The sequence below is a fragment of the Spinacia oleracea genome, chromosome 4 (assembly GCF_020520425.1).
Source record: "Spinacia oleracea cultivar Varoflay chromosome 4, BTI_SOV_V1, whole genome shotgun sequence".
Lineage (NCBI taxonomy): Eukaryota > Viridiplantae > Streptophyta > Magnoliopsida > Caryophyllales > Amaranthaceae > Spinacia > Spinacia oleracea.
In genome coordinates this window covers 10,938,478-10,995,524 of record NC_079490.1, presented here as the reverse complement: position 1 = coordinate 10,995,524, position 57,047 = coordinate 10,938,478, and the positions used below count along the sequence as shown (strand labels likewise).

Sequence of the window (57,047 nt, the reverse complement as noted above, 5' to 3'; positions counted from 1 at the left end):
AAGGCCATAGTTTTCACTGACAAAGACTTGCCCAAAGAGGGGGGTGCTCACAACAAAGCCCTTTATCTAGTGGTTGGATGCAAAGGACAAAACATCCCCCTAACGCTCGTAGATAACGGTTCAGCGGTCAATGTTTTCCCATTGCGAACCGCCCATTGCTTGGGGCTAGGAAATGATGACTTCCAAACCTCCACGCAAGGGGTACGAGCTTATGATAACTCCCGAAGGCCTGTGTTGGGAAAAATCAACCTCACCATACAAACCGGGCCTGTGGCACGCACCACGGAGTTTCAAATAATTGACATCAAGCCCACTTTCAACCTCCTCTTGGGGCGACCTTGGCTTCATGACTTAGGAGGTGTGGCTTCTACCTTGCACCAAATGGTAAAACTTAACCATAACGGGGTAATACTAGAAATCCGCGCCCCTCCTCTTGACGTCAGTTGTACTATGGTTGGAACGGCCGAAACTGCAGATGACCTTTACGGGTTTCAAATGGAAGAAACAATCCAGTTCATCGAAGATTATGATCCAGCATTCCTAGACCCGCATGCATCCCGAGTCATCCCTAGAATGCTGTTAGCTCAAAGTTATTTCCCTGGAACCCCATTAGGCATAAGGAAGAAGGAATGCACATTCCATCCTTTACCCAACAAATCTCCTCCCTTTGACTTAGGCTATGAACCAACGGAGGAAGATATTGCTGACCGCCTGTCTAGGCTACGCCTTAGCAAGGCCAAACAAGCCACCCTCCTTCCCCCATATCAAAGAACCCTTAACGGGATGTTCGTTCGGGAAGGAGAAGGACACCCGTGCTGTGATTTCCCTTAACCCTTCGTTCAGGATGGCTTGGTAAAACCAGGATTTGAAATCTTCCATGTCTGCCACACCTTGGATGAGGCACCCCACCTCACCAAGACTAAAACAACTGAAATATTGGACGACCAGGCTCTATGGACATTGTTTAACGAATTGAGGCCTATGGAGGACGAGACTGTGACGACTACCCTAGCTTTACAAGATGAAGGTTTCGATCCAACCCGGTTAATCGCTCCTGCATCAACACTAGGTGAGATCGAGAACGGATGGGTGAAGACATATCAGTGGGTCAATGCAAAAGGAATAGAATTCAAGATGAGTACCGGTGAAGGACCAAAGTTTTACGAGACTAAACCCAAGGCTTGAGCCACATAGAGCACCGTAGTAAAAAGCGCCTAGTAGTTCTTTAGATTGGTAGAAAAATAATAAAGACTTTAGATGGTCCTAAAACCCCTTAGAATATAGGTCAAGTTTGTTTCAGTGTGTTTTCCTTACTTTCCAAATTAATAAAGGCGTAATATTTCTCCAAAAATTTTATTCTAACACTAAGTAAACACCAAATGTACTTGCAAAATACAAAAAAAAAAAAAAAAAAGAGGCGGCCCACTCTAGGCCCAACAAACGAGGCCCATTCGGTCTTGAAATAGTGCCACGGGAACCAGTTCCCGAAAACCCACAAAATAAACCGCACCATCCCATTCATATCCCCAAAACCTAAAAATTCAACCAGTGTCATCATAAAAGTCAATGCATGCAACCCAAAGAAATCAAAAGGAAATCAAATTCAAACAATACAAAGGTTGCTCAAGAAAAAACTCATAAAAAATAGACACCGCGCCCCGCATCAACACACACCTCAACCCATCCAAAAGCCTATACAAAGATCTTCATATCTTCCACACCCTAACTCCATTTTCAAAGCCGTTCCGTGTTACGGATAGAAAAAATTAATCCGGACAAAAATGCATCTCAAGCTAACAGTCAAAAAAGCCTCCGATTTAGCCTCAAAATTGATTTTAAATACGAGCAAAATCAAAGCACTAAAAAAAGAGAAAAAAGAAATAAATGCAAGAACACGTGAAGCAAAGCGTCAAAAACGACCGCCCAAGTCATTTTCAGCGCCCAGGGTTGGGCGCCGAAATCTTTGACGCCCCAGCCTGGGCGTTGAAACTCTCTGCCTGCCTAATTTTTTTTAGAAGTGCTCGTCATTTTATCCGCACATAACGGAAAAATAACGAACACTTGGGGGTACAACACGTATCCAAATGGGCTCACCAAAAAATATAGCCATACAAAAAGTAGTCGAATTTCATTTTTTTTACGCGACTTACGGCAAACAAAAAACGGCAGACGAAAATAATGATAATACTTCACTCCTTTGACCGATTAAGTAATATGCTACCACCTCAGGGCATAACTATTAAAATTTGGCATCCTAGAACTTATTCTAGCCAGAACTACGCGCGACCTGATTCTGACAAGATACGTAGGCAATCCTTACCAAGGATTCGGTCCAATCAAAAAACAAACATACATAAATTATGCAAAAAGTGTTAGACATATAAAAATATAAAAAAAAGGAGGAGAAACAAAAAATGAAAATGAAAAAAAACAAAATACGCCTTTATTAAAAATAATAAGAAGGAAAACAAAGTGCCAAGAAATGAAAAAAACAAACACAACTGAAATAAATAAAGGGCACCTACAACCTAGCAAGAACTACACTACTCTAGTTCTTCCGGATCATCAAATAAAGTCTTGTAGAGGGCAATGTTCGCAGGATCCACCCCCACAGTCTTCTGCGCTTCCCCAATATCAATCTCCATAAGAACCGGCTCCTGGACACTAACTTCCAAAGACGCCAAGGCTTCAGAAACATTCTCAGTTATAGCCCGCTCAGCCTCAAGGGCACAGACAATGGTGGGAGAAGGATTATTATCATCAACTAGACTAGTCGATGTTTCTACAGGCGGCTGAGCCTTCCTAACCCATACATTGTTCCGGCGATGATCTCCGCGAGAGCTTGCATTTCTTTTAATAACAGAAGGCCCCTTCATGTTAGGCATCTTTTTAGGCCTGAAACTGGAACGGGGAGGAACTTCCTTTCGCTTTCGATCAGGACGAGCTTTCACAGTTTTAATACCATGGGTACGAGGTTTGGCATAATCAGGACCCTCTTACTTAACACGAATACGAGGTATCAAAAGCTCAGCCGGCTCCCCATTTCGAGCCTCGGTCCTCACAGCTTTATCATCAGAGCTCATCCACAACTTGTAGTTTTCAGAAAGACCCACAAAGCCATTTGTAGCTACGGCCCAACGCGGGAGACCATCATAATACTTAGCCCACGCTAGAACCCGTGCTTGTGAAAAGGCCGTTACCTTAGGTGGTACCGTATCAGAAAAGGGGATAGTCTGCCTCAAACCATATTGACGCATGACTCGGTCAGGGAAAATATAAATGGGTCGAGATAGCCCCAACAAGGAAACATAAACCGATACATCAGAACCCCCCGTCAAAGTAGTCAAACCCCACCACGGTACCACCCACTTAATAGAACAGATGCCATAAGTAAAAAAGGAGGCCCATTCGGCCTCGTCCTGGCCTTGGTGCAAGTATTTTCGGTTACCCAAGGCTATAGGGCGATAATGTTTAGGATCGGTAGGAGCTTCCAAGAGCCTAAGCCGTTCCACGAGCCAAATCTGCAAAAAACGGGTACGATCAAAAAATAATAATAAAAAGAAAATGGTTCCTGGGGCGCAGTTTCAACGCCCAGGAACAGGCGCCGAAAATTCCAGCGCCCAGCCCTGGGCACTGAAACTCAGCCCCAAGGCAGGACGAATGAAAAATATATATGAAAAAAAAACGTATACGTGAGCAAAAAAATCGATTACCTGCAGTAATAGGGGGCTTCCCTTAAAATATTCAGATTTTGCGTCCTTCTTCAGCTCATCTGCACTCAGCAAAGTCTCGGCAACCACCAAAGGCATAATAGAATAGCAACTTTCCATCTGGCTAATCAAGGGGATCAACCTTATGTCACCGAACTCACCATTGTTATTCGACAGCAAATAATGATTCAACAAGAAAAATACAAGGGCTCGAATATTCAATTTCTGTTCGGTCATATTCTCACTAGGCCTAAAGTGGTGTTTTACAAGTTTTGCCAAATTAACCTCATCACCTACAACAACTTCAGCAAGCATGTTAGCATCTAGTCCTCGGAAAGCCCCTATGGTTATTTTACTCTCTTCAATAGTGCCAGGAGTGGCAGGGGTAGCATTAGTAGGATAACCAAGGATCGCAGCAAATTCATCTGGCAAAGGACATATTTCGTTGCCCCGAAAGACAAAAATATGATGATCGGAATCCCAAAAGCTTAGGGCTGCGTGTAGAAAATTATAGTCAATGTTAATTTGTTGTAAGCCTAAAAGTTCCTCTAAGTGGTATTCTTTCAACAAAGCCTTTTCTGTAGGATTAAGGGCCCGTAGCCAACGCCTAACAGTCCGTTGGAGTGAGAAAGTGGGAATCGACATGACGAAAGCAAGGAGTAATTAAAACACAACAAAGAAAGAAGGAAATTGAGAGTGATGGAAAATAGGGACGTATCTAGCCTCTATATATAGCTGAACGCATCAAGTGACATCCTGATCCCATTCGGAAACGCGTTAAGAAATCCGAAAGTCAAAATTCGCCAGGAAAGGACTTTCAGCGCCCGAAGCTGGGCGCCGAAATAATTAACGCCCAGCCTTGGGCGCCGAAAATGCAGCCCAAGGCCCAGATTTCACAAAACGCGGAGCAGGAAAAGACTTAAAACCGTGTTGCTAGACACGAGGCCCTATGTACAATTAAGATCAAGCCCAAAAGCACCTTTAAGCTCCCAAATAGCAAAATTGAATGGTAAAACTTGGTCGAAACTTAGACTTGTCTCAAGAAACATATATGTACACTTTTCAAAATAAAAAATATCAAGGTCATTCTTCGAAACACAAAAAAAATGTTGTTAAGTCGTTGGTTTCTCAAATAAAAAATGTTTGTCTGTCAAAGGATTAAATCGGGCCAAGCTAAACCGAATGATATTAAACTTTGTCGCCCGAAGACTGAAGTCGCACCCCATGACTTCGCCAAAGTAGCACACCACTATAAAAGGTCGCTCGCACATACGAGCTCGACCCCAAACATGATTAAAAGACGTTATGAAGTATGCGAAAAATGACCGCCAAAGCCCGAGTGCTTGGGGGCTCGCGAAAAGTATACTCCAACAGAGAGCGCTCAATCAAAATCACATTCCCGGGCTGCGCTATATGCCGTCCCATATTTGGATGATCTCAAAAGAACAGGTTCGACCTCAGAAAAGGGTCGTCATTGACATTTGTACATGGTCCTCTGATCAAAGACCAAGTAGTGGCAAAAACCGAGCCATAAAGACTAGCTCAAAACCACGAAAGAAGATGACCACAAAACAATGGTCCGTCTAAGCACGTTGTCACCCACATTCAGGCTACAACTAAATCCGAGCATCCCTCGAAAGAATTCGCTCCTGCAAGAATGAATAAGAAAAGAAATTCTCAAAGAAATCACAAAGACAAATGAAATAGGGACTTGCCCACCTCAATCGGGCAAGATCGCGCCACGAACCGCGCGAGTTCCAAATAGAAAAACAAGTTCAGGGACGTCCACCCTTAGTGGACAGGGTTCGCCCACCCTCAGCGGGCGGGGTCTGCGTCACTAGCCGCGCAGATCCTCAGTTTTCCAAAAATAGAATCTTCAAAAAACAAAATAAAACAGGCTCGCCATCTTTAGCCGGCAGGGTCTACGTCACAAACCGCGTAGGTCCTTATCTTCAAATTTCAAAAACAGATTCGTCCACTTCTATCGGACGGGGTGTCCACCCTTAGCGGACAGGCTCGCCATCTTTAGCCGGCGGGGTCTGCGTCACTAACCGCGCAGGTCCTTAGTCGCAAGTAATTAAATTTCAATAAGGGATTCTATTTTTTATTCTTGTTATTCTATAGGCTTTAACATTTTTGCAAATTTATTGGACCGAATCATGGATTGCCTACGTATCCACCTTAAATAGATTTAATTTGGAATCAGGTCTTGCGTAGTTCTTAGCCAGAAAATGGTTTCTTAGAATGCCGACTTTAAACAAGTACGTTCGAGTGGAATCGTAATGTTTGAAATAGGGTGAAATAAGTGAAGTTTATTATTATTTTAATCTGCTGCTTTGTCGTAAGCCAAAAATTTGTTTTATTTTTTAAGTACATGTATTTGCACAAGAATCTTTTCATGTGTTTTTTGGTACGTATATCTGAATACGTGTTGTACCCCTCCAAGTGTTCGTTATTTTTTCGTGTATGTGCGGATAAATTGACGAGCACTTCTGGACAAAATTTGGCAAGCAGAGAGAATCAGCGCCCAGGCTGGGGCGTTAAAGATTTCGGCACCCAGCTCTGGGCGCTGAAAATGATTTCTGGGCGGATCTTTTTTGGTGCGCTAAATGCTTCTTTTTTAGACGAACTTTAAAGGTTTTTTGCAAAGTTTCATTTTTTTTTACGTTAAGCGTAGAATGTACCTTTCATTTGTCTTTTTTTATTTGAGACTCAAGATGTCTTGAAAGATGGGTTGACTGAGATAGGATAATTTGTATAGGTATTAGTCAAGCATGAGGATTGAAAAGGGTAGAAGATCGTAGAACTTTATGTAGTTTTTGTGATATGATTTGGATTGGTTGACTCAATTCTTTTCCTTCGTTTACTTGGGTAAATTTTGCACTTTGGGAGGTACGGGCTAAATATTTCATGGCTCGCTCTTTTCGCTCTCCCTTTTCTCTTTCTCTTTAAGTATTTCATGGCTCGCTCTTTTCGCTCTCCCTTTTCTCTTTCTCTTTTTTCTTTTTTGCTTGGGATTTCTCCCCCTTTTTACTTGGGCTAAAAGGTAGATGGTTTTGGTCTTTGAGTCATGAGGCGAGACTGGGTGAGCCTCGTTTGGTAGGCCTATAGTGGACCTTTAATTATAATAGGCCTAGGGTGGACCTTTAAATTGTCTTACTTTGCAAGGGTATCTAGTCGTTTCTTAAAATGTGCAAATACCGTAGATTCAAAATGTTGTTTTACTTTATTGAAATTTAACGAAAGAATTACATCGAAAATATTTTTTTTGCTTCTTTTCAGATTCCAGTTTTCGGGATTTAATTGGAAGTTGTGATTTAGACTCGAACTTTCATTAATTTTTTTATTATAACTCGTGTATGAGTACAAGGAGGTGGCCTAGACTCAAAATAATGACGTGGGATAAGCCTATAATACTTGACCAAGCGACTCTTAGACTTAGGCTAATTGGACCATAACTTCCGTTGGTTGACACTTTAGATTTTAACCCTTGGGTGTTCATTGGTCATGCGCCATTTTGCTTAATGTTGGCAAGGTAGTTAGTTGGGGAGATCGAATTTCATTTTCGCAAGACTAGAATCATTAGTGCGGCTTCCCTCTTAGTGTGTATTGCTTTACCACGATGGTAGCCTTATGGCATGCCGATTTGGGTATTTTCATGGTTCGTCATGTTGCGTTCATGGAAAATCTTTTAGTCCGTACTTAGGAGTATTTCAAGGAGCGAGTGGCTCGAGAGGACTATGATAATCGTGGAGCAAAAGGAACAATAGCTGGTTTAGCAGCAGGAGCTACAGATAAGGAATGCTCCTCCCTCTGGCCCATCCGGTCTAAATGTGATCATAAGCCTTGAGGCCATTAATTTTTTGCCAATGGTATTGACACCTTAGGTTCACTTTGGGGGTTGTGCGACTATGGAGGGATGATTTTCAGAATGTGGCTGTTTCCATTTTGCAAATACTATAATATATTCTTTTTATTGGTGAGAGAGAGTATTGAGGCCGTAGATTTTTAGCAGGGGATGACAATTACATATGGGTGCTTATTGATTTAAATGTTAGGAAGGGAGACTCAATATGGTTTAACCTTTTAACTTGCAGAACGACACCAAGCATTAGGATCGATTCTATGTATAAGGCAACTAAGACTTAGGATTTAGATTGTACTTTGGCATAGCTTAGTCTAGACTCGGATTTATTTATTTTTTATTCGAACATTATTTTTCCTTGAAAACTTTATTTGAACATCATTTTTTGAATACTTTGCCCATGTGACATTCAAGGTTATTTTAATTAGCATGTTCGGTTTTGGTGCCGAACATTGTCGTCATAGGAGGCCTAATGACGACACAAAGAGTTGTTTATTTTATAAGTCGTTCTTAGAATCGAGTGCCTTTTTTCATACGTCCTTGTAGCAAATTTGTTACGAATTTTTTTATTGCTACGTGAATTTTATGCGCGGGCACCGAGGCTGCTGTGCTTGACCAAAACGCCAGGCAGCAACTTCAGTGCCCAGCGGAGGGCGTTGGAAATTATTGGCGCCCAGCCAGGGGCGCTGAAAATGCGTCCCTGACTGGTACTCGTATTCTGTTCGCGTATATTTTTTTGTACATGCGACTTAATTTTGCGTGCTTGCCTAATAACGTCCTTTACAAGTTGTGTAGCGTTGTGGGATTCGTTACGGGCCATCCTGAGCGTCGCTCATTTTTGTGGCGATCGTTCGGGGTTGCGGAACACGTATTTTAGTATAACTCTTTGGCCAATTGGTGTTTATGAATGTTTGGACAATTTTTAAGGTCGTTGGTTTTCTAACATTATTTGTCACACGCAATCACATAATTCGCTACACATAACTAACATTACAACATGAGGCAAAATAATAATATGTCATGTAGTTTATGATAGGCTTCTATGGGTAATATTTGCGCCGGCTTGGTACCGATTCTATCGTAGATCCAACACATGCCCCGGTCGAGGTAGTGCCTTCAACAGACAAATTTCGTCCCAAGAGTCCAATCACGATGTAAGCCAAGGGGGCATGCACCAATGAGAGGGACCTAGTGGGCGAGCGATTGGGTGTGGGACGGGTGTACTACTAGCGACAAGTGCCGAGTGGACAACATTCGAAGCGTATGTGTAGACACCTACTTTTGTCCCCATTCCCGAAATGGAAGGTTCGATGATGAAAATGTAAATCTCCACTTGACAACGCATCTCCTATAAAATAACGAATCTCATTACCCCTTTTCATTTCACCCGAAACCTGCTATTTATAGAAACCTGCTATTTATGGAAACCTGCTAAAAATAGTAACTGCCGTAATGGGTAGTTGTTAAAAGTGGCAAGTCATAAAAGATAGAAACCTGTCAGAATTAGGTGTTGCACTCCAACATAAATCCTAAATGAGATAGAAATTGCGAGAGAATCCTATTCCTAATATGATTCGAAAGTAAGAGTCACGTATTAATTAAAATCCTAACGAGCCTAGAGTTCGTAACGGGCCCAGACGCATCCCGTCACAAGGTTAATACGCACTAAAAGACTCAATTAAATCTCAAATACTCCGGATTCTAGGAATCCGAATCTGACTAAGAAAAACAGCCCATATCCTATTTTCAACGCCTGGCTTTGGGCGCCGAAATCTTTGGCGCCCAGGCCTGGGCGCTGAAAATACATGGTACGTGTTTTTTCCTAATTCCTCGTGGATTAGAGTTCTGCAATTCTATCTTTCCACGAAATCTTTTCTATAAATAGGGCCTTAAGTTCGACGTGAAAAGGACACAACACACAATTATTATTCTGAGTATTGACTCTACACCCCTAAGCCTAAGCCTCACGCTGCAAAACTGATCACGCGTTCTGTCGCAATCGATCCATAAATCGAACAGAACGTATCCCGTCCCATAATTTAAGATTCGTAAAATAAAAGGAGAAATAGCAAAGTCAAAGTGGTTAGTTTTCTGAGAACCGTGACGCACCTCTCAAGGGTGCGTCGTAATGTGTCCCTTTTCCATGGTTTAATTGCTTTCCTCTCCCTTTTATGAATTGTTAAACTAACTAAAATCTGATTGTTCGATCACGCTTAATAAATATGATATTTTTTGGAAATTGGATTATCATGCTAGGTCCCTTAAAACAATCTAAATCAGATAATCGCGTTCGATCTAGTACTATATGTTGCATATTAATAAAATCAACTCAGATTAGCTTAATAGTTAACGCATGTCCATTCAATTATTTATGCTGAGCTAGTAAGGATATCCTGTCTCTGGAGTTATCGAAGAGCGAGTACTCCTCTCGGTAGTTACAGTCCCCCGAACCCTCAATCTCTACCCTGCGGGTGTACGTTGAGCGATCCCCACCACCAGGGATCACAAGGGAACCTACGGCCGTCGTGGTCAAACATAATTGCACTCCCTTTATGTCACGATAACCGGGTTTTGTCAGTTTTTCTCATTGTCGTTAAAAATTGAATGGCGACTCCTATATTACTAGTCAATTGGGTGTAAACTCACAGGAAATCCAATTACACTTGATTTGACAAAAAGAAGCGTCACACCCACGAGGGACGAGGTCACGCATTAGCCTCGTGCTTTTTCGACCCCCTCACAGTATGCACCCCCCGGTTGGCGATGGGTATCCTTAGTCCCAACTCCCGAGATGAAACATGCCAAGGGAGCCAAGATTCGTTATGCGGTTCTGCCCGTTCACATTAATATGTTGATTTTCAGGTCGTCCCAACTTGATGGGGAAACAAACGCGGGGTAGGATCGTTTCACCCTTCGGCTATTTTAATTACCTACGAGCACGAGTATTTCCTTCACTTCCCCAGCGGAGTCACCACTGTAAGGGGGTCGAAAAAGCATGAGGCTGCGTGACCTCGTCCCTCGTTGGCGTGACGTTGTCAGATCAAGTGTAATTGGATTTCCTGTGAGTTTACACCCAATCGACTAGTAATATAGGAGTCGCCATTCAGTTTTTAACGACAATGAGTAAAACTGACAAAACCCGGTTATCGTGACATAAAGGGAGTGCAATTATGTTTGACCACGATGGCCATAGGTTCCCTTGTGATCCCTGGTGTGGGGATCGCTCAACGTACACTCGTAGGGCAGAGATTGAGAGTTCGGGGGACTGTAACTATCGAGAGGAGTGCTCTTCGATAACTCCAGAGGCAGGTTATCCTTACTAGCTCAGCATAAATAATTGAAGGGACATGCGTTAACTATTAAACTACTCTGAATTGATTTTAGCAATATGCAACACATAATACTAAATCGATCGTGATTATCTTATTTAGATTGATTTAAGGTACCTAGCATGATAATTCAATTGTCCAAGGTATTATCTTATTAGGCCTGATAGAACAATCAAATTAATAGTTTAACAATTTTATAAAAGGGTGATGAAAGCGATTAAATCATACGAAGGGACGCATTACAACGCACCCTTGAGAGGTGCGTTGTAGTTCTCGGAAAACTAACCACTTTGGCTTTGCTATTTCTCCTTTTATTTAACGAATCTCGAGTTTCCAAGCAAGGTTCCAGTATCCGGGCTTAATTCTTCGGCTACAAGGGACAGGATACGTTCTGTTCGACTTTTGGGTCGATTGCGACAGAACGCGGGATCAATTTCGCAGCGTGAGGCTTAGGCTTAGGGTTGGAGTCAATACTCAGATTATGAATTGTGTGTCCACGTAGGTTTTGAGGCTGTATTTATAGGGAAAGAGTTTGTGGAAAGATAGATCTTTAGAATCCGACTCCAAAAAGAATTCGGAGACGACACGTCCCCAGGTATTTTCAGCGCCCAGGGCTGGGCGCCGAAGATTTCGGCGCCCAGACCCAGGCGTTGAAAATAGGGTCTGAGCCGAGCCTTTTGTCAGATTTGGACTCTTAATCACGGAGCTTTTGAGACTTATCCGAGTTTCTTAGTGCGTATCAACTTATGACGGAATGCGTCTGGGCCCGTTACGAACTCTAGGTTCGTTAGGAATTTAATTAATACGTAACTCTTATTTCCGAATTATAGCAGGAACAGAATTCCTTTGCCAATTCTATCTCTTTTAGGACTTATGTTGGAGTGCAACACCTAATTCTGACAGATTTCTATCTTTTATGTCTTGCCACTTTTAACAACTACCCGTTATGGCAGTTACTATTTTTAGCAGGTTTCTATAAATAGCAGGTTTGGCTGAAATGAAAAGGGTGATCGAGATTCGTTATTTTATAGGAGATGCGTTGCCAAATGGAGATTTGTGTTCTCATCATCGAACCTTCCCTTTCGGAAATGGGGACAAAAGTAGGTGTCTACATTAATTAGTCGGAGGGTTGGTTACAACTTCCTCACTTGTCTTCATCTTCTTTTTGTTTACGCTTTTAAATTTAAAATTTTAAAATATTCAGTTCATATAGAATGAAGAATTGTATAGAATGATCACTACTATGCATATGTTGTTCTATCTATTTTTCCCTATGGTATTTTGCATTTGAGAAAACTCACTATTTGTAATTCTATCTTATTTCTTAAGAGGGGATAATAAGAGTTAAGTTTTGAAATTGTTTAAAAGATAAATAAAATTCAGTAAAAGATAATAAGAGATAAGTTTTGAAATGTTTTAAAGATAAATAAAACTGAGTAAAAGATAATAAGAGATAAATAAAGATAGATAAATAAAGATCCGATAAAAAGATGATAAGAGATAAATTATAAAATAAATAAATTAATAGATAAACAAAGACCCGTTAAAACTGTAAGTCATCCTCATTGGTTATAAAAACAAGTACTGTTCTAACTATTGTTTGGAGTTGGAAAAAAATCTCATAAAAATATAATTTAACCCGTGCATTGCACGGGCTTTAAATCTAGTGATAATAATAATATAGTTCGAAAGATGTTTTGTATTGAAACTGATAATCAAAAGTGGATCCAGAAATTTTAATCATAGTGTCGATTATATTTATTTTAATATTTTGACTTAGGAGTGTGTATTTTAAGGAATTTTTTTTCTTTGAGACGTAGGTGACATCCTATAAACTTCATTGATGCCGCTGCTATGATCAACAATAATGTGGAATGAAGACGATCATTCATATGGTTGACAAATGATTTGATTAGGTTTTACCCTAATTAAAAAGAAAAGGTGAGCATATATTCTAGGGCCAAATCCGGCCATAATTAAGATGAGCTCTAATCGAATTTTACACATGGTGAAGGAAAGTATGTAGGTGCACGTTAAATCGTTAACAAACAATGTTATTAATTATATCCGATAAATCAAGATTGGAGGGAACCAATAGATAAATTTTTATAATTATTTGAATTGATTCTTATTTTATTGCTAGCAAATAAAAAAAAATGTTTTTAGGGCTTTGACCAATTGGTTTAGATCATCCTTCAGCCAACCCGTTTTATCATGCAATTCAATAGGTTTGTCAACTTCTTATTAATTGAATCATGAATAGTCTTACCCAAAACCCTAAAAATTAAGTTCAATGTAAAATAAGAGCTCATTTTAAAAAAATAAAGCGGGACACAAAATCTCTATCAACTTAAGACTTCCGTTCTTCCTCTGCAGCTGCTTCGAAGGTCTCACCAGCAACAAGCTCACCACTTGAGCTATACTATACATGTGCTTTTATAATGCATATTTAATAGTTAAATATATCATGGGGCCAGTGGCGGACCTTGAACGGTTTTATGAGAGGGGCCGGTAGAAAAAAAATTAAGCAATTTATTATGTAATTATACAATTATACACAAATTTTAGGGGGCCATAGCTAAAAATACAATACAAAATTTTTCGGCCGGGGGGCCAGGCCCACCCCAGCCATAACCAAGATCCGCCCATGCATGGGGGGTCATGACCCCCGCCTACCTCCCCTAATTTCGCCCCTGGCTACAAGGGCATACGCGTGATGAGAAAGAGAAATTTGAACATGGATTTAATCGTGTACACAGACTCTCAGTTTTAACAGTTAGACTAATACAATCAATATTATCATTAATAATAGAACAAATACCTTTTACTATTTTAGATGTTAACTTAGGATATTATCTGGTCATATGTTGCAGATTGGACGAAAAGGTGCAGAGTACATGGGCGATATGATACAGTATAATACCACCATATCAACACTTGACTTGAGAGCAAACGGATTGATGGATGAAGTATTTTCTTACTTAAATTTATGCTCTGAGCTTCCTGGATATACTACAGTAGCCATGCTTGATATCTCCTTTTTCTTGAAAGTGGTGAATGAGGCCCTAACTTCATTAGATTTGGGATTAAAAAATATTATTTTAGATTATTTTAGATTTATTAAAAATTAAAAATAGATAAATAAACACCGGATAAAAGATAATAAGAGATAGAGATAAATAAAACTCTAGAGAAAAATAAAATAGATATAAAAACCAGTAAAAAAAATAATAAAAGATAAGATAAATAAAACTCAGAAAAAGATAATAAGAAAAAAATAAAAATAGATAAATAAAGAACCGATAAAAGATAATAAGAGATAAGTTTTGAATTTTTTTTAAAAGATAATAAGAGAAAAACAAAAATAGATAAATAAGGCCCGGTAAAAGATAATAAGAGATAAATTTTGAAATTCTTTAAGAGAAATAAGCCCGTTAAAACTGTCATATTCATTGATTATAAAAGAGTTGACAAAACAAATCTCATAAAAAAAAAAAAAATAACCCGTGCGATGCACGGGCTTTAAATCTAGTTATCTACTATTGAGCGCAAAAACTACTTGAAATCATCAACTGTTACTCCTTCCTTTCCTCAGAGCATCTTTACTCAAAAACAAAACTAAATTGTTCATGACTCACTCTCTAACTTTATCATTATTCACATCATCTCCGTGAACAACTTCTAGATTTTTCTTTAATCATGAACTTAAGGAGAATTTTCCAATTACCACCTACGTTTTTAAGGACTTTGTGAATTATATACTAGCTAACTTGTTAGAGCTGTCAATTAATGTCTAGGTGTTTAGTGATTGTTGCCAATTGCAACCTTTTTCCAATTAGTCCAATAATTACTTTATAATAACACTTAATCATATTTTAATTATTTTAATTAATTAATAAAAATTAAAATCAACAAAAATAACCAAAATTAAATCCCAAAATTACACAAAATTAAAAATATCCAAAAATTCGATATGTTTTTTGAACTTTTTTTCTCCGGGATTGATATTTTGGATGTTTAAAATAAAAATTACGATACATTTATTAGTCTTTTAAAAACTCTTTTACCAAGGTCAAAATCTTCTCTCTCTCTCTCTTGCTGAGTGTGGTGCACGTTAAGGGTGTTTACTAACGTGCGCACCCCTCCATTGATGGGGAGGAAGAAGAAGGCTACTGCTCCGGTAATTTCTCCGGTGGCTTCGGAAGATGATTCTCGGACGATTCCTGCTTCTTGTGATAACATTCAAGGCAATACTGATGCTCGAAATGGAAACCCAGATGATTCCAGTTCTGCGCTGATTGAAGATGATGATGAACTCATTCACTCAGATCTAGTGCATCCTTCGGCTGGTATGATCCCTAAGAAACTCCATAGAGTCATAATTGCACTAAATCGTGAGCTGGGCTTAACCTGGAATGGTCGATTGAATGAACAAAATTGCACGGACTCTGTTTTCTCACAATCCCCTGCTGTTGTCCCTGTTGTGACTGAACCAAGTAATGGAAATTCTAATAACTGCGATGCTAGTGCTCATGTGATTGTAGACCCTGTTGTTACTCTTCCTGCTGACCCTTGGAAAAACTTATTTGTTGGTTCGAAAATGGCTTCGAAGGGGGCTGAGCTTGGATTTATTAATCCTCTTGTTAAAGATGGTAGGAAAGTGGCTCAACTCCAGCAGAAGGAGTTGGATTCTATGGCTGATAAGTGGCAGGCTGCAATAGTCATGTATGTGGTGGGTGAATCCCCCACTATTGCTTCTGTTAAGAGGTTTATGGCTGCTGTGTGGAGCAATGTGACACAACCACAGGTCTTCTACCATGATGAGGGTTACTTCATCCTTAAGTTTGCTAATGTAGAGGACAAAAACACTATAGTTGTTGGTGGACCCTATACCTTCTATGGTAAACCTGTCATTATTAAGCCTTGGGTAGCAAATTTCAATTTCTATGAAGAAGTTCTTAAGGTTATTCCATTGTGGGTGAAATTTCCTAACCTTCCTCTCAACTGTTGGGGTAGTGATTCTCTTAGCAGGATCAGTAGCTTGCTTGGAGTTCCTTTGTTTGCAGATGGGTGCACAACAAGGCAAGAAAGGGTTTCCTTTGCTAGAGTACTGATTGAAATGGATGTCACTAATCCATTACCTGATCATGTTTGGATAGAGGATACTACTGGGAAAGCTTTTAAGCAACCAGTGTCATATGATTGGAAGCCACAATTCTGTAAACCTTGCAATGTAGTGGGTCATGACTGTGATAAACTACAAAAGGCTAAACCTGTCAAACCAGCTGTGAAGAAAGTTTGGGTGCCAAAGCAGATGCAACAGGCTGAACAACCACAGGTTGTTAGTACCAATGCCCATACACCACCCCACACTCAAGTTGTTCCACAAGCTAGTGGAAATGTTGACTGGCAGATTGTAACCAGAAGGACCAAAGGGCCTTCTAGAATGAGAAACATGAGTCCTAGTAATCCATTCACTGTTCTTTCAAGTGATCTGGGGTTCAAAGAAATAACTGATGGGGATATGAGTGAAGTTGGAGATGACCACACTGTTACTCAAGCACCTAATCATGAAGAAGGTTAGTCTTTGTTCTTGGAATGATAGAGGCCTTAATGATCATGGTAAGATTGTTGAGGTTAAGCAGATTTTAAACAAGAATAGTATTCATGTTATAGCCTTAATTGAAACTAGAGTTAAAGAAACAAAGTTCAAGCAAATTTCTAGTAAGTTTGGTAGATACTGGAGCTGGGGAGAAAACTATAAAGATAACCCTAGGGGCAGGATTTGGTTAGGTTGGCAGCACCTTGAGGTGGATTTGTCTATTCTAACATGCCATGAGCAGTTTATTCACTGTGTGGTTAGGGATAGAACTGGGTGTGTTTATTTGTACTTCACTGCAGTGTATGGACTGCATACTATTGAGGATAGGAAAAGTTTATGGTCAGCTCTGTTACAGATTCAAGCCAGTGTTGGGGCATATCCATGGATATTGTCAGGTGACTTTAACACTATATTGGCTGATGGGGATAGAATAAATGGATGTCCTGTTACAGCTGCTGAAACTTGTGATTTTAACAACTTTGTTGTTTCTGCTGGATTGTGTGTTCTGCAGAGTGTTGGGGTTATTTTTCCTGGCATAAAGGGGCTGGTGAGGGGAAAGTAGCAAGTAGAATAGATTGGTGTTTGGGTAATCCTGCCTGGGTGATGAAATTCAGTGGGGTGCCTGTGCAGTATTTAAACTTTTCTATCTCTGATCATGTGCCTTTAATGATCTCTTGCTTACCTGAAGTTCCAGAAGGGGGTAAACCTTTTAGATTCTTGAATTTTCTTGCTGATCATACACAGTTTGCACCACTGGTGAAAGAAGTTTTGGATTCTCCTGGTGCTGGTACATGTATGTTCCAACTTTGGTGTAAACTGAAACAGGTGAAGTGTAAGTTGAAGAGTCTCCATAGGGAGGAATTTGCTGGTATTGCTGAGAAGATTGACAAAGCTAGAACCTTGTTGGCATCTGTACAACAAGATTTGGTCACTGCTCCTACCACTGAGTTGCACCTGCAAGAAATTGAGTGTATTGCTGACTTGAGGAAACGGCTCAAAGTAGATGAGATTGCTCTAAGGCAAAAATCTAGAATTCAGTGGTTGCAGGTGGGGGACTCTAATCACCACTATTTCTTCTCATCACTGAAAGAAAGAAACAGAGTAAATAGGATTTCTATCCTATATGATGCTAATGGCAACAAATTAGTTGATGATGAGGCTATTCATAAGGAAGTTATCTCTTTCTATAAAGCTTTGCTTGGCTCTTCTGCTCCTTCTCTCCCTTCTGTGCACTTACCTACTTTGAGAAAAGGGCCAACACTTAGTGTTTCTGCTAAGAGGTGGCTGATTAGACAGGTTACTAATGATGAAATTGATCTAGCCCTGAAAGCTATTGGAGATGATAAAGCTTCTGGTCTGGATGGTCTCAATGCTGTTTTCTTTAAGAAGTCTTGGCATATAATCAAGGAGGATGTTTATAGAGCAGTAAAGGAGTTGTTCTTGTCTAACACTATGTTACCTCAGTTCAACACTACATCCATCACTCTTGTTCCCAAAGTTCTTAACCCTACTTTGGTTAAAGACTTTAGACCTATTGCTTGCTGCAATGTGGTCTACAAGTTGGTTTCTAAAGTGTTAACCACTAGAATGCAAGCTGTGATTAGTGAAGTTGTGAATGAATCTCAATCAGGGTATATTCCTGGAAGACAGATTGCAGATAATATCTTGTTGGCTACTGAGCTAATAAAAGGTTACACTAGGGCTCATGTCTCCCCCAGATGCATGCTGAAAGTTGATTTAAAAAAAGCTTATGATTCTATTGAGTTGCCCTTCTTGAAAGATGTAATGTTGGGACTTGGCTTTCCTGAGTGTTTTGTTGGATGGGTAATGGCTTGCATTACTACTGTTTCCTACAGTATTCTGATTAATGGCTCCCCTACTCTCCCCTTTAGAGCTAGGAAAGGTTTGAGACAAGGTGACCCAATGTCACCTTTTCTGTTTGCTTTGGGAATGGAGTATCTTACCAGACACCTCCAGCACTTGCAATCTCTCCCTGATTTCAATTTCCACCCAAGATGTGAGAAGCTTGCTATCACACATCTGATGTTTGCTGATGACTTGCTAATGTTTGCAAGAGCTGACCCCCATTCTGTCTTGATGTTGTTTGATGCTTTTTCTAAGTTTTCTAAAGCTTCTGGTTTGGAAGCTAACTTGGACAAAAGTAATATTTATATAGGTGGGGTTAATGCTTCAGAAAGGAGAGAAATATTTGACTTGGTTCATATCCCTGAAGGCCAGTTCCCTTTCAGATACTTGGGTGTACCTCTGTCTACAAAGAAGCTGGTCTATAATCAGTGCAGGCCTCTGATTGATAAAGTCATTAGTAGGGCTAAAACTTGGACAGCTAGGAATCTTTCCTATGCTGGTAGTGAAGGAAATAATGCCCTTGGTCCAAGTATGCATTCTATGTTAAGTCTAATAAATGCGGTTCAGTATTAATTAACAAGTTAATAATTCAGTGAGATCAAGTGAGCTGAATGCCTAGCTAGAGGCCGCTTCAGTTCAAGTGGAATTAATGATATTAATCCACAGCTTACTCTTGACTGAACCCGTAGGGTCACACAAATAGTACGTAAACGGATCAAGTATTTAATGGCATTAGATACTCCATCTATGGATATTCGGAATCGACGGATCTTGGTTTCAGTGGGAGCTGAGATCGTCACAGGCAAGAAATGAATACTCCGGAAACGATGATATTGCCGGAAACGGAAATATGGATCGTATCGGAAATATAAATATTATCCAAGTCGTAGATGTTGCCGGAAACGGAAACATGGTACGTATCGGAAAATATTATCGGAAATGGAAATATTGCCAGAATCGGAAATATTGCCGGAAACGGAAATATTGTCAGAATCGGAAATATTATCGGAATCGGAAAATAATTCCGGAAACGGAAATATTAAATATTTGTTCGAAACGGAAATTGATTCCGGAATCGGAAATATTAAATATTGTTCGTATCGGAAATGAATTCCGGAATCGGGAATTTAATCGGAAGCGTATCGTACGAATTAGCATCGGACGAGGCCCGCTAGACGAAGGCCCAGCACGAAGCCAGGCCGTCGCCCAGCGAGCCAACGCACACCAGCGCACGCCAAGCCTCGACCAGGCCCAGCGCAAGGCCAGGCCCAGCCAAGGCCTTGGGCGCGCGCGCGGAGCGCAGCAATGGGCCGAGCGTTGTGCGCCTAGCGTGGGCCGCAAGGCTTGCGCGGGTGTACGGTGCTCGTGCATTGCGTGTGCAGGAATCCTGAAGTAATCAGAATTCGAAGTGTGATTAAATCCTAAAACTATTAGATAATGATTATTTAATTAGAGTCCTAGTAGGGTTATAATTAAATAAATTAGTATCCTAATAGGATTCCAAAACCCTTTCCATAACTCTATAAATACGTGCCTAGGGTCACATATTTTAAAAGATTATTCAAGTATTCAAAGTGAGTTTTTGAGAGAAAATTCAGACACATTTCTTACTTAAGAGTGCCGAAAATCTTTAGTACCTTAAGGGCGATTCTAGTTGGTCAATCTTAAGGCGGATCCGGACGTGCTGTGGACTATCTACGGAGGGACGACACTTGGAGTCCTAAAGACTTGTTCTTGTTCGGTTCGGGCGCAGCTAGGGAAGGCACGCAACAATGAGTATGCATCTAAACTATGCTATATGATTATGTGTAAATAATATGTATTCCTGGCTAAATGGTTTTTCCGCATGATTTATGAATTGTCATATGTATCATAACCTAACAGTGGTATCACGAGCCTCTTATTATTTTCATAATCTAAATTGCATGAAGATGGTTAAATATTACAAATTTGCAAGAATTAAAAGGGGTGATTAATTTTCGTAATTGTTAATTAATTGCAAATTGCGTTTATTTAATTATACGTACGCAGTTTTTCGGAAGTTTCTTCGTTACTCATCCAAATCGAGTGATTTTTGTGTCAATTCCGCATGTAAAAGGCATTCTAAAATTTTAACAAAAATAGTTATTTTTGTGCCGAACCCAGAATTCTCAAATTCGAAGCCTAACTATGACTTTTCGAAGGTTTTAGTTTTTCGAATGCAAAATTTCGTAAATTTAAGATGTTAAATTAAATATTTGCGATTCTTGTTGATAAATCTTGAATTTTTGATTGACCTACTGTATATTTTTAACAAGTTTGAATGCCTAGCCTTGTTAATTATGCAATCTAATTTGTAGTTATGATTAATTTGTTGAAAATTAGAATAATTTAGAATTAATTTGATTTTCATAATTAATTGTAATTTAATTAGATACCTATGATTAAAAACCACCATAAAAATTGTAAATTTATGATAAATTTTAAATTTTTATGACCTAGGCTTGAATCCATGATAATCGGAAATCAATTGAATAATAAATTTTCGATTTTTCGCCCTAAAATTATGAAATTAATATTAATTTATTAATTTGTCATTAATTTTTAAATATAAATTTTTTAAATTTTATGCGATTCGTTCATATAACTTGCACGCACAAAGCAATGGACGCTACGTGTTACCCTTAAGGGGTGTTGTATAGTGCGGGCATGCGACGACGAGCAAGGGAGCTCGTCGCCCATGCCGCACGAATGCAATGAGCAAGGGCATGGTGCACGAGCACAAGGCAGCAGCCCTGCCTTGTGTCGTGGGCTATGAGCAATGGACGAATGGGCATGGGCGAAGGCAAGGCACGGCAGTCGCGTGTGGGCAGCAAGCGAGCTGCGCCATAACGCGCACTGCCTCGCGCAAGCGCGCGCAGCCTCGCGCGCAGCGAGCGCAAGCTCGCGTGCCACGAGCGCTGCGCCCAGCGTTGATCGCGCGCAATTGCTCGCGCACATGATTATGTGTAAATAATATGTATTCCTGGCTCGCGTGCATCAAGCGCTGGAGCGCGCGCAGCAAACGCTGGCGAGCGCGCACAGCGAGCGATGGCTCGCGTGCATCGAGCGCTGGCGCGCGCGCAGCGAGCACCACTTGTGCGATGGCTTGCGATGGGAAGATGCAGCAGCTATGCGACGCAGCGCATGGGCTGCGCGCACATGGCCAGCGATGGCTGTGTGCGTGTGGCCCATGGGCGTGTGATGCGTGAGGTGTTTGCGTTGCGATTAGATCGTTTTGAAATTTTAATTTAAAATTTTCAGTTTACGTAATTTTAATTAATTTTAAAATTAATAATTTAAATTATTTTCTTGGATAATTTTGAATATTATAATTATAATAAATTTTATTTATTCTAATTATTTTACTAAAATTTAAATCATGAATTAATTTAAATACGACTGAAATTAAATTAAATTTTGGATTCAATTATAAATTTATATGAGCTTTAAATTTTAATTAAATTTGTATGTTTCCGGTTTGACTAGAAATACATTTTTATGTTTAAAATTAGTAAAGCATATGAATTTATTGGTTTGAGTGGGAGCCCTTTTTAGTCATAAACTCTTGATTAGGTCTACAAATCCTTAAGGTTAAAACAACTTGATTAGAATTAATAAGGACTGAATAATTGGTAGATTATTGGTGCCCTTGATTAATTGCTGCAAATGTTTACGTGATGCATAATGTGTTTTACTAACCAGATATGTGGGCCATTCATGATAATGAATGGGTGAATGGTATATATTGTATATGTACTGTTTTGCAGGTTATGAAGTGACTAGTATGGCCCAAATAGGATAGAAAATATGGTCTGCGTACCATTAATTTGAATGTAATTGGTCTAAAGTACCAAAGTTGTTTTTTTTTCAATTCAAATATGGTCTGCGTACCATCAAATAGTTGTAATTAGTTTTAATTATAGCTTATCCTATTTGAAGAAAATGGTGCCTCCCACGGAGATTTTCAAATATGTCTTAATTATGCATGAGATTGTGGCTTGATTATGTTGCATGATTAAGGATTTTAGTTCACTTAAAATCTAACCAACATAGTAAGAGCCTTAAGTTCCAAACTTAAAAATTGAGTTAAAAGGTGCCATGCCAAAATATACACTTGCTTGGATATCCTTTACATCAATCTAGTAATAGTTTTCGCTCAGCGAGGTGTTACTTATTGGTCCTAAAGGGGCAAGGTACACAAATAATTGTGAGTACACGTTAGTTTTGGTGAAACTCAACGATATAAGTAAGGAGTCCTTTTATGTCGTGGCAAAATCGATAGGTTTACCTAATAAGTTCTTAGACGTACCTATCAACCAAGAATAGTTTCTAGACTATTAGCAAAAGGCTTTTGCTTACCTAAGATGTTTTAGGATTAAGTCGACAAACTGTGCTTAGTTCTTCAATGATTTTAGGATCTTGGAATCATTTTATTCACACCTGCCGGAACACATAATTCGAATAAAATGCTAATAACTTGTTGAAATTGCATGATTGCTTTAATTTTCAAGTTATTACTCATGATAAATGTTTAGACTTTGCATGCTTCAATGTATGTTTTAATTATTGTTTATAATTAAATATCTTGCACTGCGGTAAATCCTTTTAGAAAGGTAACAGTAAATTTCCTCGATTGGTAGTGAATCCAAGAACGATTCACGGAAATGAGAGAAAATGAGCAATTTAAAATGTACGTTTCTATTAGCGACTTTTATGGTTGTTTTCGAGTATCAAAATCGAATGGCAAACCAATTGGTGCTTGTGAATTCAAAATACACTGTAGTTTTGAGATCATAAAGCATTGAGCTTAAACGCTCAGCTTTACCAATGGTTAACAACCTAAACATCTTTGTCCATTTAATTCTCGAATGAGTCTAGTCCCTAGACATTCGAATAGATCGATGCTTAGAGAACTTTAGAAGCTTCTGGTAAGATCATCTAGTTGAAACAGAATATTCAACATAAATTAAAATGGTAAAAACCTTGTTAGTGACATTGGACATGTCTAACAAAGTATAAAAGTCAACACTAAAGAAATCAATTCTTAAAACTATAAGAAAAGGTACAAGAAATAGGAAAACGAGGAACAAATGAAAGGAATTTACGATTCCGTTTCTACCTATAAGTTTATGTTTAAAGAGAAGTGACCTAGCAATCAAACTTCCTTGGTATCATATACCGCTTGAGGTTCTTACTTCGGTAATAACTCAAACAATGGAAGCTAGGATACACTAATGACCTACAAGTGGGAAATGAAGCATGGCAATGCTACATTAGCTGTAGGGTCATCTAGTTTGTTTTAAGTCCTTTCAAAGGCTGGAACTTAATGGCTATTTTGTTCCATAATCAACATACCTAAATTTCTGTTTTCAAACACAGAAAGACTCACATTCAAGAAAAACAAAAACAATGTTTGTTTGTTTATTTGAATGAAATGGTCAATTACAGGTTGAGTCAATATGCTTGATTAAAACAAACAACTCTTTAAAGAACTTTACTAGGTACAAATCAACCCCTTGATTTGAGTTCCACTAATCTTTGGCATTGTTGCTTAGACCATATCAACAAATTAACATTCAAAAGCTCTATTTTGATGGACTTTTGAAAGTTCATTGATTTCTAGATCAATTTAAGACGACTAGTCTTACTTGTTGAAAGTAACAAAAGATATGAACTATTGTTAGAACGCCTAGACAATAGAGTTCAAAGCTAAAGAAAGATTTTATGACTTTATTATTTCACATGGATTTGAGTGAATATAGGTTTATTTACTCAAATGTGATATAAGTTGAAACTGTTTGGCTAGTTCAAAGATTCAGAAGTATAAAATCCACTTGGCAAGAAATCATAAAGATCTAGGTTAGATCATGTTGATGATTACTTAAGACCAAATATGATCATCAATGATTGTGTGTTGTAATTTCACAATCTAGGTCCATAAGATATGGCATATCTTAGTTGGAATAATCGAAGTCAATTAGTACTTGATTCGATTAAAGATGAATCATAAAGACTTTTCCTATAATTTCTAAAACAAAATGCTCAACTACCACCAAACTAAACTAAATTCGTCAAAGCTATAGAAAAGAAATTTCAGAATATCTTTTCGATAATATATATCTAGAGAGTTGCTAAACTCAGTGGGAGCTTAGTGTTTGTTATTCAACAAACTAAGGCCCAAGTATAGATATATGTTTCATTGTGATTTATTCAAATGAGACACAAGGGTATTATTTCTACCACGAATTTTTGAGAACATAATGTTTGTTTGCTCGAAATAATGTCCTTTTGGAGATTCGTTTCCAAAATGACAAGTGGGAGAAAATAGACCTCGAAAGTTTTCGAGGCGAACAACAAACATAAAACGGACATTCCGGAGGCTTTTCAAAGTGCTTCAGAAAATCCGAACTTATTCTTTAAAGACTTTAGAAGTGGCTTTAAAGAATAGACATCTCTTAGAAGACTTTACAAGTGCTTCAAGGAGAATAGAATATTCAAAGGACTCTCAAAGTGCCTGTTGATATTCTATTGTTTGATGTTCTATACCCAAGTAGGCATAGAGTTCAAGTCACTGGAACTATGAGATTCTTCTATTAGATAGTAAAGAAACATAGAGTTCTGGTCAATGAAACTATGATATTCTTCTATTAGATAGTGAAGAAACCTACAACTTGCAGTCAAACTATTATCATGTAAATTAATGAGTTTTGTGACCTATAAGAAAGCTATGACGAAACCCAAATTCCCTAAAATGGTTAGAGGCCATATATAGACTCAAATGTTTAATGGTTAGAGGCCATAAAACATACTCAATGTTTTGATGACAAAATTAAAATTTTGTTGATTTGCAAGAATAGTTTCACACCTATTGGTTGCAAGTTTGTTTCAAGGATAAAAACCATCAAACATGAAATTGTGTTCACACACAAAGCTAGATTAGTTGCTAAAGGTTACAAGCAAATTCATGACATGGATTGTGTTGAAACCTCATGCATAATCGTAATGCTCAAGTCTATATTCAAGCAATGATTGCATATTGGTACATATAGCAATTGGATGACAAAACGTATTCCTCTATCAAATGTTGGAATAAACTGTGTACATGCATGGTATGTCATAGGATTTGTGGATCCAAATAAATGCTTGAAAGAGAAAGCTAGTTTATAAAATCTAAGTACAGATTTAAAGCAAGCAATTGGGAATTAGAAATGTATTTTAGTGAAGCTAATAAGTATTTTAGTCTCATAAAATGTACATGATTCTTATAGATATATAAGAAGTTTAGTGGGAGTACATAAAAAAAACTTAAATTGGTCCTATGTGTATCACACACATATCTCTCTATTCTAAAATAACATTCAAATGCTAATGACTTAGATTTGAGATTATTCATCAATGATGGACCATGGCGAAACTTAGTACATACTGGGTATTAAGATCTATTTACAAAGATCTTATGATATTGTTTTGGATTAAGTAATGGCATTTACTAAATCAAACACGAAAGTCTGTAAGGTTATGATACATATGACAATTCATAAATCATGCGGAAAAACCATTTAGCCAGGAATACATATTATTTACACATAATCATATAGCATAGTTTAGATGCATACTCTTTGTTGCGTGCCTTCCCTAGCTGCGCCCGAACCGAACAAGAACAAGTCTTTAGGACTCCAAGTGTCGTCCCTCCGTAGATAGTCCACAGCACGTCCGGATCCGCCTTAAGATTGACCAACTAGAATCGCCCTTAAGGTACTAAAGATTTTCGGCACTCTTAGATAAGAAATGTGTCTGAATTTTCTCTCAAAAACTCACTTTGAATACTTGAATAATCTCTTTAAAATATGTGACCCTAGGCACGTATTTATAGAGTTATGGAAAGGGTTTTGGAATCCTATTAGGATACTAATTTATTTAATTATAACCCTACTAGGACTCTAATTAAATAATCATTATCTAATAGTTTTAGGATTTAATCACACTTCGAATCCTGATTGCTTCAGGATTCCCGCACAAGCAATGCACGAGCACCGTACACCCGCGCAAGCCTTGCGGCCCACGCTAGGCGCACAGCGCTCGGCCCATTGCTGCGCTCCGCGCGCGCGCGCCCAAGGCCTTGGCTGGGCCTGGCCTTGCGCTGGGCCTGGTCGAGGCTTGGCGTGCGCTGGTGTGCGTTGGCTCGCTGGGCGACGGCCTGGCTTCGTGCTGGGCCTTCGTCTAGCGGGCCTCGTCCGATGCTAATTCGTGCGATACGCTTCCGATTAAATTCCCGATTCCGGAATTCATTTCCGATACGAACAATATTTAATGTTTCCGATTCCGGAATCAATTTCCGTTTCGAACAAATATTTAATATTTCCGTTTGCGGAATTATTTTCCGATTCCGATAATATTTCCGATTCTGACAATATTTCCGTTTCCGGCAATATTTCCGATTCTTGCAATATTTCTATTTCCGATAATATTTTCCTATACGTACCATGTTTCCGTTTCCGGCAACATCTACGACTTGGATAATATTTATATTTCCGATACGATCCATATTTCCGTTTCCGGCAATATCATCGTTTCCGGAGTATTCATTTCTTGCCTGTGACGATCTCAGCTCCCACTGAAACCAAGATCCGTCGATTCCGAATATCCATAGATGGAGTATCTAATGCCATTAAATACTTGATCCGTTTACGTACTATTTGTGTGACCCTACGGGTTCAATCAAGAGTAAGCTGTGGATTAATATCATTAATTCCACTTGAACTGAAGCGGCCTCTAGCTAGGCATTCAGCTCACTTGATCTCACTGAATTATTAACTTGTTAATTAATACTGAACCGCATTTATTAGACTTAACATAGAATGCATACTTGGACCAAGGGCATTATTTCCTTCAGTCTCCCACTTGTCCTTAGGGACAAGTGTGCATTTCCTAATTCCTTTGTCGCTCGATGCTTGCTCTTGAACATAAGGTAAGAGTTGTCATCCTTATTATGTCCAGAGGTGTTTCTCGGTTTCAAAGTTCAACTGATCAAATAAACAGATAATCATAGCCTATGATTCATCCGAGCACGGCCATGCATTTCACAGTTTCTAGCTCTCCGAGTGGCCTTGTACAACTTTTAAGCATCTCATCCCGATTTATGGGAGGACAATCCCAATCTTGCGATCTTGAGATTAGACTTCGTTTGATAGGTGATTACCTGAGCGTTGCCTTTATAGCCTCCTTTTACGGTGCGACGGTTGGTCAACGTCAAAGCAACCAGTTCTCAAACAAGTAATCTCAAATCATTCAGGTATTGAGGATTTAGTGTCTAATAATTTTAATGAAATTTACTTATGACAGATTTTCATCTCTTACAGTAAAGTTTCATAGGTCTTGTCCGATACTAGTCTTCCCAAAGTAAGTATCTATGCAAATGATTATGACATTGCCATGTCCACATAGTTCAAGAAACAGAACTACTGGTCATCTTGCATTCTAATCGTCTAACGTTTTCTAAGCGTCCAATTTTATAGAAAACTCCGACTAGGAACCATTTTCAACCTTTGACATTCAAGTTCACTTGATAGACATTTCTTAGTCACATGACTAGTCCTGACAGTCTATCTTGAATATATCGTCAAATTGAAGGGACTCATCATTTAATAAACCACAAATTAAATGGGAAAAATGAATTCTTTTCATTTATTGTGAATGATTAACCAATAATGTTTTACAAAGATTTAAACTCTAAAACTTTAAAACATTAAACAGAGACATCAAAGCCATTCTCCAATATGCTTGATTCCCATAGCTGCAGTGTGCGAGTTGTGCTTCGCCTGCGGCAGAGGTTTAGTCAATGGATCTGATATGTTGTCATCAGTTCCAATTTTTCTTATCTCGACTTCGTTTCTTTCAACGAACTCTCGTAGAAGGTGAAATCTACGAAGTACATGCTTGACTCTCTGGTGGTGTCTAGGCTCCTTTGCCTGTGCAATAGCTCCGTTATTGTCACAATACAGGGCTATTGGTCCTTTAATGGAGGGGACTACACCAAGTTCACCTATGGAACTTCCTTAGCCATTTAGCTTCCTTTGCTGCTTCATGTGCAGCAATGTACTCCGCTTCAGTTGTAGAATCCGCAATGGTGCTTTGCTTAGCACTTTTCCAGCTTACTGCTCCTCCGTTGAGGCAGAAGACAAACCCAGACTGTGATCTGAAATCATCTTTGTCGGTTTGGAAACTTGCGTCCGTATAGCCTTTAACAATTAATTCATCATCTCCACCATAGACCAGGAAGTCATCTTTGTGCCTTTTCAGGTACTTCAGAATATTCTTGGCAGCAGTCCAATGCGCCTCTCCTGGGTCTGACTGGTATCTGCTCGTAGCACTGAGTGCGTACGCAACATCCGGGCGTGTACATATCATAGCATACATTATTGAACCAATCAATGATGCATATGGAATCCCATTCATTCGTCTACGCTCATCAAGTGTTTTTGGGCACTGAGTCTTGCTTAGAGTCATTCCATGAGACATGGGTAGGTAGCCTCGCTTGGAGTCCGCCATCTTGAACCTATCAAGCACCTTATTGATATAAGTGCTTTGACTAAGTCCAATCATCCTTTTAGATCTATCTCTGTAAATCTTGATGCCCAATATGTACTGTGCTTCTCCTAGATCTTTCATCGAAAAACATTTCCCAAGCCAAATCTTGACAGAGTTCAACATAGGAATGTCATTTCCGATAAGTAATATGTCGTCGACATATAATACTAGGAAAGCAATTTTGCTCCCATTGACTTTCTTGTATACACAAGATTCGTCTGCGTTCTTGATGAAACCAATGTCACTGACTGCTTCATCAAAACGTATATTCCAGCTCCTGGATGCCTGCTTCAATCCGTAGATTGACTTCTTTAGCTTGCATACCCTTTTAGCATTCTTTGGATCCTCAAAACCTTCAGGCTGTGTCATAAACACAGTTTCTGTTAAAATGCCGTTTAAGAAAGCAGTTTTGACATCCATCTGCCATATTTCGTAATCGTAATATGCAGCGATTGCTAACATTATCCGAATAGACTTTAGCATTGCAACTGGTGAAAAGGTTTCATCATAATCCACACCGTGGACTTGCCTGTAACCTTTTGCAACCAATCTAGCTTTGAAAACTTCAAGTTTCCCATCCTTGTCCTTTTTCAGTTTGAAAACCCATTTTCTTCCAATGGCTTGGTAGCCATCTGGAAAATCGACCAAATCCCATACTTGGTTTTCAGACATGGAGTCTAATTCAGATTGCATGGCTTCTTGCCATTGCTTGGAGCTAGGGCTCGTCATAGCTTGTTTGTAAGTCGCAGGTTCATCACTTTCAAGTAATAGAACGTCATAGCTCTTGTTCGTCAAAATACCTAAGTACCTTTCCGGTTGAGATCTATATCTTTGCGATCTACGCGGGGTAACATTTCTAGTTTGACCATGATTCTCACCAGATTCTTCTAAAGATCTCTGAGTTTCATCCTGAATGTCATCTTGAGCATTCTCTAGAGTTTGTTGTTCGACTCGAATTTCTTCGAGGTCTACTTTTCTCCCACTTGTCATTTTGGAAATGTGATCTTTCTCCAAAAAGACACCATCTCGAGCAACAAACACCTTGTTCTCAGATGTATTGTAGAAGTAATACCCCTTTGTTTCCTTTGGATAGCCCACAAGGATACATTTGTCAGATTTTGGATGAAGTTTGTCTGAAATTAATCGTTTGACGTATACTTCACATCCCCAAATCTTAAGAAAAGACACATTTGGAGGCTTTCCAAACCATAATTCGTATGGAGTCTTTTCGACAGCTTTAGACGGAGCTCTATTTATAGTGAGTGCAGCTGTATTTAGTGCATGTCCCCAAAATTCTAATGGAAGTTCGGCCTGACCCATCATTGACCTGACCATGTCTAGCAAGGTTCTGTTCCTCCGTTCTGACACACCGTTCCATTGTGGTGTTCCAGGAGGAGTCAATTCTGATAGAATTCCACATTCTTTCAGATGGTCATCAAATTCATAGCTCAGATATTCACCGCCTCTATCAGACCGCAGTGCCTTAATCTTCTTGCCTAATTGATTCTCTACTTCACTCTGAAATTCCTTGAATTTGTCAAAGGATTCAGACTTATGCTTCATTAGGTAGACATAACCATACCTACTGAAGTCATCAGTAAAAGTGATAAAGTAGCTGAAACCACCTCTAGCATTTGTACTCATTGGTCCACATACATCTGTATGGATTAAACCCAATAGTTCATTTGCTCTTTCTCCAACTTTAGAGAAAGGTTGCTTTGTCATTTTGCCAAGTAAACATGATTCGCATTTACCATAATCCTCTAAGTCGAATGGTTCTAGAATTCCTTCCTTTTGAAGTCTTTCTAAGCGTTTCAAGTTTATATGGCCTAATCGACAATGCCACAGATAGGTGAGATCTGAATCATCCTTTTTGGCCTTTTTGGTATTTATGTTATATACTTGTTTGTCGTGATCTAATAAATAAAGTCCATTGACTAATCTAGCAGATCCATAAAACATCTCTTTAAAATAAAACGAACAACTATTGTCTTTTATTAAAAAGGAAAATCCCTTAGCATCTAAGCAAGAAACTGAAATGATGTTTTTAGTAAGACTTGGAACATGGAAACATTCTTCCAGTTCCAAAACTAGCCCGGAGGACAACGACAAATAGTAAGTTCCTACAGCTAATGCAGCAATCCGTGCTCCATTTCCCACTCGTAGGTCGACTTCACCCTTGCTTAACTTTCTACTTCTTCTTAGTCCCTGTGGATTGGAACATAAGTGTGAGCCACAACCTGTATCTAATACCCAAGAAGTTGAATTAGCAAGTATACAGTCTATAACGAAAATACCTGAAGATGGAACGACTGTTCCGTTCTTCTGATCTTCCTTTATCTTCAAGCAATCTCTCTTCCAATGCCCCTTCTTCTTGCAGTAGAAGCATTCGGATTCAGAAGTGGGTTGACTGACCTTCCTCTTTACAGATTTGGCGCCAGTTTGCTTAGTTGGGCTGGCCTTGTTGCCACCTTTCTTAGCATTCCTCTTCTTTTCAGATTTCTTGAACTTGCCCCCACGCACCATAAGCACATCCTGCTTATCACTTTTGAGCGTCTTTTCAGCGGTTTTCAGCATACCGTGAAGCTCAGTGAGCGTTTTGTCTAGACTATTCATGCTGTAGTTCAGTTTGAACTGATCATACCCGCTATGAAGAGAATGGAGGATGGTGTCTATAGCCATTTCCTGAGAAAATTTCTGATCCAGACGACTCATATTCTCAATGAGTCCAATCATTTTGAGAACATGTGGACTTACGGGCTCGCCTTTCTTAAGCTTGGTCTCAAGAATTTGCCTATGAGTCTCGAATCTTTCGACTCGAGCCAGATCTTGGAACATATTCTTCAACTCACTGATGATTGTGAAAGCATCTGAGTTGATGAACGTTTTCTGCAGATCCGCACTCATGGTGGCGAGCATTAGACATTTCACATCCTTGTTGGCATCAATCCAACGATTGAGGGCTGCCTGAGTGACCCCGTCGCCTGCGGCTTCGGGCATCGCCTCATCTAAGACATACTCCTTTTCTTCCTGCATAAGAACTATTTGCAAGTTCCTTTGCCAGTCAAGGAAGTTTTTCCCGTTCAACTTCTCCTTTTCGAGAATTGATCGAATGTTGAATGAATTGTTGTTTGCCATATTAAAAACTACAATTGAAAAGAATAAACAGATAAATAACCATTCACAGTTTCTCTTAATAAACTTAAATCCTAGCATACATGCATAATTCAATGTTTATTAAGCATTTTATTCAAGTTATTTGTTTCGGCAGGTGTGAATAAAATGATTCCAAGATCCTAAAATCATTGAAGAACTAAGCACAGTTTGTCGACTTAATCCTAAAACATCTTAGGTAAGCAAAAGCCTTTTGCTAATAGTCTAGAAACTATTCTTGGTTGATAGGTACGTCTAAGAACTTATTAGGTAAACCTATCGATTTTGCCACGACATAAAAGGACTCCTTACTTATATCGTTGAGTTTCACCAAAACTAACATGTACTCGCAATTATTTGTGTACCTTGCCCCTTTAGGACCAATAAGTAACACCTCGCTGAGCGAAAACTATTACTAGATTGATGTAAAGGATATCCAAGCAAGTGTATATTTTGGCATGGCACCTTTTAACTCAATTTTTTTAAGTTTGGAACTTAAGGCTCTTACTATGTTGATTAGATTTTAAGTGAACTAAAATCCTTAATCATGCAACATAATCAAGCCATAATCTTATGCATAATTAAGACATATTTAAAGCAATAAATAACTTAAAGCATGCATAAGATAAAGGTGATCTAGTATGGCCCGACTTCATCTTGAAGCTTTGACTTCAAAGTCCGTCTTGAAAATCTCCGTGGGAGGCACCATTTTCTTCAAATAGGATAAGCTATAATTAAAACTAATTACAACTATTTGATGGTACGCAGACCATATTTGAATTGAAAAACAACTTTGGTACTTTAGACCAATTACATTCAAATTAATGGTACGCAGACCATATTTTCTATCCTATTTGGGCCATACTAGTCACTTCATAACCTGCAAAACAGTACATATACAATATATACCATTCACCCATTCATTATCATGAATGGCCCACATAGCTGGTTAGTAAAACACATTATGCATCACGTAAACATTTGCAGCAATTAATCAAGGGCACCAATAATCTACCAATTATTCAGTCCTTATTAATTCTAATCAAGTTGTTTTAACCTTAAGGATTCGTAGACCTAATCAAGAGTTTATGACTAAAAAGCGCTCCCACTTAAACCAATAAATTTATATGCTTTACTAATTTTAAACATAAAAATGTATTTCTAGTCTAACCGGAAACATACAAATTTAATTAAAATTTAAAGCTCATATGAATTTATAATTGAATCCAAAAAGTTTAATTTAATTTCAGTCGTATTTAAATTAATTCATGATTTTAATTTTAGTAAAATAATTAGAATAAATAAAATTTATTATAATTACAATATTCAAAATTAAAATCCAAGAAAATAATTTAAATTATTAATTTTAAAATTAATAAAAATTACGTAAACTGAAAAATTTCAAATTAAACATTCAAAACGATCTAATCGCAACGCAAACACCCTACGCATCGCACGCCAATGGGCCACACGCACACAGCCATCGCTGGCCATGTGCGCGCAGCCCATGCGCTCGTCGCATAGCTGCTGCATCTTCCATCGCAAGCCATCGCACAAGTGGTGCTCGCTGCGCGCGCGCCAGCGCTCGATGCACGCGAGCCATCGCTCGCTGTGCGCGCTCGCCAGCGCTCGCTGCGCGCGCTCCAGCGCTCGATGCACGCAAGACATCGCTCGCTGTGCGCGCTCGCCAGCGCTCGCTGCGCGCGCTCCAGCGCTCGATGCACGCGAGCCATCGCTCGCTGTGCGCGAGCCATCGCTCGCTGTGCGCGAGCCATCGCTCGCTGTGCGCGAGCCATCGCTCGCTGTGCGCGAGCCATCGCTCGCTGTGCGCGAGCAATTTCTCGCTGCGCGCGATCGACGCTGGGCGCAGCGCTCGTGGCACGCGAGCTTGCGCTCGCTGCGCGCGAGGCTGCGCGCGCTTGCGCGAGGCAGTGCGCGTTGTGGCGCAGCTCGCTTGCTGCCCACATGCGACTGCCGTGCCTTGCCTTCGCCCATGCCCATTCGTCCATAGCTCGTGGCCCAAGACACAAGGCAGGGCTACTGCCTTGTGCTCGTGCACCATGCCCCTGCTCATTGCATTCGTGCCGCACGGGCGACGAGCTCCCTTGCTCGTCGTCGCATGCCCGCACTATACAACACCCCTTAAGGGTAACACGAAGCGTCCATTGCTTTGTGCGTGCAAGTTATATGAACGAATCGCATAAAAAATTTAAAATTTATATTTAAAATTAATGACAAATTAATAAATAATATTAATTTCATAATTTTAGGGCGAAAAATCGAAAATTTATTATTCAATTGATTTCCGATTATTATGGATTCAAGCCTAGGTCATAAAAATTTAAAATTTATCATAAATTTACAATTTTTATGGTGGTTTTTAATCATAGGTTTCTAATTAAATTATAATTAATTATGAAAATCAAATTAATTCTAAATTATTCTAATTTTCAACAAATTAATCATAATTACAAATTAGATTGCATAATTAACAAGGCTAGGCATTCAAACTTGTTAAACATATACAGTAGGTCAATCAAAAATTCAAGATTTATCAACAAGAATCGCAAATATTTAATTTAACATCTTAAATTTACGAAATTTTGCATTCGAAAAACTAAAACCTTCGAAAAGTCATAGTTAGGCTTCGAATTTCAGAATTCTGGGTTCGGCAGAAAAACACTATTTTTGTCAAAATTTTAGAATGCCTTTTACATGCGGAATTGACACAAAAATCACTCGATTTGGATGAGTAACGAAGAAACTGCCGAAAAACTGCGTACGTATAATTAAATAAACGCAATTTGCAATTAATTAACAATTACGAAAATTAATCACCCCTTTTAATTCATGCAAATTTGTAATATTTAACCATGTTCATGCAATTTAGATTATGAAAATAATAAGGGGCTCGTGATACCACTGTAAGGTTATGATACATATGACAATTCATAAATCATGCGGAAAAACCATTTAGCCAGGAATACATATTATTTACACATAATCATATAGCATAGTTTAGATGCATACTCTTTGTTGCGTGCCTTCCCTAGCTGCGCCGGAACCGAACAAGAACAAGTCTTTAGGACTCCAAGTGTCGTCCCTCCGTAGATAGTCCACAGCACGTCCGGATCCGCCTTAAGATTGACCAACTAGAATCGCCCTTAAGGTACTAAAGATTTTCGGCACTCTTAGATAAGAAATGTGTCTGAATTTTCTCTCAAAAACTCACTTTGAATACTTGAATAATCTCTTTAAAATATGTGACCCTAGGCACGTATTTATAGAGTTATGGAAAGCGTTTTGGAATCCTATTAGGATACTAATTTATTTAATTATAACCCTACTAGGACTCTAATTAAATAATCATTATCTAATAGTTTTAGGATTTAATCACACTTCGAATCCTGATTGCTTCAGGATTCCCGCACAAGCAATGCACGAGCACCGTACACCCGCGCAAGCCTTGCGGCCCACGCTAGGCGCACAGCGCTCGGCCCATTGATGCGCTCCGCGCGCGCGCGCCCAAGGCCTTGGCTGGGCCTGCCCTTGCGCTGGGCCTGGTCGAGGCTTGGCGTGCGCTGGTGTGCGTTGGCTCGCTGGGCGACGGCCTGGCTTCGTGCTGGGCCTTTGTCTAGCGGGCCTCGTCCGATGCTAATTGGTACGATACGCTTCCGATTAAATTCCCGATTCCGGAATTCATTTCCGATACGAACAATATTTAATGTTTCCGATTCCGGAATCAATTTCCGTTTCGAACAAATATTTAATATTTCCGTTTGCGGAATTATTTTCCGATTCCGATAATATTTCCGATTCTTACAATATTTCCGTTTCCGGCAATATTTCCGATTCTGGCAATATTTCCATTTCCGATAATATTTTCCTATACGTACCATGTTTCCGTTTCCGGCAACATCTACGACTTGGATAATATTTATATTTCCGATACGATCCATATTTCCGTTTCCGGCAATATCATCGTTTCCGGAGTATTCATTTCTTGCCTGTGACGATCTCAGCTCCCACTGAAACCAAGATCCGTCGATTCCGAATATCCATAGATGGAGTATCTAATGCCATTAAATACTTGATCCGTTTACGTACTATTTGTGTGACCCTACGGGTTCAGTCAAGAGTAAGCTGTGGATTAATATCATTAATTCCACTTGAACTGAAGCGGCCTCTAGCTAGGCATTCAGCTCACTTGATCTCACTGAATTATTAACTTGTTAATTAATACTGAACCGCATTTATTAGACTTAACATAGAATGCATACTTGGACCAAGGGCATTATTTCCTTCAAAGTCTCCATTGGAGATATTCGACCCATGTGAATAAATCTAAGTAAAGGATGTTTGAACTATGTATAAGCATTTACTAAGTTAAACATCAAAGAGTCTAAATGAGATTCTTAACCTATATTATATGTCAAAGAATTTAGCTGAATTTAGTATCTACTGAAACTAGATAAGCTAAAGTTACATGAATAGAATTCAATTGGGAATTATTCTGCAAAAGAATTTATCATGTATGATATAATATGAGGATCGCCTAAAACGTATCGTATGACTTTAGGCATGACGAACATATACCAATCTCTATTGATCTAAGTGAAGATCAACTAGATTGAGATCAAGAACACTTATGGTACTTGAAAAGGTACATAGGAATAGTTCTTAATTCAAGGAAGTAAAGATATGCTAAATATTGATGCTACACGCATAAACACTGGCAAAGGATCAAGCAAGACCCTTTGGAGTTAACCATTGATAAGGACGAGCTATAGAGCATCGTGTTTTGAAATGGCAACATGGATTGGAGACCATGAGTTGTTGCGTGGGATATTAAAATATTAATGTCTATGTTCTAAGATACAGCTGGAAAGTATTCCACATATCTGTGAACTGCTTGGATAAGTAATTCCAAACAAAGCATCACTAGCAACCTATAAAGTTGAAGTAAAAGTACTTATTGCCTAAGAAGCAATAAAACAGGGTTGTTTATGTTAAAGAGTTCTTCACTGAACTTGGGTAGATCACAAGTCTGCTAGCTTGATGGTTCTTCATTGAAAAATGCGTAGAACCACTCTTGAAGCAAGAAAAGACTAGATCACAAAATAAACATACTCAAAAGATCTTATCATCTATCTCGAAGAACATTCGATGAAAAGGATATTAAGATTGGCAAAGCATGATAACTAAACCTATGCAACAAGTGAGAAACAACACTCACATTGTAGCACTGGAAATCAAGCATAGCTTTGAATTCCATGAACTGTTTTACAGATGGGTTTGAGGCCCATGGTTGTAAAACACTGGGGTTGAAACATTTATCATATATGAAAAGTATTTTCATATTCCATTTAATCTTGGTTTAGTATTAAATGATGAGTCCCTTCAATTTGACGATATATTCAAGATAGACTGTCAGGACCAGTCCTGTGACTAAGAAATGTCTATCAAGTGAACTTGAATGTCAAAGGTTGAAAATGGTCCCTAGTCGGAGTTTTCTATAAAATTGGACGCATAGAAAACGTTAGACGATTAGAATGCAAGATGACCAGTAGTTCTGTTTCTTGAACTATGTGGACATGGCAATGTCATAATCATTTGTATAGATACTTACTTTGGGAAGAATAGTATCGGACAAGACCTATGAAACTTTACTGTAAGAGATGAAAATCTGTCATAAGTAAATTTCATTAAAATTATTAGACACTAAATCCTCAATACCTGAGTGATTTGAGATTACTTGTTTGAGAACTGGTTGCTTTGACGTTGACCAACCGTCGCACCGTAAAAGGAGGCTATAAAGGCAACGCTCAGGTAATCACCTATCAAACGAAGTCTAATCTCAAGATCGCAAGATTGGGATTGTCCTCCCATAAATCGGGATGAGATGCTTAAAAGTTGTACAAGGCCACTCGGAGAGCTAGAAACTGTGAAATGCATGGCCGTGCTCGGATGAATCATAGGCTATGATTATCTGTTTATTTGATCAGTTGAACTCTGAAACCGAGAAACACCTCTGGACATAATAAGGATGACAACTCTTACCTTATGTTCAAGAGCAAGCATCGAGCGACAAAGGAATTAGGAAATGCACACTTGTCCCTAAGGACAAGTGGGAGACTAAAGGAAATAATGCCCTTGGTCCAAGTATGCATTCTATGTTAAGTCTAATAAATGCGGTTCAGTATTAATTAACAAGTTAATAATTCAGTGAGATCAAGTGAGCTGAATGCCTAGCTAGAGGCCGCTTCAGTTCAAGTGAAATTAATGATATTAATCCACAGCTTACTCTTGACTGAACCCGTAGGGTCACACAAATAGTACGTAAACGGATCAAGTATTTAATGGCATTAGATACTCCATCTATGGATATTCGGAATCGACGGATCTTGGTTTCAGTGGGAGCTGAGATCGTCACAGGCAAGAAATGAATACTCCGGAAACGATGATATTGCCGGAAACGGAAATATGGATCGTATCGGAAATATAAATATTATCCAAGTCGTAGATGTTGCCGGAAACGGAAACATGGTACGTATCGGAAAATATTATCGGAAATGGAAATATTGCCAGAATCGGAAATATTGCCGGAAACGGAAATATTGTCAGAATCGGAAATATTATCGGAATCGGAAAATAATTCCGGAAACGGAAATATTAAATATTTGTTCGAAACGGAAATTGATTCCGGAATCGGAAATATTAAATATTGTTCGTATCGGAAATGAATTCCGGAATCGGGAATTTAATCGGAAGCGTATCGTACGAATTAGCATCGGACGAGGCCCGCTAGACGAAGGCCCAGCACGAAGCCAGGCCTTCGCCCAGCGAGCCAACGCACACCAGCGCACGCCAAGCCTCGATCAGGCCCAGCGCAAGGCCAGGCCCAGCCAAGGCCTTGGGCGCGCGCGCGCGGAGCGCAGCAATGGGCCGAGCGCTGTGCGCCTAGCGTGGGCCGCAAGGCTTGCGCGGGTGTACGGTGCTCGTGCATTGCGTGTGCAGGAATCCTGAAGTAATCAGAATTCGAAGTGTGATTAAATCCTAAAACTATTAGATAATGATTATTTAATTAGAGTCCTAGTAGGGTTATAATTAAATAAATTAGTATCCTAATAGGATTCCAAAACCCTTTCCATAACTCTATAAATACGTGTCTAGGGTCACATATTTTAAAAGATTATTCAAGTATTCAAAGTGAGTTTTTGAGAGAAAATTCAGACACATTTCTTACCTAAGAGTGCCGAAAATCTTTAGTACCTTAAGGGCGATTCTAGTTGGTCAATCTTAAGGCGGATCCGGACGTGTTGTGGACTATCTACGGAGGGACGACACTTGGAGTCCTAAAGACTTGTTCTTGTTCGGTTCGGGCGCAGCTAGGGAAGGCACGCAACAATGAGTATGCATCTAAACTATGCTATATGATTATGTGTAAATAATATGTATTCCTGGCTAAATGGTTTTTCCGCATGATTTATGAATTGTCATATGTATCATAACCTAACAGGTAGACTGCAACTTGTTCAGTCTATCTTGCTAAGATTGCAGGCCTACTGGTGCCAAATATTCATCCTTCCAAAGAAAGTAATCAAGGAGATCCAAAACTACTGCAGAATCTTTCTTTGGACAGGTCATACTGACCCATCTAGGAAGTCATTAGTTGCCTGGCATAGCTTATGTCTTCCTAGAAGTGCAGGTGGGTGGAACCTTAAGGAAATGAGCTTGTGGAACAAAGCTGTTGTCTCTAAGCTGTTATGGGCTCTTACTCATAAAAAGGACAAGCTGTGGTGTAGATGGGTGCATGCTTACTATATTAAAGGAGAGATCCTTTTCAGTGGCCTGCTTTAGTTTCTTGGTCATTAAAGAAGATTCTCACCTCTCACCAACATGTTGTTGCTGTTGGAGGGTGGGATGCAGTGTGTAAGAAGGGCAGATTCTCTATCAAAGCTATGTACCAGGCCTTAATGGGGGATCAAGTGAAAGTTCCTTGGAGGAGAGTTGTTTGTAATAATTCAGCCACTCCTAAAAGCTTATTCATTACTTGGCTAGTGTTATGGAACAGGTTGCCAACAAAAGATAGACTACTTCAGTGGAAAGTAGTGACTGATGATCTTTGCCCCTTATGCTCAAAATGCCCTGAATCTGTTTCTCATCTCTTTTTCCACTGTGAGTTTGCTGCTGGTATTTGGCAATCAGTGTTAGACAGTTTACATTTTGCCAGAAGACCTTCTAACTTTGATCATGAGCTGATTTGGATTCTGAAGGCTACAAAGAGGAATGGAGATAGACATAAGCTGCTGCTTATGTACTTTGCTGAATGTGTGTATGGCATCTGGATTCAGAGAAATGAGATGGTGTTTAATCACAAATGCAGAGATCCTAAGGCTGTGCTTCAGGATGTAAAATTTCGTGTTGCTTGTAGAGCTAGTGATAGCCAAAAGCAGTTGTTATTGAGCTAGGTTTGTAGCTAGTTGTTTGTTGTTGCTACTGTTGCCTATGTGTTCTTGCTATCATTGTAAAGTTTGTTAAGCTCCCCTTTTGGTAATAATATAACTTTATTTGCCAAAAAAAAAAAAAAAATTACGATTTTGGAAAAAAAAATCAAAACGATAAATCCCGAAAAAATTATTCCCAAAAACAAATCCCAAATCCTTTCGAGAATTTCTTTTTTGTGGAGCTGAGTTTAATCCTTTTGGGGTTTTTTTGGATATTTACCGGATTTTCTGATTTAATTAGTTTTGGAACTTTAAAATTTTTGTTAATTCATTAAAATAATTAAAGTATGATTAACGGTTGATTATGATATAATTAGTGACTAATTGGCCAAAATAAGGGTTAAGGTAGCAATTGACAACAATAACTAAAACTTAGGTAGTATGCTACGTAATTAACAATTTTTAACAAGTTATGCAGTAATTTAGTTCGCAAAGTCACAAAAAACCTAGGTAATAATTGACAAATTTTTCCTAAACTTAAACATTAAAGTTTATTCAAATTATTCTTGTCTTTTTTCTATTTCATATAAAATAATACTCCGTATATATAGTTGTCATGCATAATGGGTTTATTTGTAGAGTTTGAAATAATAAATCTTTTAGTATTTTCAGACAATAATCCCCTTAGGCACAAATACCATGCTAAATTATCTAATTTGATGCACAATAAATTTATTATACAACGAATGCGTGCAAGATCTTTTGAGAGCACAAATTCTTATTTAAAGATTACAATAAATTAATATTGTAGACAGTGGCGGATCCAAGATTCAAAACTTAGTAGGTCACCTTTTAATACGCTCTTTAGAAAAAGCCAATTTTTTTCCTCACTTTTAGATACTACTCCTATAAATCAAAATAACGTGGAACTTGTTATATGCTCCGTATGACCTAAAATAGCATCAATATAGATATAATATAATAATGTGCATTTCACATTTAAATGTAAGACAATGAACGAATTACCTATAATATAATTCAACTTTATAATTCACCACAATTACAACTAGCAAATACATTAAATAATACTTCGTACATAGTATATGTTTACTAAAAGAATGAGTTAACTAACAAAACTAAACACCTTTTACTTTTTGCAACATTGATAAATTCGTCTTCATAAGCATAATTTTGATTTTTGAATAACCATTAATATAGTAAATAAATAAATAATGAGAAACGCGTAAAAGAATGGAGATACTTTAACAGTTTAACAACAACGTATATGAAATAAAGAAGGAAAACAAAACAAGGGCGGAAGGAAAAAAAACGTGAAAAAAGGTTAAATTACACTACGAAGATAGTATATGTTTACTAAAAGAATGAGTTTACTAACAAAACTAAACACCTTTTACTTTTTGCAGCATTGATAAATTCGTCTTCATAAGCATAATTTTGATTTTTGAATAACCATTAATATAATAAATAAATAATGAGAAACGCATAAAAGAATGGGGATACTTTAACAGTTTAACAACAACGCATATGAAATAAAGAAGGAAAACAAAACAAGGGCGGAAGGAAAAAAACGTGAAAAAAGGTAAAATTACAGTTCAATGGGAATCGATCCCTGGTTAAATGGCGATGAGATGTTGAGTTTGCGCGGCAAAAGCCAGTAAGGCAACTTACACTTTATGATACAAAAGGCACATAATATTATGTTATACTGGTTTTCAAAATTGTTTTTCGGGAATGGTGGGTCCTGTGACCCACCATGTCCTGCCGTAGCTCCGCCACTGATTGTAGAGCATGAACAAAGTTAATTTAAAATACTTAAAAGTTATTCCAATATAATGTTATTGTACTCCGGGTGCGTACAAAACCTTTTGGTTTGGGAGTAGGGGTGTGCAAAAATATCCAATCTGAAAATCCGATGATCTGATAAAAAAATTTAAAGATTAGGCTTTACGATGTTGGATATTTCTGATTGGGGGGAATCTGGAAAAAAATAATTGGATTTTAATTTTTTCATGCACATATCAAGTACTACATGTTTAATGTTCAAAGTAACTTTTTTTTTTTGTCTAATTCATTTATTTTAATTACAAGATGTGATAATTAATTTGGAGTCATTTCAATTTGTTTTTATTTATTTTTTTGTGAAAAGAGATATCATACTCCCGTTGTGCTCTTTTACTTATAACATTTTGACTTTTTATGTTTGGCGATACATAAGTTTAATCAGATCATTAATTAAAAAAAATGGCAAATTTGTTAAAAATGACCTTTTATAGTTTTGCTTAAAATGATCTTTTATAACTCAAATTTTGCGAGAAAGGACCTTATATAATTTTTTGGTGAAATCACTAGCTCCTTAATGTAATTTTTATTTGCGAGAAAGGACCTTATAAAATCGAAATGCCGGAAACTTCCCTTAGGTCCTTTCTCATAAAAGAATTTACATTAAGGTGTGATTTCGCAAAAAAAAAATTATATAAGGTCATTTCTCGCAAAATTTGAGTTATAAAATGTCATTTTAAGCAAATTTACAATAAAAAATTGATATTTTAAAATATATGAAGTACATTGAGAATAATCTAACAACAACGCACATGATTACAATTTTGCTTACACACGAAAAAATAATCACAAAAATATTAAAGACAAATATATGAATAAAATATGAATGTATATAGGTGTGTATTTTTGTATTACTGAAATATGGTTGTGCACTACGACGGTGGTATTGGTTGCGGGGGTTATGAGGTTTCGAACCCCTGTCAACTGCCAAACATTAAATGAATTTAACCAATTAGCCACCAACATTTCATATTTACTATTTGTGTTTATAACTTATTTAACTTATAACTCAGTTGTATGTTTTGGGGCCCCTTGCCCTCCGGAGCCCTGGGCGGCCGCCCCTAATTTCAACCCCCAGGGCCGGGCCAACTTGCGGCAATGGTGCTCCATTGATTGGAGTATGTTAATTAAGGAGTACTCCATTTTTTATGAACGTTTTCCATATTTATCTCCTTTTCTATAACTTATAGTATAAAAATAGATAGGAAAATATGTAAAAGAAAAACACACTTTATTTATAGATTTCTACCGAATTACAAATGAAAACATTTTCACCGGAAAACATCACATAACTTAAAATTATGTGGAAAAGCAACATACATAAAATAAAAAGAAAGGATCATAATTATTCCATAGCACACACATAATGTGTCATATAGTATAAATGATCTTAATTAAGCAAATCAATTACGGAATATTGCTCTTGCATTAAGCCCATTAATCTCAGCTGAGGTCGTGCCTCCAAGAGCTGGGTCAGTGTATTCGCTTTTGCTTCCAGACATACCCAATTTAACCTCAACAACATTCCAGTCGACTGGACCTATTGGTCCAGCTTCAGCATAAGCCTTCAAAAAAAAATATAAAACAAATAAATGAGAAAACTCATCACAAGCTAATAATGATTAACTAATATGACACGAATAAAAAGATTAATTCGTATATATATTTAGTAAAGTAAGAAACATAATATACTAGAATAGCTCTCGCGTGCGCACGAATACTGGAATATTTTTCTTCTTAAAAGTTATTGCATAATTATTAAATATTAAAAATAATCATTTAATCATCTATGTAATACGGATTAATATGCAATTTTCATCAAAATATTGAGTAATATATTTTCCATTATAATATAACGACTTGACTACAACATTACCAAAAAAATATTTATTGTAGGAGATATGACTAATAGCAGATTAAATTAGAATGACTTATCTTAAATTATGTCGTGGTGTGACATCAATCACTGCCCTAAAGTTGAATTTGCCCCACTACACACACGGACTCATGGCAATCAACCCCCAGGGTTACACGACTCTTCATATCCGGTGTGGACGGATACGAAGATTGAAAACACCCTTAAACAATGCCCAGAACAATGGTAGATTTTGTGTTTTCATTTTCAGAGAGGATGAAGGGGTTAATTTTCTGTGTCTTTAGAGTAAGAAGCCTTTAAATAGGCCGAAACGATCAACAAGAATAGAAGGTTATTAATTAGTCATCAATTAGGCCATAAATGGAGGAATCAATTAAGGTAATAATGGTCAACAAATCAATCAGTTGACATTACACAATCAATTCAATAATTACGCTCCAAAATTGATGATTCATAGTAGGAAAAACTAAATTGTATTTACCGAAACTTTAATTCTTTTGAAGCAACATAATTTGGAGTTTTCCAACATAGACCGAAAGGGGTAAAACTCCAACATTTATCGCAAATTATTATTATATGGTGTCTATTTATTTCCATAATAATCTGTATACAAATATTCTTTTTTCATACATAAACAGTTATAAAAAGAAATGATTGAAATTTTAAAAAGTAAATAAAGTAGATTTTAGGAAAAAATTGTGGCGGAAAATTTTTGCACCAAAAAGTGACATGTGTCACTTCCAGTGTCTGTTTTAGTAGAAAGTAAATGTTACCTACTCAGCCACTTAGTTACTCCCTCCGTTTTGAAATAATGAGATGGTTTCCTTAAATGGGTGTTTCAAAATGACAGAGAAAGTCTGTTTATTCTATTTTCGTAGATAACTCGCCATATTTAATGCATTCATACTATTCTTTCTTCGTCAACTTTTGTGTAAGACCGCCTTACCAAAAAGACCACTTTGATTGGTGAACTAATTGGTTTCACTGGTTAACAAATTAGTTTTAGTGCTTAACTAATTGGTTCCAGTGTTTGATTAATTGATTTCAATGCAAAACTAATTAGTTTCAATGCTTAACTAATTGATTACATTGCTTAACTTATATGCCACCAATGTGGTATTTTGTATAAGACCGCCTTATATAAAAGTTTGTATTCTTTTTTACCACTCTACTTGTAACATTCCACTCAATCTATTTTATATTCTCTTTTTACGTACTCGTAACTTTTCAATCGACCTAATTTTTATTCTTCTCTTCTCACACCCTTCCGCTCAACCTAATTTATTTTTATTATTCTTTCCTTACAACATCTCACCTTTCCCCTACTTATTTCTTACTTTTCAATCATTTATCTTAGTTGTTGTGAAATACGTAAGTATCACTATATATAAATTTACATACCTTGCCGGCAGCGGTATCAAAAGCTACAACCCACTTACGGGCAGTAGTGTCATCACCATCAGCATAGACGATGCCCCATTTGACACCTTGAGGAAGAGTACCTTGCTGCCTAGGAACGGCATAGTACCCTTTTGGAAGAGCAGGGAAGTTTGTAAGTGCACGACCAGACCAAAAGTGTCTATCAATTGTATGCAATCGTGCACTTTTGCTATAGTTTGCCGTGGTTGTATACAACACCACTTGACCTGAGGCTGACGACCTTAGTTGAATGCTGTCATTCTCGTTTTCCTCCTTGTTCATCTCCAACTCCAATATCAACTTCTCATCACCAACTGCCGCTTGAATTTCAATCTCAGACATGTTGATTTCCTCAAAGAAAGAAAATTCTTAACTTTTGGTTGTTTTTGGAAAGAAGAGGTTAATTAATTAACACTTGTTTTGAATGAGTATGAAGAGGTTAATACTTGTCTATTTATAGATAGGAAATGATACCCTTTGTTTTGATTGTAATGTAAAAGGTGGGATATATGCCTATGCAACTACTTAATGTCCACCACCAAAGGATGCGAGAATAATCTTTAGAGCAACTAAGCAAGGATATGGATTCCCCAACGTGCGAGAATTTGGTTAGTAGATTAGAGGATTAAATACATTTTGCAATTGTTTGGGCTCCCAATTGAACACCAATTGGGCCACTAAGTCCAAAGCTCAATGGCTCAATACAACAACATCAAACCCACTACTACTCAACATGGCTGGTCAGCCACCAACAAAGGCCCAAGGCTCAATAGCAATAAATAACCTATAGGCATTTATTACACAAACACTATAAATAGGCCGCCAAAGCTCACACCTCAAGGTACGTCCAATTTATTGCCTTAAGACTACTCTCTAGAGAACTCTCTCTAGAATCCGAGCATCGTTCTTACTTAGGCATCGGAGGGGCTTTCCTCGAAAACACCTCAAAAACTTAAATACAAATATATCAGTATCCAATAGGCATACGGAGTAGTATAAAATGGACACACATAAACCGATGGAACATAAACAATTATGCTTGTACAAAATTCTTGCGATGGAACAAACATTTATGCTTGCACCAAATTCTTTTTTATATTATTTGGTGAAGGTTGAGATTTTTAATGTGAGGGTTGAGATTTTTAACATGAGGGTTGGGATGTGAAGGTTGACATTTTCAACGTGAGGTTTGGGATTTTTAACGTGAATTTTTGTGGATCCTTAAGAGAAGTTTATATGTGTATATATACAAAAAGCTGGAAGAAGTTTGTGAATCTATCTTTATCCTATTAAGTAGTCAATCATGGTAAGACTCTAATGTTATTTATTTAATTAGTTAATAACTTAATTATACGTGATGACGTGGAAATCCTACTTGGACGCTCTAAATGCTCTCCAAAAAACTCACCTTTATATATATACTAGATTAGATCCCGTGCACGCACGGGTTTTGATAATTTTATACAAAATATTTAACTGAATATCTCCCAAACTACTGCATAGTTATTGCATTTTTAACATACCCGTTTAAATTTATTCATCTAATATGCATATCTAAAATGCTAATATGTAATTTGACCAAAATATTAGGTGATGTATTTTGCATTATTAATATAGTGATTTGACTAAAATATTACTAATTTTGAATAAATTATTATTACGTCGTATCTATTATTGCCATAATTTATAAAATAAATTTTGTTTCCATACATAAATAGTTTATAAAAAAAGGTAGAGAATAAAAATAAAATAAAACAGATACATCTTTTAGGGAAAGTGATTTTTGGAGGAAAAAATCGCACCAGGAATTGACACGTGTCATTCCTGGTGTCTCTTTTAGTATATAGTAATAGATATATATATTAGATTTAATAAATAAATTAACCAGTAATTAGCTATCGAACATAGCACCCAGTTAAAGGGCCATCACAAGAAAGTATTAAACTAAACGAAATAAACCGAAAATAAAACATAGTGGCCTTGTTTGGCAAATGGCTTTTTGCTGGCTTTTTGGTTGGCTTTTGGCCGTTGGCTTTTTAATCTGGTCAAACAGCCAAAAAATATGTTTGGTAACTGGCTTTTTACCTTGCTTAAAAGCCAGCTTTTCCGCCAAAAATGAAAAGCTAGTAACACTAGCTTTTTGGAGTTGGCTTTTGGCTTTTCACTATCTAAATTACTTTTTTATCCTTGTTTTTTACTAATTAACTAATAATTAATAATAAATAATTAATAATTAATGATTAATAATTACTCCGTATTAATTAGTAACTAATAATTAATAATTTATAATTAACAATTAATAATTTTAAATATATAATAATTAATAATTAATACTTAATAATTAATAACTAATAATTAATAATTAATAATTAATAATTAATAACTAATAACTAATAATTAATAATTAATAATTAATAATTAATAATTAATAATTAATAATTAATAATTAATAATTAATAATTAATAATTAATAATTAATAATTAATAATTAATAATTACGGAGTATTAATTTATGACTAATAACTAAAAGTGAATAATTAATTAATAATTAATCATTAATTATTAATGATTAATTCATAATTAATAATTATTATTAATTTAATTATTATTAACTATTAATTATTAATCATTGATTATTTATTATTACTCCGTAGTTATTAATTATTACTCTGCAATTATTAATTAAAATAATAATCTATTAATACTATTGCATAAAGTAATTTATTTTTAATTTATTTTTAATTTATTTGTAATTACGTTTTACTGCGTACACAATACAGAGTATGTATTGAAAAATGAATAAAAGACATTAAATGTCCTTAAATGTCATTTTACATAGCTACAGCCAACAACCAACAACTGATTTTACCAAACATATTTGTAACCAATCCATAGTCAAACAACCAACAAAAGCAGCCAACTTGAACAGCCAGTCAAACCAGCCAAGTAAAACAGCCGACAGCCAACCGCCAACAGCCAATTGCCAAACAGGACCAGTATGTCTAGAGTGTGCAGATGTGTATACATTATACCAACTACGGAGTAGTTTAGTTGGTCTAATATCCAAATAAAAAAAAGTTTAATTGGTAATTTTTTGAGGAGGTTATAAAATATACGATCAAATAATATCTTTATCTTTCACCTAAAAGGTTTCTCTCTACGCCAAAAAAAAGGAAAAAAAATATGCAACTTGATCCTAATTGGCTAATTCCATATGATATTTTTTTGGTTAAAAATTTAGTGGGCCTCATTTGGCTATCCATGGCTCGTACCTTGGTGGGCCTAGTAACATTTATTGTGCACAATTGCACAAAGCACGGCTGGTAACCCAATCTCGTGTGATGCCTCGTCGACCTTGGAATAGGATCGTGCATGTTAGGCTGAGCCCAAAAGCATGCGTGCTTGCTTGGCCGTGGCCAACTATTTATGCGATTATTCTTTCAATTTGTAACTAATATCATAATACTCCGTAATATAATGATAAAATTAATGAACAAATAAAGTTAAATTAAGGCCCTACTTGGTATGACATTTCAGACGTCTTAAATAATAAGGTGCTGAAATTTTAATTCACCTTAAGGCTCCGTTTGGTAGGGCGTAAAACGTTTTCATGGAAAACGATTTTCCCCTTTTCAATCATTTACGTTGTTTGGTTGGGTAAGGGATGTAAAACAATTTTACATGACTCCCTCAAATGTGGAAAACCCTTTTCCATTTGAAAGGGAGGGAAACCACTTTTCCTTCTTTCCTCCCTACCCCCCTCTCCTTTCTTCCCCTCAATCTACACCATCTTCTCCCATTTTCCTTTAAGTTACCAAACAAAGTAAAACTAGTTTGGAATTGTGTTTTCCCTTGAAAATTGTTTTCCATGGAAAATCATTTTACATTGAAAACGTTTTACGCCCTACCAAACGGAGCCTAAATGATTAGACCGGTTTGTCAACCACCTTAAATAGAATGTAAGGTCTTGAAATTGACTTAAATTGAGATGTTACTTTGAGCAACGTTTCAATTTAAGATCCTTCAATTTTCATGTATTTACCTTTCATTTTTTTATTTAGAATAATTATTTTATAAATTTCAGCTCCATAAAACATTAATTCTACCAAACAACTCATCTAATCAAGTACCTTATTAGTTTCTACACGTTATCAGTTTCAACTGCGATCTTTCTAATTCCAACTAACTTATCAGTTTTGATAAGAAATGAATCCATAATCAAATTTCACAGTTGAGAAATTTTGCTTCTAAATTGAAGGAAATGATACTGCAAAATCCGAAAATGGTTAAGGAAATGTAGGTCGAATATTTGATGTATGTATGTAAAGATGCGACGTGTTATAGAACACTGTCTTAGAAGCAAAATTCGCCCCGACTTCAGTGCAATCCGAAATGACGATTCCCCCCAAGATTTAACACAGTGTTCCTAGCTAAGAAATGTGCACTCAACTGAGGAGGAAATTCGAACTCATAATAATGCCCAGAACATTAGGGAAGAAAAGAGAGTAAGAGAAAGAATTTTTCTGCGTGTCTCCAAATGAATCTCAAACTCTTATTTTAAAGTTAGCAAAACATTGTAACCGAAAATCAGAAACCAATGAGGCAATCAAAACGTTTGTATTCGAAAATCAGAAATCAATTGCACAACCATAACGGAAACGTAATTCAAGCGACAATTAATTAAGAGTGTGCAGTGAGCTACGTGACTGAACGGTCTCATAATAAATGGACCGTCAGTGTACGACTTGACCCAAAAAGGAGGGGTCACCACACTGCACACGTGTCACGGACACAACTCAAACCGACCGGATGGCAGTGGCGGCACACGGTGATGCCCTCTTCTAGTCCAAATTAACCGCTAGGGGAAGTACTTCAAAATATATACTATACTTAGTCATATTTAAACATGGGAAAAAGTACGTCTTTTTTCTTTCCATGCGGGACAAACTTTTTTTCATTAAATAATAGGTTTGAAAACCATCCTTTTCCTTTCAACCAATATGAGACAAATCCATTTTCACAAATGGTAGTGTTTAAAACTTACCCTTTGCATTATATCCAACAAAAAAGAATTAAGCACGTATTTTATGAAAGATCCAGAACATTATCACTGACATTAATTTGCTTCTCCAACATTTCGTGCATTGAAAAATTAATCATATATATACGGAGAAATAAATAGAGTATACTCCGTATTAGATAGTCAATATAAGACATCTTGTAAACTCCTCCACTACATCAATACGTATTTGAAATCGGAATCTTTTACCAAACTAGCTACTTTTACAATTTTATTTATCAAAATGGCTACTTTTAAAATCTATTTACCAAACTAGCTACTACGTATAATTTATTTACCAAAATGACTATTTTCATTTTGTGGCAAAAACAATTAAACTGGTTTTGTTTGGTGCATTTTTTTAGTATAGTTATGTTATGTTATGATACATATGACAAAACATAAATCATGCGGAAAACCTTAATGCCAGGAAACATATTATTTACACATAATCATTTAGCATAATTTAGGAGCATACACTTTGTAGCGTGCCCTCCCTAGCTGCGCCCGAACCGAACAAGAACAAGTCTTTAGGACTCCAAATGTCGTCCCTCCGTAGATAGTCCACAGTACGTCCGGATCCGCCTCAAGTTATGCATTCTATGTTAAAGTCTAATAAATGCGGTTCAGTATTAGTTAACAAGTTAATAATCCAGTGAGATCAAGTGAGCTGAATGCCTAGCTAGAGGCCGCTTCAGTTCAAGTGGAATTAATGATATTAATCCACAGCTTACTCTTGACTGAACCCGTAGGGTCACACAAATAGTACGTAAACGGATCAAGTATTTAATGGCATTAAATACTCTATCTATGGATATTCGGAATCGACGGATCTTGGTTTCAGTGGGAGCTGAGATCGTCACAAGCAAGAAATGAATACTCCGGAAACGATGATATTGCCGGAAACGGAAATATGGATCGTATCGGAAATATAAATATTATCCAAGTCGTAGATGTTGCCGGAAACAGAAACATGGTACGTATCGGAAAATATTATCGGAAATGGAAATATTGCCGGAATCGGAAATATTGCCGGAATCGAAAATATTGCCGGAAACGAAAATATTGTCAGAATCGGAAATATTATCGGAATCGGAAAATAAATCCGGAAACGGAAATATTAAATATTTGTTCGAAACGGAAATTAATTCCGGAATCGGAAATATTAAATATTGTTCGTATCGGAAATGAATTCCGGAATCGGGAATTTAATCGGAAGCGTATGGTACGAATTAGCATCGGACGAGGCCCGCTAGACGAAGGCCCAGCACGAAGCCAGGCCATCGCCCAGCGAGCCGCACGCACCAACGCACGCCTCGACCAGGCCCAGCGCAAGGCCAGGCCCAGCCAAGGGCGCGCGCGCGCGCAGCACAGCAGCGTGGGCTGTGCGCCTGTCGTGGGCCGCAAGGCCTGCGCGGGTGCACGGCTTGTGCGATGGTTGTGCGGGAAATCCTAATCCTATTAGGATTTGTGCAAAGATTAAAATCCTAAACCTATTAGATTTGCTTTGTTATTTAGAGTCCTAATAAAGTTCTAATTAGCAAATCCACATCCTAGTAGGATTACAATTCCTTTTCCATACTCTTATAAATAGGTGCCTAGGGTCACAATTTATGGATACGATTGAAGTATTCAAAGGGTAAGTTTTTGAAATAAAATAAAATCAGCCATACACTTGCAATAATAACCGAAATTCCCAAGCACCTTAAGGGCGATTCTAGTTGGTCTAACTTGAGGCGGATCCGGACGTACTGTGGACTATCTACGGAGGGACGAAATTTGGAGTCCTAAAGACTTGTTCTTGTTCGGTTCGGGCGCAGCTAGGGAAGGCACTCTACAACATGTATGCATCTATTCTATGCTAAATGATTATGTGTAAATAATATGCTTTCCTGGCTTTATGGCTTTTCCGCATGATTTATGAATTGTCATATGTATCATAACCTAACAGTGGTATCACGAGCCTCTTATTATTTTCATAATCTAAATTGCATAAACATGGTTAGATATTACAAATTTGCAAGAATTAAAAGGGGTGATTAATTTTCGTAATTGTTAATTAATTGCAAATTGCGTTTATTTAATTATACGTACGCAGTTTTTCGGCAGTTTCTTCGTTACTCATCCAAATCGAGTGATTTTTGTGTCAATTCCGTATGTAAAAGGCATTCTAAAATTTTGACAAAAACAGTATTTTTCGGCCGAACCCAAAATTCTCAAATTCGAAGCCTAACTATGACCTTTCGGAGGTTTTAGTTTTTCGAATGCAAAATTTCGTAAATTTAAGATGTTAAATTAAATATTTGCGATTCTTGTTGATAAATCTTGAATTTTTGATTGACCTACTGTATATGTTTAACAAGTTTGAATGCCTAGCCTTGTTAAATATGCAATCTAATTTGTAATTATGATTAATTTGTTGAAAATTGGAATAATTTAGAATTAATTTAATTTTCATAATTAGTTATAATTTAATTAGATACCTAAGATTAAAAACCACCATAAAAAAATTGTAAATTTATGTTAAATTTTAAATTTTTTATGACCTAGACTTGAATCCATGTTAATCGGAAATCTATTAAATGATAAATTTTCGATTTTTCACCCTAAAATTATGAAATTAATATTATTTATTAATTTGTCATTAATTTTGAAAATAAATTTTTAATTTTTATGCGATTCGCTCATATAACTTGCACGCACAAAGCAATGGACGCTACGTGTTACCCTTAAGGGGTGTTGTATAGTGCGGGCATGCGACGACGAGCAAGGGAGCTCGTCGCCCATGCGGTACGAATGCAGCGAGCAAGGGCATGGTGCACGAGCACAAGGCAGCAGCCCTGCCTTGTGTCGTGGGCTGTGTGCAATGGGCGCATGGGCAAGGGCGAGAGCAAGGCACGAGCAGTCGCGTGTGGGCAGCAAGCGAGCTGCGCCACAGCGCGCACTGCCTCGCGCAAGCGTGCAGAGCCTCGCGCGCAGCGAGCGCAAGCTCGCGTGCGACGAGCGCTGCGCCCAGCGATGCTGAGCAGCGAACGCGTGCGACGAGCGCTGCACCCAGCGATGGTGAGCAGCGTGCGCGTGCGACGAGCGCTGCGCCCAACGATGGTGAGCAGCGTGCTTGTTGCGACGAGCGATGGCGCGCGCCTTGCGATGGTGAGCAGCAGCGATGCGACGCAGCGCATGGGCTGCATGCACATGGCCAGCGATGGCTGTGTGCGTGTGGCCCATGGGCGTGCGTTGCGTGGGGTTGTTGCGTTGCGATTAGATCGTTTTAAAATTTTAATTTGAAATTTTCAGTTTACGTAATTTTAATTAATTTTAAAATTAATAATTTAAATTATTTTCTTGGATTTTAATTTTGAATATTGTAATTATAATAAATTTTATTTATTCTAATTATTTTACTAAAATTAAAATCATGAATTAATTTAAATACGACTGAAATTAAATTAAATTTGTGGATTCAATTATAAATTTATATGAGCTTTAAATTTTAATTAAATTTGTATGTTTCCGGTTAGACTAGAAATACATTTTTATGTTTAAAATTAGTAAAGCATATGAATTTATTGGTTTAAGTGGGAGCCCTTTTAGTCATAAACTCTTGATTAGGTCTACAAATCCTTAAGGTTAAAACAACTTGATTAGAATTAATAAGGACTGAATAATTTGTAGATTATTGGTGCCCTTGATTAATTGCTGCAAATGTTTATGTGATGCATAATGTGTTTTACTAACCAGCTATGTGGGCCATTCATGTTAATGAATGGGTGAATGGTATATATTGTATATGTACTGTTTTGCAGGTTATGAAGTGACTAGTATGGCCCAAATAGGATAGAAAATATGGTCTGCGTACCATTAATTTGAATGTAATTGGTCTAAAGTACCAAAATTGTTTTTCAATTCAAATATGGTCTGCGTACCATCAAATAGTTGTAATTAGTTTTAATTATAGCTTATCCTATTTGAAGAAAATGGTGTCTCCCACGGAGATTTTGAAGACGGACTTTGAAGTTGAAGCTTCAAGATGAAGTCGGGCCATACTAGATCACATTTATCTTATGCATGTTTTAAGTTATTTATTGCTTTAAATATGTCTTAAATATGCATGAGATCAAAGCTTGATTATGTTGCATGATTAAGGATTTTAGTTCACTTAAAATCTAACCAACATAGTAAGAGCCTTAAGTTCCAAACTTAAAAATTGAGTTAAAAGGTGCCATGCCAAAATATACACTTGCTTGGATATCCTTTACATCAATCTAGTAATAGTTTTCGCTCAGCGAGGTGTTACTTATTGGTCCTAAAGGGGCAAGGTACACAAATAATTGTGAGTACATGTTAGTTTTGGTGAAACTCAACGATATAAGTAAGGAGTCCTTTTATGTCGTGGCAAAATCGATAGGTTTACCTAATAAGTTCTTAGACGTACCTATAAACCAAGAATAGTTTCTAGACTATTAGCAAAAGGCTTTTGCTTACCTAAAGTGTTTTAGAATTAAGTCGACAAACTGTGCTTAATTCTTCAATGATTTTAGGATCTTGGAATCATTTTATTCACACCTGCCGGAACACATAGCTTGAATAAAATGCTTAATGAACATTGAATTATGCATGTATGCTAGAATTTAAGTTTATTAAGAGAAACTGTGAATGGTTATTTATTTGTTTATTCTTTTCAATTGTAGTTTTAACTATGGCAAACAACAATTCATTCAACATTCGATCAATTCTCGAAAAGGAGAAGTTGAGCGGGAAAAACTTCCTTGACTGGCAAAGGAACTTGCAAATAGTTCTTATGCAGGAAGAAAAGGAGTATGTCCTGGAAGAGGAGATTCCCGAAGCCGCAGGCGACGGGGTCACTCAGGCAGCCCTCAATCGTTGGATTGATGCCAACAAGGATGTGAAATGTCTAATGCTCGCCACCATGAGTGCAGATCTGCAGAAAACGTTCATCAACTCAGATGCTTTCACAATCATCAGTGAGTTAAAGAACATGTTCCAAGATCTGGCTCGAGTCGAAAGATTCGAGACTCATAGGCAAATTCTTGAGACCAAGCTTAAGAAAGGCGAGCCGTAAGTCCACATGTTCTCAAAATGATTGGACTCATTGAGAATATGAGTCGGCTGGATCAGCAATTCTCTGAGGAAATGGATGTAGACACCATCCTCCATTCTCTTCATAACGGGTATGATCAGTTTAACCTGAACTACAGTATGAATGGTCTGGACAAAACGCTCACTGAGCTTCACGGTATGCTGAAAACCGCTGAAAAGACGCTCAAAAGTGATAAGCAAGATGTGCTTATGGTGCGTGGGGGCAAGTTCAAGAAATCTGGTAAGAAGAGGAATGCTAAGAAAGGTGGCAACAAGGCCAGCCCAACTAAGAAAACTGGCGCCAAGTCTGAAAAGAGGAAGGTCAGCAACCCACTTCTGAATCCGAATGCTTCTACTGCAAGAAGAAGGGGCATTGGAAGAGAGATTGCTTGAAGCTAAAGGAAGATCAGAAGAACGGAACAGTCGTTCCATCTTCAGGTATTTTCGTTATAGACTGTATACTTGCAAATTCAACTTCTTGGGTATTAGATACAGGTTGTGGCTCACACTTATGTTCCAATCCACAGGGACTAAGAAGAAGTAGAAAGTTAAGCAAGGGTGAAGTCGACCTACGAGTGGGAAATGGAGCACGGATTGCTGCATTAGCTGTAGGAACTTATTATTTGTAGTTGCCCTCCGGGCTAGTTTTGGAACTGGAAGAATGTTTCTATGTTCCAAGTCTTACTAAAAACATCATTTCAGTTTCTTGCTTAGATGCTAAGGGATTTTCCTTTTTAATAAAAGACAATAGTTGTTCGTTTTATTTTAAAGAGATGTTTTATGGATCTGCTAGATTTGTCAATGGACTTTATTTATTAGATCACGACAAACAAGTTTATAACATAAATACCAAAAAGGCCAAAAATGATGATTCAGATCTCACCTATCTGTGGCATTGTCGATTAGGCCATATAAACTTGAAACGCTTAGAAAGACTTCAAAAGGAAGGAATTCTAGAACCATTTGACTTAGATGATTATGGTAAATGCGAATCATGTTTACTTGGCAAAATGACAAAGCAACCTTTCTCAAAAGTTGGAGAAAGAGCAAATGAACTATTGGGTTTAATCCATACAGATGTATGTGGACCAATGAGTACAAATGCTAGAGGTGGTTTCAGCTACTTTATCACTTTCACTGATGACTTCAGTAG

The 57,047-nt window shown here is 37.6% G+C and overlaps 2 protein-coding genes across 2 annotated transcripts; one reads left to right on the top strand and one right to left on the bottom strand.

Annotated features, from left to right (window-relative positions):
* Window positions 1–15,054: 15,054 nt before the first annotated feature.
* Window positions 15,055–40,604, top strand: LOC130471313 (uncharacterized). The gene is made up of 5 exons (XM_056841364.1): window positions 15,055–16,483; window positions 16,581–17,053; window positions 17,137–18,871; window positions 39,776–39,942; window positions 40,014–40,604. Exons 1-5 carry the CDS (start codon window positions 15,055–15,057, stop codon window positions 40,602–40,604), a joined length of 4,395 nt encoding a protein of 1,464 aa, XP_056697342.1.
* Window positions 40,605–43,654: 3,050 nt separating this feature from the next.
* LOC110779981 (uncharacterized) lies at window positions 43,655–46,172 on the bottom strand. Its single transcript, XM_021984423.2, has 2 exons — window positions 45,718–46,172; window positions 43,655–44,005 (listed from the first exon to the last, which is right to left on the bottom strand). The coding sequence occupies exons 1-2, from the start codon at window positions 46,075–46,077 to the stop codon at window positions 43,844–43,846; spliced, it is 522 nt and encodes a 173-aa protein (XP_021840115.1). The 5' UTR covers window positions 46,078–46,172; the 3' UTR covers window positions 43,655–43,843.
* Window positions 46,173–57,047: the final 10,875 nt, after the last annotated feature.

Coding starts and splice junctions, on each gene's coding strand:
- LOC130471313 (XM_056841364.1), top strand. CDS start 15,055: ATGGGGAGGAAGAAGAAGGCTACTGCTCCGGTAATTTCTCCGGTGGCT. Junction 18,872..39,775: donor TAGGAATCTTTCCTATGCTG/GTAGTGAAGGAA, acceptor TTCTTTGGACAG/GTCATACTGACCCATCTAGG. Junction 39,943..40,013: donor ACAAGCTGTGGTGTAGATGG/GTGCATGCTTAC, acceptor TCATTAAAGAAG/ATTCTCACCTCTCACCAACA.
- LOC110779981 (XM_021984423.2), bottom strand. CDS start 46,077: ATGTCTGAGATTGAAATTCAAGCGGCAGTTGGTGATGAGAAGTTGATA. Junction 44,006..45,717: donor TTGATACCGCTGCCGGCAAG/GTATGTAAATTT, acceptor TTTTTTTTGAAG/GCTTATGCTGAAGCTGGACC.